Source organism: Camelus bactrianus, chromosome 4 (assembly GCF_048773025.1).
Source record: "Camelus bactrianus isolate YW-2024 breed Bactrian camel chromosome 4, ASM4877302v1, whole genome shotgun sequence".
In the NCBI taxonomy this organism is placed as follows: domain Eukaryota; kingdom Metazoa; phylum Chordata; class Mammalia; order Artiodactyla; family Camelidae; genus Camelus; species Camelus bactrianus.
In genome coordinates this window covers 17501883-17573971 of record NC_133542.1, presented here as the reverse complement: position 1 = coordinate 17573971, position 72089 = coordinate 17501883, and the positions used below count along the sequence as shown (strand labels likewise).

Sequence of the window (72089 nt, the reverse complement as noted above, 5' to 3'; positions counted from 1 at the left end):
CAGAAAGAGAAAGAAAAATATCATATATCACTCATATGTGGAATCTAAAAAAAAAGAAAAAGGACACTATAAACTCATCTACAAAATAGAAATAGACTTGTAGATACATATATAGATGTAGATATATATATATATATATAAACAATCTTATGGTTACTGGGGTAAGGGGGTGGGAAGGGATAAATTTGGGAGTTTGAGATTTGCAAATGTAAGCCACTATATATAAAAATAGATTAAAAAAACAAATTTCTTCTGTATAGTACAGGGAACTGTATTCAGTATCTTATAATAACCTTTAATGAAAATGAATATATGTATGTATATGCATGACTGGGACATTGTGTTGTACACCAGAAATTGACACACTGTAACTAACTGTATTTCAATAAAAAACTGTAAACTCTAAAAAAATCAAAACACCCCACAAAATATATAAGGAACTCATTCATCTAATAGCAAAAACAAAAACAAAAACAAAAACAAAACCCTCCCCCAAAGTGTCCAATTAAAAATGGCAAGAGGGGAGGAGGAGGGTATAATTTAAGTGGGAGAGCTTAGCATGCACGAGGTCCTGGGTTCAATCCCCAGTACCTCCATCAAAAAATAAATAAATAAAAGTCTAATTATCTCCCCTCACACACACAAAAAATGGCAAGGGACCTGAATAGACATCTTTTCAAAGAAGACATACAAATGGCCAACAGGTACATGAAAAGATGCTCAACACCACTAATCACCATGAAATGCAAATCAAAACCATGGTGAGATATCAATTCACACCAGTTAGGATGGCTATTATCAAAAAGTCAAAAGATAGCAAGTGTTGGTGAGAATGTGGAAAAAAGAAAATCCTTGCACACTGTTGCTGGAAATGTAAGTTGGTATGGTCATTATATAAAACAGTATGGAGGTTCCTCAAAAAATTAAAAATAGAACTACCTTATAATCCAGCAATCACATCTCTGAATATATATATATCAAGGCAATAAAGTAACCATATCAAAGAGATACTTGTACTCCCATGTTCACTGCACTATTATTCACAGTAATTAATATGTGGAAACAATCTAAATGTCTGTCAACAAATGATAGATAAAGAATATGTGATATATATACACGTGTGTGTGTATCAATGGAATATTATTCAGCTTAAAAAAGAAAGAAATTCTACAATTTGCAAAAACATAGATGAACCTGAAGGATGTTATGCTATGTGAAATAAGCCAGACACAGAAAGCCAAATGCATGATCTCATATATTTATAGAATCTAAAAAAAAAAAAAAAAAAATGCCAACACAGACTGTAACAGACTAAAATGGTGATTACCAGAGGCTAGGCTAGGAGGTAGGGGAAAAGGGGAGATATCAATCAAGGATACAAACTTTGAGTTATAAGATGAATAAGTCTTGGAGGCCTAATGTATAGCATGGTGACTATAGTTAGTAATAATGTATTATAAACTTAAAATTTTCTGAGAGAGTAGACTGCAAGTTTTAACCATACACACACACGCACACACACACACACACACACACACACACACAACAGGTAACTATGGGAGGTGATGGTAATCAACTCACAATGTATATGTATATCAAAACATAATCTTGCACACCTTAAATATCTACAATTTTTATGTTAAAAATAAATAAATAAATAATTTAAAGAAACAATAAACAAATTTAAAAAAGAAAAACTCATCTGAACCTCAAGGTGAGTGGTTTCTTTCCTTCTAATGAATATACTACTTCCAGCCATTCTCTATCAAGATAAATAGACTCCATCATAAAAGGATGTCTGCTGAAAGCAAGAAAGTAGAAGAAACACTACTGAAATATAACAAGCTGACAGAGTACATTCATTCCTAGCCTCAGGACTTCCTTCTGCACTAGTCTCCAACTTTAAAAAAAATACTTGTTTACACTCCAAGAAGGTGAGGCTGGGACGTCACCTCCAGATGGGTTCAGAAGGATAATTGCCTCTGATCAAGTTGTCTGTCAGCCATAACTGTTACTAGTACTGTGAGACAAGCTCCCTAAGTCAAGACCATTTAACAACAACAAAAAAGGAATCACTGCTTTCTAAATGTTTCATTTTCCCAAGCAGATGGCTACCTTCTCCACTGTCTTAAAGGATTTTCAACTATCGTACTATATATACTAGCATACTACTTGCACAGAGCAGTAGTATATCCATGTATTAGAGGAAATAAACATATTTATTTACATAGCTTATGGAGCATTTCCCTAAAATACTTTAGATGTTTTATTTCTTCATAACAACTGAATTTTGTCCATCAATTGGAAAAAATTGTAACACATTACCTGTTAATTATTTAAGAATTTAATTTTCTTGAGTGGTGGGAAGATTGTGAATAAAATAGAAATATCTTCAAATTTTCCAAAAATTTTATCTTTGATTCCATTTTACTACCACTTATCAGACAGATGGTGCAGGAATAAGAGAACAGTGATGAGGAGAGGAAGGAGCACACGGGAACCACGGTTAGTGCTTTAAACTTTTATTTACACATCCAGTTATCAAGATCTGTTCTCATTTTAGATTTTATAGAAAAATGGATTTAATGTGAAGATGTGGAACCTATCCATTTATTTGAAATATTTGATATACTATCAATTCAAAAACAAACAGCTGAAAGAAAACTGAAACAGTTCATCAGTCAGAAATTTTCAGAAATATCTAGATGCACTGAACACAATAACTTAGTGACTGGAGTTTTTAATTTTCTCCCAGACAACTGGAAATCTTTGGATAGAGTCTTCTAAGTTGTTCTAAGATTCTCTCAAGCATACGAATACATAACAAATCATAAATAACATAAAAATATAATTGCAGCATACTCTGATGTTAACTCCGACACTTCTTTTTTTTTTTTAATTTTATCTTATTGAGTTGTAGTCAGTTTACAATGTTGTGTCAATTTCCAGTGTAGAGCACAATTTTTCAGTTATACATGAATGTATATATATTCGCTGTCACATTCTTTTTCACCGTGAGCTACCACAAGATCTTGTATACATTTCCCTGTGCTATACAGTATAATCTTGTTTTATCTATTCTATATATACCTGTCAGTATCTACAAATTTCGAGCTCCTAGTCTTTCCCTTCCCACCCTCTCCCCACTGGCAACCACAAGTTTGTAATCTATGTCTATGAGCCTGTTTCTGTTTTATATTTATGTTCATTTGTCTTTTTCTTTTTTTTTTTTTTTTTTTTAGATTCCACATAAGAGCGATCTCATATGGTATTTTTCTTTCTCTTTTTGGCTTACTTCACTTAGAATGACATTCTCCAGGAACATCCATGTTGCTGCAAATGGCGTTATGCTGTCGGTTTTTATGGCTGAATAGTATTCCATTGTATAAATATACCACATCTTCTTTATCCAGTCATCTGTCGATGGACATTTAGGCTGTTTCCATGTCTTGGCTATTGTAAATAGTGCTGCTATGAACATCTGGGTGCAGGTGTCTTTTTGAAGTAGGGTTCCTTCTGGATATATGCCCAGGAGTGGGATTACTGGGTCATATGGTTAAGTCTATTCCTAGTCTTTTGAGGAATCTCCATCCTGTTTTCCACAGTGGCTGCACCAAACTGCATTCCTACCAGCAGTGTAGAAGGGTTCCCTTTTCTCCACAGCCATTCCTACACTTCTTCACCAGAGTACAGGTCTTGTACCTAAACAGTTGTGTCAGTACTGAGTCTTAATTTGCCTCTCCCCTGTCCTGAATTTATATTTCTAACCCTGGTTGATCTTTTCTACATCCTCACATTGCACTATGCCAGACCAGTCACTTCCTGGTAACAGGACGATACACTAAAGATGGGAGAGTTTTGTGCACTTTGCAACTGTTCTAAATTCAGAGCTGCAAATGCAGGCTTTCCATTTCGGCCATGGAAACTTCATCAACCACATTTCGATTGCTCCTGTTATTACTGCTTCTGTTCTGAATTGCTGTTCTATAATTCCTTATGCAAGAAGTAGAGATGGCACTTCTATGTGACTAATGTCAAATGCTCTAAGCTTTCTTGCCTGAACTACCCTGAGTGAAAGTGATGGGACACCAATTGTGGCTTTCAGAATGAATAAACCCTGCTCTCATTCAACTGCTCTTCTCAAAGTTGCCCTTAGTGTCGAATTCCAAGTGGAATTATTTTATTATTGCTTGGACACTCTTTTTCCCCCAGCTTTATTGAGATATAATTGAGATACAATATAGCATTGTAAGACGCAGTCTTGATGTAAATTTTATATTACTGTACCATGACTCGGCTTTTTAACCAGCTCTTAGTCCTCAATGGACATTTTTGAAAGATGCTGATTAACTGTTTAATGAGGAAAATACTCTGACTCACTCAACAAACTCTCCCCAAGTTTCTAAGCACCTTTGAATATAATTAAAACAGATAATGCTGGTGGGATGTCAGAAAGCTTCTTTTTTTCCACTAAAGCCAGAGTAATTCAGAAGAGTCTAAGATTGGTACAAATGGGATTCAATTTAAATATAAGGATCTAATTCCTGACTTTAAGGCTTTAAATCTTGTAGAATAGTAAAAGTTTGTCATCTTTTTTAAGAGTTCTTAGAATAGACAACATTTGCACAAATATTGAGAATCTACTAAATATCAAGCACTAAAACCAGTAAGACGGTCTTAGTTCCCATGAAGCTTGCAGTAGAAAATCAAGGCAGCTAACTAAACAAGAAACTATGATAAAGTTTGATGTGTGCTATGACAGAGGAAATTCAGGTACTCTGGCATCAAGGAAAAGTCAAGAAAAGATATTCTGGAAGAAGTGCTACCTAAAAAGATACTGAAGGGTGGGTGAGTTGCAGTTAGGAGAAGAAGGAAAAGAGGTGAAGAATGTTTGAAACATTCTCCAAAGCACTGATTTATTTGTGGTAATGAAAGCGCAGTAGAAACACAGAACCGACAGAAATTCAGAATGAGATGGTGGAGTGGTTTGAGAGGAAGTTGAAACCCAAGGGTAAGAGTGGAGAGAAAATTGCAAGCCATTTAAAGGAACTTCCCCCCCAGGGAATACAGGAAGTTATTGAAGGGATTATTATTTTACAAAAAAATGTCATTGGCAACAATATGGTCAAAAGATTAGGGACAAGTTAGAACGTAGGAGACCAAGTAAGAAGCTGTGAAAGGTAATGGCGACTTGGATTAGGATAATGGCAAAGGGAACAGAGAGAAATGAATGGAGTCGGGATTTTCTGAAAGTCAGATAGATTGGCTGGAAGGGAAGGGAAAGGAAAAGAAAGATGGGAAACAGGTAAGGAAGAAACAAGGTAATAGCTCAAGTGAGGTTATTACTGAGCTCAAAAATATGATTATAGGAATTTAAGCACAGAGCTCTGTTTTCATCAAATAAAAATGGTTTAGATTATTCAGAGTCTTTCTTGTTCAATGGTTCTATAGATATGTGTCTCCTAGTCACTTGGTGCTAAGACGAAATTTAATTTTTCATATTATCTCTAGCTCTAAGTACTCTCTGTGAAACAACCATCATCATTCAGACTTCTAATTAGCCATCCCCATATGTAGAAAGATAGCCAATGTTCACACTTTTAACACTATAAAATGTCTGTGTGTAAATTTTGATCTACTGAGCATAATTTGAGAAGGTACAGATTGGGAAATTTTTTTTGAAAAGTTACAATGTCCTTATTATTATTTATTTATTTATTAAACTTTTTTTTATTGAGTTATAGTCATTTTACAATGTTGTGTAGATTGGGAAATTTTTGATGCAAAGTATTTTGAATTACACAGCAAAAGCATATTTTCTATATGACATGTATTCTCCTAGAGACGAAGAACTAACATATTTCTTTACATAGAAATAATTAAAAAAACAAAATCTTAATGAATTCCCAGTTAGACCCCATTTTAAAGGATTATTAAAAGAATACAGAAAATTAATCTATTCACGATACAGGGGATCTTCAATATTTATATGTGGTTCTTTTAAAATATATATTACATGTCTACAGAAATTATTGGTAAGAAAAATATACTGGAAAACAGTCTACCGACAACAGTTCCTATTAGAAGTACAATGAATGTTTACAGAAAACTGAGTGAAATAAAAGTACTGAAAATAAATGTAATTCTGTCCTGCTCAGTATCAATATGCTGGGAACATATTTTAGAATCCTAACATTAATACAGAGGAACACAATGAAGTCCTAGTAATCAATGTATCATTGTGAAATACTGAGACTTTTTAGGATTTTTTTCCTAAAAAATATCCTTAGCACCTGCAGTAAGTAAAGGGTCTGGATGTGTACATACGTCTAGTATAACAAACTCCTTACCTCCTCAGCCCCTAAATCTGTTTACCTTCCTATGTTCCCTGTATTATTGACAGTTTGCTCTTGCTACTAGGCATCAAAATAAAAATCTGGGAAGCATGCTGGACCTCACCCCTGACATCTACTAAGTCTCTGATTTCAGCCAATTGTATTTCTTCAATTTGTTCAAATTCATCTTTTGTTCTCTAGAATCACCTCTAGCCCTCAAAGTCTCTCGCATGAATTTACTGCAATATTTTCCTAACTAGGTTCCACTCCCTCGAGTTTTTACTTTTCCTTCAAATCTATCATCCATGCTTCCACCAAAGAGATTTATCTAAAACATAGATCAGACCAGGTCACACTCTGTCTAAACTTCTTTATCAGCTTTCCAGTTTTCCTTGCAGTATATAGCTTTTATTTCTTTTTTGAAAGGTTTTTAAATGGAATTTTAAATGTTATGATCTCAGAGACTTCCAGCCTGATAATGACAGAACTTCTTGCATCAGACTAACAGTTCCTCAGAAAATAATTACAAACTCTGCACCAAATACTTTTAAAACAACACTGTAAAAGCACTAGAGAGCAGCCAAAAGCAGGCAGAAAATGGAGGTGATCTGCCCCTTGCGATGAGGGAATTACATTGGATTCATACAGGTTTTCCCCTGAGGCCTTCTCTGGTCTCTGTGGTGTTTGAGATATAGAGCTCCAAAACAGAATTGCAGACTTACTGGCCTGAGAAGGGAAATGAAGTATTTCCCTCCAAGAAAAGATGAAGTCACAAAAAGGGAGGTCTTAAACGTTGCACATACATATGACGTCATTTATATGAAGAATCTAAAAAATAATACCGATAATAATGACACGAATTAATTATTATTTTGATTTCTTGAATATGTGTAAGCACATTTGACTATCCTTTATGATTGGATTACCGCATTCTGTTGATTCTTATTTGTAGTTGGCTTTATTCCTTTGATAATTATGTAAGTTTAAAAAGCTAAAGATCTAATCTGTTCTTAGAAACAATTAGTACATATATGAAAACTAAAAAAGTACACAGTATACTGTTTATATGTACTTACATGCAATATAATGTGAATGTACAGTCAAACTGTAATAATTCTACAAAATAAAACTGGAAAAAAGTTGCACATAAATATCCCCTCAAATCCTCGCTGATCTCCCCAGCTGCGGGTGTGTGGGGAAGAGCGTCCAAGGAAGCCAGAGGGAAAATGACTGAAAGGCTGAAAGAACTAATCAAACATTTTAGCTGTCACCTGCTGCAGAGAAGCAGTTTAGGGTTCAAGTCCAACCAAATTAGAGGGGTTTGGTAAACATTTTGGGTTTTCCACTGAATTCCAGAAAGGTCACACATTGAAAATAAAGATAACATTCTAGGACTAAGGGATTTTCTCTTGAACTAAGGAAAAAACTAAAATAGGCCTGATTTAGCAAATTGTCAAACCAAACCCTGTAGGTTCAAAACGATCTATAATTCAACTGTCTCCTAGAATAAAACTTAACTCCGAGTAAGGGTTAGCAAACTACAGTCTATGGCTTGTTATTTAAGAACCTCAAGATAAAAATGGTTTTTACATTCTTGAAGGGTTAAAGAAGAGGAAGCAGAAGCAGAGGCAGGAGTGGCAGCAGCAGAAGAAACAGAAACTGTTAAGAGGCCCACAAAGCCTAAACACTTACTATCTGTCCCTTTATAGAAACAATTTTCCAGCTCATGGCATGTCTCCAAGGAACACAGCATAACTTAGTATTTGTACAGAGATGCTTAAACTTTTCAACTGTACCATAAAGAAAGTAAAAAATAAAAACTCTCCATGTCCCCATTTCCACTTCCCAAAGGTATTATTACTAATAGTTTCTTCTCTATCAATATATTCACACACATGCCTCTTAAAACACTATTACAGGTTGGATTATGGCATGTATTTAAAGTATATACTACTCTCAAACAGCTTCTTAATACTTAATAATGTATTCTAACTGTTTTCCGTATTAACACACATAACTCATTATTTTCAACTGTTGCTTAGAAACTCACTGTACCATGACTTATTTAGTCATATCCCTGTAGGTGAATATTTAGTTCACTTGCAACTTTTTGTTGTTATTATTGAAATATGCCTAGACGGTCTTCGCATGTGTTGCAGTGGGAAACATATTCATAGAATAAATCTCTAGAATAGGAATTTGGGTCCAAAATTTTACATATTTCAAATTTTGATAGTGATAAAAGATCTTCCATAAAGATTGTACCAATTACTAGAGTAGTATCAAAATATCTGCTTTCCTATTCACACACACACACAAAACAGAACCCAGCATAACCTGGGGTTTTATGATGTATCATCCACCGTGTCCCATATGCCATTAAAAATTACTAGTAATGTAAAGAAACAGGTAAATATGTCTCAAAGTCAAGAGAAAAATCAACTAATGGAAACAGATCCACAATGCTGGCCCATAAGAAATTCTTAAAACAATCATAATAAATATGTCACATACAGCTTCTATAGGTGAAGGGAGGAGAAATTCCAGGAGAGCTCTGTAAGCTGAAAATAACAAAAACACAAGTGGAAATCCTAGAACTGAAAATTCAATATCTGAAATAAAAAATGCATTGTTTGGAATTATTGGTAAAATTGCATACAATAGAAAAAAAATCAATAAGCATGAAGACTATGTAAGAAAACTCCTCCAATTTAAGCATATAGAGATTAAAAAAAGCTTCAAGGATCTATAGGGCAGTATCAAGCAGTCTAACTTGTGGGTAATTAGAATTCCAGCCAAGAAGAGAGACAATGGGTTAAAAAATGTATATATCTATATACAGACAGATAAATTTAAAAAAAAATCTAAATTTGGTTGAAAACTATGATCCAAAGATTCAGGAAGTTCAGTGAATTCCAAACAGGGTAAATACAAATGGTATGGTTTCAGTTTGCTTCAGAGAAAGGTGGAGGGAACCCGTGAAGTCGGAGGCTGACTTCACAAAGCTCATCTCTAGCTCTGCGAAGAGTGCTCACCTCTCCATGAGGACAAAGCCTCGGTCCCTGGTTAAAGTAGTTGGTAAAGAAAAAATGAACTTCATCCTCAGTTGCCAAATTTGTGTACATCTATTATTTATTCAGTTTCTACTATGTGCTAGCCATTTGGGTGCTTTAACACGTCCTGTCATTTAATCCACACAAATTTATGTATAATTTTACAGACCCTATGACTCACAGAGGTTTGTAGCTTGCTCCAGATCATAAACCTTGTAACTTTTGGAAGTAGAATTTAAGTACAATTTTGTCTATAAATGAAACCTATACTCTTTCTACCAATCTTTTACCTTAGACCCCCTCACACACATATATACATACACAGAGTTCAATAATTATTTGCTAATTTAATGACTAATGTTAAATTATTACATGAATCCAATGACATCTTACTCACTGTCATTCCCCAGATTTGGTCAGATATGTCCTGCAACCAGCAAGTGAAGCTCTGCCCACACCCTGATCCAAACCTGGCCAAAGCAGTTAAATATTTGCAGCTTCAGACTCATCCACTGATTCAATCTAGAATTACTCTTATTTCCCTAAACAGAATAGTTAGTGTCCCAAGATCATCCCATCAGGATGCTTTCTTTGCTCAACATCTGGCTGATTTGCTCTATGATTTAGTTCTGAGCTCATACTTTAGTTTCTTATTGTGTATTCCCTTTGCTCACTTAGGCCTGGGGCTGCTCTCGGCGGAAGCCCAGTCATCAAGATATCTACCCTTCAGTATGAGTGAACCCTACCCTCTTTATCCACTGGCAGGGATTCTGAATCAAATTAAATGGGTGATTTTGAGTCACACTAATGACTTGGAAAACACTCTGTCTCCCTTGGCTATCAGACACCAGCCTAGACTGAGTACCAGTTTACTTTTTGGTCCTACAGGCATTCAGAAATGTTCTATTACGCATGGCTATGATGATCATTCTAACAACGAAGGTCATGTCCTGAAAAATCATAGTATTTCCCAATTACCCGATTCCATCCTTTATGCACCAGGCAGATATAGTGGTCTCAAATGCCCAGCAGCAGAGCCTGCTTAAGATTGTGGAGGTTTCAAAATCCAATCCTCATGAACATTTATTTGAATATGAAGAGTGGTAGTATTTGTGGTTGGTGAGCATTCAATCTGAGGTAACACATGTGAAAACTTTGCCTTTACAAAGTAACAGAGGTAATATTAACGAACATTTATTGAGTATTTGTACGGGCCAGATTTACACATGTAGCGTCTCATTTAGTCCTCACAACAACCATAAAAGAGGGGTGTGGAAGGAAGAATAATGGTCTCCAAAAGATGGCCACACTCTAATCTGCCTAACCTATGAAAATGTTACTTCACAATGCAAAGGAGAAGTAAAGTAGCAGATGAAATTAAGGCTGCTAATCAGCTAACCTTAAAATAGGGAGAATATTGTGAGTTATCTGGATGGGCCCAACATAACCAGAAGAGTTCTGTAAATGTGGAAGACAGAGGCAGGAGAGTCAGTGTCAGAGTGATACAGTGTGAGAAAGACTTAAATGGCTGTCGCTGGCTTCAAAGATGGAAGGAGATCACGAGCCAAAGAGCGTGAACAGCCTCAAGAAGCTGGAAAAGGCAAGAAAGAGACTCCCCCGTGGGGTCTTCAGAAGGAATGAAGCCCTGCTAACATATTGATTTTAGTCCAGTGAGACCCACATCAGATTTCTGACCTACAAAACTGAAAGATAATTGTGTGTTGTTTCAAACCACTAAGTTTGTGATCATTTATTACCGCAGTAATAGGAAACTAATACAGGGAGCCACTATTATTCCTCTGAATTTAAGATGAGAAATTTTGAGTCCCAGCTGAGGGGAGTTAATTACCTCAATGGACAGTCTCACAGTTTGGATTATGAATATGGTGAAATTTCTGCTTATTTTCTTTAATGACTTTGTAATTTCTGCTACCCCTCTCCCCAAAATGGATGTATCGCACTAGTTGACTGCACTTAGTCATATAACATATGGCTTTAAAAACTAGAAAACTGGCCTGCATATAATAAAGGAATTTTTCTGAAAAATTTTCATCTCGCAATCACGGGATGAATATTTCACATACCTCAAATGACAAAAGCATCCTCCCAGCACCAGTAAAATTTCCATGTAAGAAGTTCAGGAACTAAAAAAAAAAAAAAAAGTCGATAAAAGGGAGTTATCCAAGCAAAGAAATCTATCAGAAAACGGTTTAAATCTATCAGAAAATAGCTTAAAACTGGGAACAGCATATGGATGTTTATAACCAAGCTAAAATGGCATTTTCTATGGTTGACTGTATAAATCAAACTGCTGTATCTCTTGAAGTCAACTAGCTCATATTAGCGTTCTTGGTATGTAGCAGAGCTTTAGTGTTTGTGCCAAACTCCTTAGAAGTGTCAGACACATCACAGGAGCATATTTCATGATAAGCCCATGTGTGTTTTTATTAAATATTACAGTAAATCCTCACCTGCATAACTCTGAATAACGTATTTCTGTGTTAAATCCTTCACCAGGCAATGATTTACACTGAGAACAAAAATGCCTCAAGCACCTTCATTTTTAGCACTTTGTTCCAGTGACTTTAATCTATAGCTTACTTCATGAGCAAAGTATACACTGATATATCTAATGGGGCCTAAGCCCTATTTGGCTTAAGATACCATCCTCCAGGAAAATGAAATGCGGTTACTAGTATGAAGTCAGCTAGTAACGTAAAAACTATGTTTAGCAATTTATGAATTTCATTTGTAAGGCTGCAAAGAGCCAAGACAACAACTGTCTTAATCATTTGTTCCTTATCCTATTTCCACCCACTGACAGGCAGCATCTGGGTGGCTCCTAGGGCTAAGCTTAGGAGTCTGCCCAGGGAAGAGCTCTCACACTGGCAGGGCTCTCTTCCACCCCTCACACTCAAGCTCCCTCCAGGTCCAGCAAATGAACACTCAGGAACAAGTTCTCACATGTGCTTAGGCCATGTATTCAAGTCCCCTTTGTCATGGACTTTCATTTCTGACTTTCTGTCTTGAATGACTTAGAAAGACTAAAGATGTGGAAGAGTATTTTTCATCTCATGCATCTCCAATTATTCTATGTATACATCTTGGCTACATTAGTCACCTACAGGCACAATATTGCTGCATGACAAATGAGCCCCCAAAACTCAGCAGCCCATAGCAATAAGTATTTATTCTTAAATTTGTGGATCTGCATGTGATATGGTTTAGCTAATCTAGGCTCTCTTTCAGGCTATGGTTTGGCTGGCCTTGGCTCCTGGCTACAGGTACAGATCAAGTCTGTTTCAATTATCTTTGTCTGGGACTAGGCTGATGGGGAAACAGCTATCCAGGGCATGTTCTTCTCATGGTAGGACACTGGAGCACAAGAGGGCAAGCAGGACCATTCAGGTACATTTGTGGTCTCTGCTGTGTCACCCGAAGCAAGTAATGTGTCCAAGCCCAAAGTCAAAGAATAGGAAAAATACAGTCCACACACATGAGAGTAAGGCAAGGGAGGAAATGATATAAATCTCTCATGGGAGAGTGAAGAATTGAGACCAAAATGCAATCTACCACACTGGCCCATGTCCATAGGATATATTGGGCTTCCTAGCGAACCAATTCCTGAAAGGAGTGGAGTAGAGGAGTGTTTAAAAAAAAAAAAAAAAAAAAGCAAACTGCAGTTAGAATACCTATGAGTTCCCAGCAATAAATCAAACCGGGCAGTTATACGTTAGATGGTTTTGTTTGCTGGAATCCATAATTCTCACATTTTTAGCATAACTGTAATTCATCCACACCTTCTTTTACAGTTATTCTCCCATTTTCCCCATGTGTAGATATTCTACTACTAGCACTGAGTTATTTAAAGATATTGATAGACTTGGAGTTTGAAAAGCCACATTTTTAGTCACAGATCTCTTGTACTTTTTTTGAAGTAACCCTGAGTGAGTTCTTGTGTGTTTCATGGCCTTGTCTTTAAACTATAACAACACCTGTGCTGCAGAGTTCTTGCAAGGATTAGACATAACACATGTAATACTTCTGGCACATGGTAGGGGTCCAAAACATAGGAACAGACTTTCTCATAATTTGTCCTTCTTCTCTCCCCTTCTCTCTGCTCTTTCACCCAGCATCCACCACAGAAATTCGTGTGTTGGTTCAGAATGGTCAGTGGACATCTGACCATTTGTCCATTTTGACCATTTGTGAGAAGACGAATAGTAATTTGGGGCCACACCATTGGGGGTCATCAGGAGCGCACCATCTGGAGATCTTTCTCACAAGTCGCAAGTCGCAAGTCCCTGACTTTGTTCTCATTCCTGTGGAATATCTTAGAAGAAATGTAACAAATACAGAATGTCAAGCATATCAGTGTCTAACCGTACCATCAGTTTTCAACGAGGCTACAAAGAAAAACAAATTCCACTTCCTGCCAGGGTGCTTCAGGTCAATAGGTTTTAGAAGCTTTAAATATTCCTTTATAAGAAAGGAGAACTTGAGATCCAATACTCCACCTCAACCTTGATGTCTGACCCCACTTCAACTTCCTAATATATGTTATAATTATAACTTATCAATAAATAGTGTAGTCGACTAATCACAGTCTATTTCAAGAAGGTATACCACTGTATTCTTGGCACAGCAGATGCTCTATGAATATTCGTCAAATAAATAAATAAAAGAATTAATGACTAAATCTAAATTTTAAACTCTAGAACTTCCTAATTAAATACAAACCAAGTCCATTAACTTTACTTCTCAACTCAAAATGCATTTTTATTACCTGCTCCAGAGTGACTTTAAGCTGTGATTTCAAATAGCTGTCAGTTCAAGGTGTTCATATTTGAATTATAATAATTTACTCTTTGAGACTTACTGTGTAATAGCTTATTTTCTACTTTATATGCATGCAGCATTTAGGGGTTAAAGAGGAGGTCATTATAATCTAACCAGAGATATATTTAAATTTATAAAATGAAAAATAATGCTAAAATGAAGCTCTCATTGTTCCATAGTTTGATCTTTAAACAATTGGGTTTTAACTTTTTAATTCTCATAAAATGATATAATTACACTTAGACTTATTTATCATATTATCCTTGCTTTAGAATAAAAGACAAATGCTTGGGAATCATTTGAAGGGATTATCATAAAATCACACTTCAGAATTTGAAGTGAAGCAGCAGTTCAAGAGCTGCCTAGGAATTTGCTAAACAATAAAATTACGTTAGTGTCCATGTGTGCACACATATATGTATATACATGTATATGTACCATATATACAATATATTCCAATCCACTAATTGATATAAATATATATGTAATGCATAATAATGTATGATATTTTATTCATATAGTTTTATTCATATAATGTACTTATAATGCAAAAGTTTAAATATAGTTTCAAACAATGCATTAAACCTTAGAGTGTACTTTTCGTGGAAAGGTTTCTAAGTAAAATGATTTTTTTCTAGTCACATTAATTTAATTTGAAAAATTTATAAAACTATAAGAAAAAATAAAATTGAATATAATGAAGATATTCCTACAATTCTCACTGGCATCATCTAGGGAAAAAAGCTCTATTAAATTTTTGGTGTATTTCTTTTTTTTTCTTGTGAAGGTATATGGGGGTTGGGGAGAATTATCAAAATTAAAGTCATACTGCATAAACAACTTTGTTTTCCATTTCTTTCACTCAACAATACATACTATAGAGTAAGCATACCTTTCAAAGGTCTTTATTTGCATCATTTTAATGAGTGTATAACATTCTATACTATGTGTTTACCCAATCCTCTAATTTTGGACATTTAAGGTATTTTAAATTTTCTAATGTCATAAACAAGACAATAATTATGGTCTGCTGCTAGCTACTCTGTTCAACCCAGAAGCAGGTTTTAACCTAAGTACACAGTAATGCCTTCTTTGGCCAGATTTTCAAACAAGGACAACTTTTTAGTCAACCAGGTACCTACCCCTGGTTGAACCAGTCAGAATCACCAGAGAGTATATGTTCACAGGGTAGAGAATAGAGCCAATCAAAGTGCAGTAAATGTAGTGGAATTCAAAGGTAGGCAAGATGGTTTGGGGTGGTACAGGGACACATGAGTAGTTATACATTTGGTTTTTAATGAGTAATAAAGTATTATCAATAAGGCAACCTCTTTGCATGAATTCTTATGTCAGTTTTAGTGATGATTTATGCCTCTCATTCATTCATTGAACAAACATTTATTGAGAATCTCCTAGATCCTAGGCTCTGTTTTTAAGCATTGGGGATTTCACTATAAACAAGACAGATAAGATTTCTACCCTCAGGAGGCTTATATTCTAACAAAATAAATAATAATTAAAAAGTAAACAAATAATAGTTTAAGTTCAGGAGGAAATAAAGGAAAGTAAGATAACAGAACATGACTGGGCAGCCTTGGCTTCATTTTGGATAGAGAGGTCTGGATAGAAAGTACCCCTCCTAAGAAATGAAGGAAAGAGATCTGTGAAGATCTAGAGGAGTAGCATTCTCAGCAGAATAGGCAACAAGGACAAAGACCTGAAAGAGAGAGTAAGCTTGGTGCATTCCAGGAAACAAAACCAGCCTGCTTGACTTAGGCAGACTGAGCAAGGGGAGCTGGTAAAGATGAGGTCAGAAGGGTGATTCTGCAGCCAGATCATAGAGGGCCTTGTAAGACTTGATAAGGATTTACTTTGTTCAAAGTGTAATAATAGCAAGCCACAGGATGGTTTTAATTGTGTTTATTAAACAAATTCATATTTTGAAAGTATAATCTGCTGCTGTATGGGGAATGATTGGAAGAATACAGGAACAAAAATAAGATAACAAGTTAGGAATTTAATTAATGCCACAGCCAGATATAATAACTTGGACCAAAATGATAGAGGTGGATGTGGTAAGAATTGCTAGATTCAAGGTATGCTCTGAAGGTACAGCTGCTACGACTTATTGATGAAAGAGAAATGAAGTTTGAGATAATAAAGGATGACACCCAGACATCTGATTATGTAACTCAGGCAATGGTGATGCCATATACTTAAAAAGAGAATCTGTATAAAGAGCAGATTTAAGAAGGAAAAATTATTAATTTTGGTTTTAACATGTTATGCTTTTTAGACATAAAAGTGGAAGTATCCAGTAGACAGATATTCAAACCTGGAGTTAGGGGTGGGGGGTTATTATCAGCCCGAATATGCTATTTAAAGCCTGGATGAGCTTACCTAGGGAGTGATTACAGACAGTGAGAGGGCAGGACCTGGAGCTTCAAGCTGGAGCACTCAAACATTGTGAGGTCTGGAGAGAAGGGGGAGGGTACAGAGGAAACCAGGAAGCAGGAATTGGGAGATGAGAGGACAACCAGTAGAGTATGGTAGGCAGGAGGGCAGAGACAAAAGTGCCTCAGAATGGATGACAATTGTGCCAAATCTGCTGGGAGGCCGCATAAAATGAAGATTGAGAATTGATCGTTGCTTTTAGAAATATGGAGATTGCTGGTGATTTTCACAGAGCAATTTCAGGGGGCTAGTGGACACAAAATCCCAATCAAAGTGAGTTAGAGTTAAACAAGATAAGAAAATGTGATGGTGAGTACAGAAAACTCTCAAGCAGTCTTGCTGTAAAGGAAGCCCAGAAAAGCTGCTGGAGTCAGAGTGTGATAGTAAGTCTAGGAGGTTCTCTTTTGTTTATGGAGATGAGAGGTCTATTTGTATGCTGATGAGAGAATAATCTAGTAAGGGGGTGCAGCAAGAGTGGAGGAACTGTCCTTAGGAAGAGCAAGAGCTGCCCATCCTTTGTGGCTGGAGGGAAGACCGAGCGTGAGGGCAGGAACTGGAGGCTGGTGGATTTGATAAGGGGGAAAGGAAGCAGTTCTTCTCTTCTTGCTTTTATTTTCTTAATGAACTTTTAAAAATCAAGGTTATCAGCAGAGAGTGAGGACTGGGAGAAAATGTTGGAGGTTTGAAAAGAGAGAAGAAGATATAAATCAGTCGTTTGAAAAAGTGAACAGGAAACTGACCAGAGAATTCTAGCAAAATTATTCTACAGTGCTGAGAACTCACTTGAGATTTGTGGCAACAAATGTAAAGCGAATGTGTTTTCCTCCCATCCCATTTAGCTGCTTGAATGTAGATGTCGAGTAGGCAGAGTTGAATATAACGAGGGTTTGGGTTTTGCTAAAGAAGCACAATGGAGATGGAGAAGGACAGAAGAACTGAGGGTGCATGAAAGGGAGTTATGGTGACAATCTACGGAATCTAAACTGAGTAAGAAAAGAAGGACAAAGGAGAGGACTGGACAGAGAAAAGGTCATGGGGTGGATTCATGAATTATTGAGGTGGTGCTGTTCTTAAGTGTTCTTGAGGAAGCAGGAGGAAATGCTGTGTAAATCAGAAAGTGGGATGATGGAAAACAAGAATTTGGAGGGTACTGATAATGATAACATCTAGGCTATGACTGTAGGAGTAACAGGTTTTGGGAAGCCTGAGCCCAGGTAATCTTTAAAAACAACCCCAGCTGATTGAACTGTGTAGCCAAATTTGAGAACCAATGATCTATACAGATGTTGAATTCACCAAAAACAATGCCAAGGGTGTTATCAAATCAAACTTGGGTCCACTCGCCCACAGCGCAGCAGAGCCCATCCACTGACACCAGGTTGTGGTGAAGGAAATTATAAGCAAGCAAGGAGAACGGGCAGTTCATGCTCAAAAGACCCAAAGTCCCCAAAGGCTTTCAGGGAAGGGTTTTTAAAGATAACATTGGGGATGAAGGTTGCAGCTTCCAGTTGGCTGGTGGTGAGGTAACAGGGTGATGTTTTGGGAATTTGAATCATCAACCTCTGGTTCCAACCATTCTGGGGTCTGGTTGTGATCAGCATGCAGTCACCACCTGCTACTTGGGTGGGGGGTCTTGGTTTCTGCAGAACAACTCAAAGATATGAATCAGATTGTTATGTATATTGCTTGAGGAGGAACTAGGATTCTTATTTTATCCCTGAACTATTGTCATTACTTTTCTTGCTTGACTGTTTTTCCTTTGTTTCTGCATTCTCCCACTTCCCTAATCAGTAACTGGTTGAGTCTGCTCTTTAGAACTCCAGGAAGGCTAGGAGACTAAAACCTTATTATACAAAATAGAAACAGGGGACACAGAGAGGCTTCTGTACGCACAGAATCCTGCTTGGTTTCAGTATCTCCCTTTCCTTTGATACTCCTCAATTCTGAAGGGAACAGGGATAGGACAAGAAAGGGAGTAAAGTTTTGGATAGAGGAATTAATCATAAACTTGACAGGGGAACTTGATTTTCAGGGACTTGATATCAAGAGCAGTGGTAGAGGGAAATGCAGTGAGTCTTTGCTAAAATCTTCAGTGCAACAAGCAGAGTGACGGAGTGGATAGGATATGAAAGTAGCTTAATATAATCTCAAGGGAACTGGGGTTTCTGAAAGAGAAGCAATGATGAGAAACAAGAAGAATACCTATTTTTATATTCTCACCTCCAGGATCTGGAAAGGTAGGGTGTGGAAGCAAAAACAGCCACCATTTGAAAGAGAAGCAGGTCAGCAGGATGTGGGGAGGAAGACTAAGTCTTAGAGCAAGAAGGTGAAGGTATTCAAAGAACAGGTTGAGAAGAAAATTCAAGGAAGACAATTTAGTAGAGAAGAGTTCAAAGGTAAAAGTTGTTCAAGCTCTGAGTTCCAAAGGCTGCCCTTGAAAGGACTGCAGTTTGAGAAAAATGAGAGAATGGGTCCAATAAAGAGATACGCAGAAATGTATGAATAAGAGTCTCTGTGTTGTTATGAGAGGCTTGGACTTGTGATGACTAAGGCCAACAGAGTGTGAGACGTGATGATTAGTCCCATAGACTCTCAGGGAATGGTGGGAAATTAATTCTAAGTACAGCTTCTGATGCAGGAAAACGGATATGGGGCATGAGGAGGGCAGTGTCCCAGGCCTCAGTTCAGCCCCTGGGATGTGCCCCACCAGGTGTGGGTCCTTGACTTCGCACAGGAAAGAATTCAAGCGAGAGCCACAGCTGAGTAAAGGTAGATTTATTTAAAGAGATACATACTGCATAGAGTGTAAGGCAAGAGAAAGGCAAGGAAAGAGGTGTGGGAATTGGGTGCTCAGGTTAAAGTAAAAGTAGGTACACACTCCATAGACAGAGTGCGGGCCATCTCCAAAGAGGAGGGAGCGGAAAAGGGCCACTAGGCATGGTGTTGTCAGTTTTTATGGGCTCAGTAGCTTCACATGCCTACAGGTGGGAACATTCCAACTGCCCTGGGCAAGGGGCTGAGATTCCCAGGAACTGGGCCACCGCCCATTCCTTGGCCTTTTGCTGTTATCCTTGGGGCTGTCATGGCACCTGCGGGGATGTTATTCATCACACTGTTACAATGAGCATATAATGAAGCTCAAGGTCTACTAGAAGTCAAACCTCTTAATCCTTAAGGCCAACTAGGAGTTGAATCTTCCACCATTTTGGTGTTAAATTGCTGTCATTCCTTGAGTGGCTGTGCCCTGCTCCCTTCCCTCATGTCTCACTTCCTTCTTGGGATAGATTACTTAGGTAGCGTGTGGTGATGGAGCAAGTGGAGGAACTGAGTGGGCGAGGCAGGAGCCTGTGAGTCTCAAGCCCTTTAAAGTTGGAACCAAGAACAGTGTCAAAAGAGGTAGTGATATGGTGTAGGATCCTGCACCCATCCCCCACCCCGCACCCCTGCCTCTTGTTTATAGAAAAGCTGAAGTCTGTCAGGCCTTCCTGCGTCATACAAGAGCAGAGTCAAGTAGTTGATGATTAGGACAAGTCTGCACGCAGAGGGGGATGGTGACAACTCTGACCACCTATCTGAATGATTAACTGAGATTACTTCCTTGTTTCCCTTAACATTTTCATGGCTTAGCAGAATCTTCAGAGATGGTTTGGGGGCAGGGGGCAGGGAGGACACTGGATCCACCAGATTGCTGGCATTCTGATTAAAGTCAACTTCCCTTTTTGTTACCAAGGCTGTTGCCTCCAAGATAATATGCCTGCCCCTCCCTCAAACAGAAACCAATTACTCTTATCTAAGTCTCAGGAAGCAGTTGAAACAGAATAAACAAGAAATGGTTAGAACCAACCAGTCTCAAGATGGCGGATGATTTGACTTTCAGTGGTCCTTGAGCTTCATTATATGCTCATTGCAATGTATTAGCATGCTAAATGACACACCCACCAGCACCATGACAGTCAATGATTGCCATGGCAGCAACCAGAAAAGCCCATACAACGATGGGTAAGAAAGGTGATTTACTCCAGCACACCCAGAGGGAGGATATGACAGAAGCTCCTAACGAAAATTCACTTGGCCCGACCTGGAGCTGGAGCTGTCTTGACTGGCTATCTTGGATGACAGTTCCCTGCTCAATAGCTTCTCTTTCCTTTTCCTCACTCAAGCACTTTATTTCCCTCTCCTCTGTAGAGCAATAAAGCAGCTTTTCACTTTGTCCCTCTGCCTCTGCTGTGAATTCTTCCACACCCAGCAGCAAGGACCCACACTTCAGTGAGCTTCCTAATTTAGGGGTCTCTCTATCTGCTAACAGTAGAAGAGTCCTATAGGATATAAACTATAAGCCTTCCTTAAAATCTTTGACACAAGCAATGAAATGGTCTGACTTTCTGAACTTAATGAATTATGTTGCAATTATCTATTTATGTGCCTGTCTACAACTAGGCTTTAAATTGCCCCAGCAGAATCTTTTTTTTTATCTTTTTACCCCTAAGCGCCTGGTATAATGCCAGCTATAGGGGAAGTGCTTAATAAATGTTTGCTGTACTGAAATAAAATGCTTAAAAAGCTGAAGAAAAAGTTTTATTGTGTCTAGAGTGAAGTAACCAAGTGAGGCACAATATTTTGTTAGAAATTCTAAATTGCAATCTTACCAGGCTGGACCTATTGCTAAATACGCTTATATTTCTAACCACAAACAGCATTTTTATTTTTTACATGTTAAAATAACTAAATTAAAATGGTTTCTGCCAGGAATTGATGCCATAATATATGTGGTTAAGTGTTACATTAAGAAATCAATATTTCTAGCCTGCACTAAGTACATTAAGGATCCCTTAATTTAGAAGCATGAATAGTGTGTCTGTTTAAGATTCATTTCATGAAAAGAAAAAATAAATGAGAATAGCTAATCAAAGGAGACAATGAGGCCTCAACATTGTAATTCTAAAAACTTTGCTCTATTTGGGGCACAGGTTTTCCCCTTTTTTTGGAATTTGTTGTTTGGAATCAGGGCAATTTAACACAAAGCAAAAGCAAAAAAGAGATTCTCTGTGTAAAGAATTGGCTGTCTGTTCTCAGTCTCTTGTGGTAGAATCCTGTTATATCTCTTCCTTATTTATACTAACATATCTCAAAAAAAAATTCCAAGTGTTTAAACAAATACAATGATTTGCTAGAATATTTTTTAAAGATCTTTTATATGCTGTATATCAGAATAAACCCCAAAGTTAAGAATTTGATTATGAGGGGGAAAAAATGAAGGAAAATAGAAGAACTCATCCTATTTGGATGCAACCCAAATGCAAGGAAAAAATTCAAAGAAAAATACTCAAATATACAAAAATTTATAAAATCACAAATATGTAAATCACAAAACAATTGAAAGAAAAAATATTTTCCTCAAATATGAAAAAGAGTTAATATCAATATTCAAGTGTATAAAAAATTACCTCAATAGTTAAATGGTCAAAGGATACAAATAACTTCACATAAAAAGAGCTAAAAATTGTAAAAAAAATAAACTTAAAATAATAAACAATTAAAATATTAGTTAACACTTATCAAATGAGCCAAACTAGATTAATAATAATCCAAATGCTAGTGAGGGTTTGGTACAAAATATTTACACAATATTGGTAATATTGTAATTTAGGATAACCAATTTTAAAACATATTGAAATGTTACTGTTTTAAAGTTCATACCTTTATATTTAATAATTCTAGCTTCTCAGTGAAAAAAACAATAGCATGAATACAAAATTTTCTAAGATGTTTATCGTGTATTTACAATTGTAAAGTTATAATAGGAACAGTCTGTACAAGTTACAACAAAGGGATAGTCACAGTACCACAAAAGGTATGTGGCACTTGAACTACGTACAGTAGTCCCGCCTTACCTGTGGTTTCACTTTCAGTTACCTATGGTCAATTGCGGTCCAAAAGTACTAAATGGAAAATTCCAGAAATAAACAACTTATAAGTTTTAAATTGTATGTCATTCTGAGAATCATGATATAATCTCACGCCATCTCGCTCCATCCCGTCTGGGACATGAACCATCTCTTTGTCCTGCTATTCCACCCCTTAGTCTCTTAACAGCCATCTCAGTGATCAGATCAACTATTGCACTATCGCAGTGCTTGTGTTCAACTAACTCTTATTTTACTTAAAAATGGCCCCAAAGTACTAGAGTAGTGGTGCTGGCAATTCGGATATGCCAAAGAGAAGCTGTAAAAAGATTCCTTTAAGTGAAAAGATGAAAGTTCTTGACTTAATACGGAAAGAAAAAAAATTTATGCAGAGATTGCTAAAACCTACAGTAAGAACTAATCTTCAATCCATAACATTGTGAAGAAAGAAAAATAAATTCATACTGGTTTGCTGTTGCACCTCAAACTACAAAAGCTATGGCCACACTGTGTGATAAATGCTTAGCTAAGATTGAAAAGGCATTAAATTTGTACAATAAGGTATTTTCAGAGAGACCACGTTCACATAACTTTTATTACAGTATATTGCTATAATTGTTCTATTTTATTATTAATTATTACTGTTAATCTCTTACTGTGCCTAATTTATAAATTATACTTTATGATAGGTATGTATACATAGGAAAAAACAGTGTATATAGGGTTCAGTACTGTCTATGGTTTCAGGCATCCAGTAAGGATGCTGGAATGTAGCCCCCATGGGTAACAGACCACTGTAGTACATGACACTAGAACAACTTCATGGAGCTATTAAAGGTAATACTTATGAAGTCTATATAGCCACATGAGAAAATATTTATGCAGATCAATAAAAATGAGTAAGTTTAAAACTGTATTGCAGTGAGATTATACCCAATAAAAAAAATGTGGAACTTGGATTTAGACTAAAAGGGACTAATATTTTAAATACAATTGCTTCAAAAGTAATAATAGAAGTAGCTAATATTTAGTAAGTACTTAGTAGTGCAAAACACTGCTCTAAGTACTTCATGTATTTTATTTAATGTAATCCTCAAACAACCCACTTAAGTAGGTATTGTCACCATTTTGTAGATGAGGAAATCGAAGTCCAAAGAGGTTTAACAGGTTTCTGCAAGGTCACTCAGTTACAGTTACAAGGCAGAGAGTCAGAATTCAATCCCTGGCAATCTGGCCTCCTGACGACATAACAATGAATTACTCTTCTTTTTCAAGCTGTTCTGTACTATGGTTAAGATATTGCTTAAATGATTAACAAAGAAGGAATTTCCTGCAAATCTTTCTACTAAAACAAAGCTAAAGATGTGGAAAATAGATCTCTTTAATTCTTTGCCAAATTCCATAGGGATTTCTCTAACTCTTCAGAATTATTTATTTTAAAATAGCCTGGAAAACAAGGACTGACACTCCATTCCTACTATCATTCCTAATAAACCAGTCCCCATTACAACTTGGTTCAGGAAGAGTTAATACAGCTCACTCTCCAGAGCAATCAGCTCCGTAAGGTATGCTGGGATAAAGATAATATTCTTTTGTTCTTATCTACCTGGTGAATATTGCTACAGTTCAACTGTAGAAAAAACTACAATCAAAGCATAGAAAATCATGTGTGCTGTGTGAATAAACGCAAAGGCATAGGCTTGAAAAAAATGTGCTACAACAATTGGGTTTTTTTTTCCTCTAATTCTACCTTGAGCATTTTTGCCCAATGTCATAGCATTCTCTTTTTGCTTTCACTCAACAACAAAGGTAAATCTGAGTGCCCTCCAGCACACATATGCAGTTTAGATTCCTTTTAGAGGAACAACCCACTGATTTCTCTTGCATAGTGTGAGACCACAGGGTTGCAGTGACGTTTTCAGCAGACTCAAAATACTGATTCATCACTCCAAACTAGTCCTCTTCTCTAGCTCATTAAGAATCAATATTCTTTTTTTATTTTTAATATATTATGGTTTAAATATTTCAGAGACTTTAACTACAAGTCTCCAACAATAATGAAAGAAATCTGAGACAGAAGAGAAGGAAACAACAAATATATAAAGATTAACTTTCAGCTAAATCAAGCCTTCAATGAACTACCTCTGGAATAATAAATTGCTTTTATTCTCTGAGAGTACTTGTGACTGTTTAGACTTTGCTGATTTTTTCCCTTAGATTCCCATCTGGGTGACCCGGATAATGTAAAAGATGTTCAGTAAGTTGCTCAGTAGGTAGGAGGAAGTCACTAATTTATCCTTCTTACTTTACTGGCTACCAGGCAAATCTACTTAGAGGTAAGGCTGCAGAAGCACCTTCTCCATGACTGACCAGCTGTTGGACAATGTGGCTTCTGGGACAGGATGATGTCAGCAGCTAGCCAAGGCTAACCCTGGCTAATGTTTCTCAAGTTTGAGTAAGTCATTTCAACTGTCAGTCTTGCTTTCTCTTAGTGGCCAGAGGAGGAAGAAGACAACAGTTAAATCTACTCCATGCATATTTGTAAAACATTTTGCAGGTTGATTTCCTTCACTAGACTATAAGCTCCTTGGCCTGCAAAATCTGTGTCTTGTTCACTCAAGTGTACTCTTCCTCCAAGTATTTATAGCAACAGACTCTTTAAAAGCAGAGAAGAACTGGAAAGTAGAGAGCTTTGCACACAGCAGGTTCTCTACGTTTGTTCAGCTGAAACATGGTTTCTCAGAGATGGGCATTGCTCAGTAGCAGAATCTCCTTCCTCTCTCAGCCCGTGACACAGGACCAACCTATGTGATAATGTCTCTATATGATAATGAGTTTCAGGTATCAACTTGCCCAGGCTCTACAGCCCAGTTGTTTGGTGAGACATCAGTCTATATGGCCGGGGAAGGTTGCATTTTTTTTTAAACATGTGATTAACATTCAAATGAGTAAACTGGGAGAAAAAAAAAAAAAAAAACAGATTACCCTCCACAGTGTGAATGGGACTCATCTAATTATTTGAAGGCCTTAAGAGAGAAAACCGAGGTCCCCTGAGAAAGAAGTAATTCTGCCTCCAGGCTGCCCTCAGACTGATGACCACAATATCAACTCTACCCTGGGTCTCCTGCCTACTGCCTGCTGGCAATGCTCTCCTGCTACAAACCAACTGGCGCTTTATCAGAAATTAAGAACATGAGTATAGGATTAGTTCACACCTCTCATGATTAGCTTCCTTGCTCTCACTACTGGAACCAAAAGGGAAGTGGATATGACATGCTTCATAAACATTTCCATCACTCTGGACTCTGATCCCAGCACAGCAGCTTCTGTTCTGCCTCTGTCAACCTCCCAAAGGTTAGCCAGGGAAGCCCTGGGTTTATCTATATCTACCAACTCAATTTAAGCCATGTGCCTTTTCCCTGGGAAGTCACAGGTTATCTGAAAATGAAGAGTTGTCTTTATAAGAAGAGTGGGTTTTAGGTGGTAAAACCCACTCTGCCAAAAATACCTTGCTGCTTCTCAGCAACTACTGTTTTGCACCGTCTCCCTCCCCTGCTAATCATACACATTCCCTTTAGCCCTTTCCAGGTGTGTTAAGATACGATTTTATCTCATCATCAATTCTTAGGGGACTATCTATTGATCTTTAAAGGAGCTGTCAAATTAGATTGAGCTCTCCTCTTAAAAATCCTAGACCTCTTGTATACCTTTAAAAATAAAAATAACACAAAGGTGACTGGAAGATTGATCACTCCTCCATAACAAGATTAAAGGTCAGCGTTTTCAAAGAATGAATTCTATTTACTAATAAAATCTTACAGTAAAAGCCAATGATATTCAATTGCCCAGGTGTGTATCCAGACACTTCTCATGATAAAACTTTTGTTTTATCCTCCACATGAAAATGCAATTAAATCACTGCAGAATCTGCTACTTAAAACACTTTAATGCGCTGCATGCCCTATGGAATAGAATCAGAACTCCTTAGCATGAAGATCAGAGACACAAATGCCGATGGGCTGGAAGTTGATGACTGTACTGAAGGAGGAGAGACCTGGGACAAATCAGGCAGTACACACGTGATCTTTGGTGCTGTGCTGGAACTTAAACAGTACTGCCAGCCTCTCCAAGTTTTCTAGAAAGCCTGGAATCCAGGTGTTTCCATGTAAAAGATGCTAAATTTTAAATGTTGACACCATATTTAAGAAAAATACTCAATAAACCACACAAAACCAATCTAATTTCCAAATTCAGGCTACAGGGCCCTCTTTGCAATGCTGAATTCTCTGATGTCTGCCATCCATACAGCTTCACCTCTCACCCTGCCCCTTAAGCACATACCCTGTGCTCTGATCATAGTCTGAGAAGGGCAGCTCAGTAAATGCACTGCCTTCAGTCACATATTCGCAAGCCCCTTCTTGCCCCCTTCTCTTGCCTGCAAACACATAAGTCATATTTCATGATTCAGATCAAGGGCCTTTCCTCAAGACATCCCTCACCCTTACCCAGGCCATACTCAACACACTGTCCCTTGTACCCCTCTTTCCAAACTCTATATAACTTTCCAATTACAATTGTAACTTATTGTTCTTTTCTGTTTACCCAGATCCCCCCTGAAAGACTCTAAGCTTCTCAAAGACAGAGATAGTATTTTATCGATCTCTACATTCTCAGCACCTAATGCAGTGCTTGGTACATGACCATCATCACTAACACATACAGCTCTTACTACATTCCCAATGCCTTACAAGTATTAACTTGCACTCTCACACCACACTGGTGTTTTCCTCCTCATTTTACAGATGGGGTAACTGAAGCACAGAGTGCGACAAGATTTAACACCAAATAGTCTGGAGTTAGACCGTGCTTCTAGACCATACTTCCTCCCTTATGGAGCAATGTTGTTCTTTGGAAATAAAATTAGATCTAAGGGTCATTTCCTAATAGTTGACCCCTCTTTAGGATTTCTAATCCTTTTCTTATTCATCTTTCAGTTGCTAATCAGATAGAAAAGCTGAGAGACTGTTTTGCCAAGAAGGCAAAACTTCATTAAAATAGTGGTGTTTAAAGAATGTAAACCCACCTAGCCTTCTGAATTCATCTGCCATTGATTCGGGCTTGGTGAAAAACAGAGTGCAGCCTGACCCAGTGATAACCCCATTAGGGAATTTCTTTTGGTGCAAACAGCAATTTAAGCAAATATGCCCTTCTGTTTTTTCTAGTGCTCTTTGTTATTGTAGTAAAATCCAAGTTGGGTTTCATGTGGGAAATCACAGAGCCAAAAACGGGAACTTTTCTTTATACGCAAAAATGCAATGAAATGCTTTTAATTCCCATACAGCCAGTTATTATTTATCCGCACGGCTAAGGAATGGAAGATCTAAAAAGAAACTAAGTGCTAGACTGGCCTCGGCCCCTTTACACAGATGGAAGTTTCACAGGCCTGTTTGAAGTTTCAGGGTAAGTGCTGTCAATCTCAAAAACCAGTGGGTCTGCATTTTCCTTTGCAGTTCAAGTACTCAAACTATAGACATTGTTCCTGTTTTTAATCTGATTATAAATATTCAACTAAAGTAGTTAAATGTTTAGAAAAGGTGAAGACCTGATAATACGTAAGAGACTCTGAGGTACTCTGTTGACACTTAAATAATGTAGCCAAGGACAACGTAGGAAGTCATTTAGTGCTATTAATCAGTAATCTAAAAGCATTGTGTCTGTGTGCAAGTGTCTTTCTCTTGGCTAACATCTGTGAAATGATCATTGAAAAATTTGATAAAGGAACATTTCTAAAAGTACACAGTAAAATCCAAATGACTGCCATCAATTACAGCTCACCTTCTGTAAGGCTCAAACTTGACATTTTAAAACATTTTAGATATCACCCTGCTTCAGAATGAACAATATACTCATGGTTAAAATTCTACCTTCCTTTCACCGAGATATTTCATCAAGATATTTGAGACCTACAAGGTTTAATCCTCTACTTAGTATTGATTTTACTCCTGTAATTTTTAAAATAAAGGTTTCATGCCCTGTAAATGCTTAATTTTTTTCCCCAAAACCTTGTTCTGTATTCCTGATCCGTGAAAAGCTCTGCCATCTGCTGGCCATTGGTATATAATGCTCTATGAGCAGTTTGGGGTCCTTGAGGAAAGAACTTTGAAGAAAAAAAAAAAAACAAAAACCCTGTGCATTGTTCTACAAGCAACTGAAGTTGCATACACTTGTCACTTTAGAATTCACCTTTAAGTTACAACACTTCTCTTACGTTCTCACTCTCTCCTTTGAAGCCAACTCAAGCATTAGACAATGCTGACTTGTAGGGTTTAAAAAAAAAGCTTATGTTTGCTGCCCCCTACTGTTCAAATTTCTCAGCATTTCTGAGCTTTCATTCCCTCTTGCTGAAACTAAAAACATAATTAATGCGTTTGTTCCTCTATTTATTCACTCATATAGTCATTCACTCAGTTACTCATTCAGTGAATGCATATAAGCCATCCTATGCACCAAAAAGCATGCTGTATGCAAGATGACTGGGACACAAAACTCCAATGTGACAAGGAAAGGAAAAAGAAGAATTTCAAGGCAAAATTACATGAAAATCTGTTTTAAAATGCCCATAGAGTCCATCAATTCAGTTGTACCAAATCTTTAATGCCTGGGCTTAATAACAGTCCGAGTAAGAGAGGGCGAGAGAATGGAAGGGGAAGACAGGTGAGGAGCAGGGTGGGGAGAAGAAGAGTGGACAGGTTCAGTGAACATGGTATAATCCAGTCATGACAAACTGCTGCTTCCTCTTTAAGTCCATCATAAGCAGAAAACTTTTTAATGAGGAGCTAGATGAGTTTAACAGGAGTATGTTCCTTTTGGAGCAAGATTTGTGTCTAATGTTTCAATTTTCTTCAGATAATGTGCCCTGCTCTGTCCTTTCATAATACCGAGTGGCAGTCTCTACCTGCACCCTAACCACACTGTTTTAGAATACCTGGCTTCCCTTTCTGACTCCTCTCACCAGACAGGAGTTCCTTAGAGGCTGAGATTGGATAGGTCATGCATCTTTCTCTCTTTAGCATTTAGCTTAAGGCCCAGCACATGGTAGGAAAAATAATATGGTAATTAAGAATTCAGACTTTGCAGTTAAGACAGATTGAGGACTGAAGCCCATTTACCCTAGTTATATAAATCTGAGAAGACTTCTTAAATATGCTGAGCCTCGTGTGATAACTGTGATAATGACACCTACCCTTGCATTTTCTCAAACATCACAATCCACCTAGAATTTTATTACCTTAGTTTGCTTTAATCTTTGTAAAATTCCTAGACCCCAAGGAAAGGTAACATTTTAAGCTACATTGGACATTTAAAACTTAACAGTAATGATAGATTTGATGGACTTTTTGGTGAGGTGTGGAGGTGGTGGACTGAAAGCCCCAAACAGACAAGGAAGCTTCTGAAAAAGGCAAATCGGGGGAAAAAAAGCAGTGAGGGTAAGTCAACTTCTCTCAGTCTCCCTTATCTGTAAAATGGGGATTATAATAGGATCCAGGTCAAGGGTGGCTGTAAGGATTAAATGAAGAATACACAGTTTTCAAGAAATACTAGCTATTTTCAACATTGCTCTTGAAGATTCTCAGAAGAAAACATGACCTTGCTCTGAATTTATTTTTAAGGCTTCATTTCCAGACAACACATGGATTTAGCAGGGAAAGAAAGAAATGCTATTAGAGTTTTCTTATATTTAAATTTTTCTCCAGTGCCATAGGTGTTCCTCGAGTTTTAAAAGCAGAATGATGAGCAGAAGCCACACAAGGACCCCTCATATGAGCCTGTCATTGTCCAAGTCCAAGATTAAAGTACTGGGAGACTTGGTGTCTAGTGAGGACCTGCTTCCCAGTTCATAGATGGCTATCCTCTCACTTGTCCTCACAGGGCAGGGAGGGTAAAGGAGCTCTCTGGGGTCTCTTTTATAAGAGGACTAATCCCATTCATGAGGACTGCAGTCTTATGATCTAATCACCAATCAAAGGCCTTACCTCCTAATACCATCATCATGGGGGTTAGGATTTCAAAATACAAATTTTGGGGGGACACATTCAGTCAGTAACATCTGCCATAGCTCAGATACTGGCATACTGAACAGAGCAAATTATGCTGCACCTGTATACTAAAGCATATCTAAGGACCTGCAACTTCCTGGTCCTTGTCTATCCTGAGCACAGAAAAGCCCATGTCTGCTTATAACAAGACTGAAGGGAGATGTTTAGTGTTTCATCTTGCTATCTGTTTATCCTGTAACAGAAAATAATAGTATCTACCTCCTACAGGATGTGAGGGTCCTGGGATGCTAGGATTCCAGGAGAGATGGCCATTCAATCAACCAGAACATGTTCTTAATCTGCAGCATTATTCAGGGAGAGTGGAAAACTAGACAAGATTTTTCTTCAATAAATCCAAATAATATGTGACTTTAATCATCTTCAGCAGGGTCTCTAGAAGTGAAAGGACAGATTCATTTTGAAGTGAACATTGAAGAGAAAAGGTGACTTGGAATAGAGGCTATTTCTAGATATTTCTTGGATCAAATGAACTCAGAATAGAAGGAAGAAGCAGAGGAAGCACTAAAGGAGTAAAACTTGATTGGACTGAAATAAGACAATTGACTAGGGGAATCTCCAACTATCTGGAGTGCACCAAATTCAAACCAGACCCTGCTTACTTCATTTCAAAGCATGTGGTTCTTCCTTCAACCAGATATACAAGTTACATGCCACTCCACTTTTATAAAGGTCATAAAGGATTGCCACCTAAACTTTGCTATATTTTTGAGGAAGTTAACTTCTAATTCCCTCTACAAAGTGCCTTGCAATAAATGTATTATAAAAATCTAGATTTTAAATAAATAATGAAATAATGCTTTCTTCTTGTGACACATGACTATGCTTCTTCATCCTGACTTAACAGGAGAACTGAGCATTTTTTTCTTCTTGTTTTCTTAAATGTTTACTCTAAGTAGTAATTACTTGCTGGCCTGTAAGACAAATATAACAAATTTAGAAAGGTCAAATTAATTAGGCTTTCTGTGATAAAACAAATCCAAGTTTCTAGTTACTAAAATGTTAATGTTATATGGTGTTATGGCCTACACTATACATCGTCAGAGAGAAGACACACAGCTTCACCACAACCAGGAGTTTTAAAGAACATGGCTTGTAGATACATCTTCTATTTACTTACCAAGTAATACTAATTTTGTAACAGAATGTTACCTTAAGTACATATTTACATATCTTTCACTTCTTATCATAACAAACACCAGGCACTGTTCCTTTTTAAGAATTTTTTTCCCCTCTCCTGGCAAGGGAAAAAAATTCAAGTATTTGGAGAACTGCCTGTGGGAAAATTTCTCTAAACACAATTTTGTTAAAGTTCATTGTGTCTGTTTGCGATTAATTTTTTTCCAATGACTACACTGTGTATAATGATGACACACTGAGGTTTTTAAACCTGAATTTACACCAATTCTGACATCTCTGGGGTCTTTACACCTGCATAGGCTTGCCTGCCTAGGACCTGAAGGGGAAACAATTTCAAACATTTATAGTTATTACTATTGATTTTCTTACCATCCTCTTAAGATATTTTGTTGAAAATGTTCTGCTGCATCCAGAATGGCTGCATGCTAATAGAACTTCAGCTTTTTCCCTAGGCTTCCAATGACAAATTCTAATCCACTGACAAAAGTGGCGGCCAAAATGTCCATCCCTATAGCATCTGTGACACAGGAACATGGTAAAAAGATCTGAGTCACACAGAATTGGGGATCTGTAAGGACACACGCTTAGGTGGTTCATAATTTTTATTTTGGCCCAAATTTCTACAAGGTGGGGGGGAGTCATGTGAATTGCTTCAGCCGTGACAACTTGACAGCTTTAACATGCCCAGATGTGGAGTTATCACCAGCCTGGTTCTACACTATAGCACCATCCAGCACGGACACACCAGTCAGGAGCAGAGATGTGGCTTTCAGTGGGAAAGCTGACAGAGCTGGCTGAGATGATATATTTCGTGCATTTGTGTGAATACTTCCTCTTGAATATTTGATGATCTTGGAATGATTTGGTTAAGTCTTTAAAATTGGCATATAATTTAGTCACGTTTAAGCACATAAATTATTGTAGGTCTTTCCACTACAAGGGGACTGTGGGACACTGAAGGACCACTGCTCAACAGCTGGTATGGACAGCTATTGGCAACACCATCTCAGTACCATGTCGACTAAGAGCTGGAAGCTGGCAAAGTTGTACGAGGGATTATCTGAAAAAAGAGAAAGCTATTGAACTATCCATGTAGTGTCATAATCAGAATTGCTGTAAGGTGGCCTGGGTACTTTTTTAGAATTGTCTTTAGGAAGGCAAGGGTACAGGCAAACAGAGGGAAATTTATAGGACAAGCTGCTATTTTCATAGACAAACCCTTGAGATTCCTGTTGTCTTGTTGAGGATTTTTTATACCAATCAAAACGGGAGACCACTTTGTCCTACTTTGATTTTGGGGCTTGGTAAGAGAAAATTATCCAAAAGTTGGAAATAAGCCAAAAAGATTTCTGTCTGCCTTTTCAAATACACAGTAAAGTTTTGTCCAACAAGTCTACCCAAGGATCATCTGCTTCTGGGAGGGGAGTGGCAAACAACGGCCCAAGTCCTCAGCCAAACCAGCTCTCTACCTGTTTTTGCATAACTTTGAACTAAGAATCTTTTTTACAACCTTAAGTAATTGGAAAACAAAAATCTAGAGAACAATAATATTTTGTCACACGTGAGAAGTATATGAAATTCAAATTTTAGTGTCCATAGGGTTGTACTGGAATATGGCCAGGCTCATTCAATTAGATTTTGCCTATATTTCTGAGCTTCACACACTCCTCGATATTTGCCTCTTTGTAGGCAAGGTTTGCAGACCCTTTACCTGAGAGCTGTAACTTTGTTTTATCGTTCCTTATTGTAGCGTTCAGACTTTGGTGGTAGATATCTTGCTTGTTATGATTGATACATTCAATCTTTTCTTCAGAATTAAAGATTGGTATCTGCAAATGGTATCTGTTCACAGACAACCCCAAAGGCTAGAGTTTTATTGCCTTGTAAAATATAATATCAGTTTTGTACCTAATTTTTCTATCTTATTCTAACATTCTCTTTTCTGCTGTTGCAGCTTCTTGTATCCTCCCTTGAATTAGTTTTGCCATTCTGCTGATTCCTTTATTAATGAGTTAAATACATCTCTGACACATGCCAACTATATGTTTGTTTGAATTTTATGCTTTTAACTTTTTGAAAATCGATTTTGACACGTTTTTCTAAAATGGATTCTTTTATTAAAAGAACCCTGTAATGCCTGTTGTCAGTTCAAATCACCTATAGTAAGCCAGTCCCTTGGTTCTATTATTTGTATGCTCTTTTCTCATAAAGCATAATGGTGAAAACTGCTAGAGTCCCCTTGGGAGGTGGATCAAACTGTCTTGAACTACATGCCTTACACACAGAGAACAAACTAGTGCCTGACAACCAGCTGATGGGTGGCTGCCTGGTTTCTGAGAAGTTAGAAAATTGCTTAAATTTTGTATGGAAATGCTAATTTCTTTCCAGAAGTGGCTTAAAATTATATCACTCGAAAAACCAGACCAGTAATTTAAAAAGATACATGCACCACTATGTTCACTGCATCATTATTTGCAATAGCCAAGATTTTTATGAAGAAACCAAAGTGCCTATCAATATGTGAATGGATAAAGAAGATTTGGCATATATGCACAATGGAATACTATTCAGCCATAAAAAAGAATGAAATCTTGCCATTTGCAACAACATGGATCGACCTAGACAGAGTTATGCTAAGTGAGATTTACTTGTAAATATTGTGGCATTTCACTCATGTGTGGAATCTAAAATACAAAACAGTGAACAAAATTAACAAAAGACAAACAGATTTACAGATGCAGAGGATAAATAGGTGGCTAACAGAAGGGAGTGAGGTTGGGGAGGAGAGAAATAGGTGAGGGAGATTAAGAGGTACAAATTTCTAGTTGTAAAATAGACGAGTTGAGGGCTGAAATATACAGTGTGGGGAATACATTCAATAACTATGTAATATATTTGTATGGTGACAGATGGTAATTAAACTGATAATCATGAATGTATAGAAATATTAAATCACTATGTTGTATAACAGAAATTAATGTAGTGTTGTAGGTCAATTATACTTCAAACACAAACAAACAAACTCATAGTAAAAGAGATCAGATTTGTGGTTACCAGAGGTGGGAATGGGGGTGGGAGGACTGGATGAAGGCAGTCAAAAGGTACAAACTTCCAGTTATAAGATAAATAAATTATAGGGATGTCATGTACAACATGATAAATATAATTAACACTGCTGTATGTTACACATGAAAATTGTTAACAGTGAATCCTAAGAGTTCTCATCACAAAAAAAAATCTATTTTTTTCAATTTCTTTTATTTTCTACCTACATGAGATGATGGATGTTCACTAAACTTACTGTGGTCGTCATTTCATGATGTATGTAAATCAAATCATTATGCTGTACACCTTATTTTATACAGTGCTATACATCATTAATATCTCAATAAAACTGGAAGAAACACACACACACACACACACACACACACACACACGCACACACAACAGACCAGACTTGGGACAATGTTCCCTTCACAGACATTACATAGTTAAGAGCCCTGACCTGCAACTTACAGTAGAAAAGTCCAGAAGTCCAGTTTAGCCCTGTTAAAACAGAAGACCAAACGCCCAAAATAGCATCACTTGTGCTAAAAGCCCATGGTACCAAACCTAGATTCAATACCCAAATTAAATGCAGTTTAGACCTTCCCCAGAAATATAATCTTAATCAACCAGTTTGAAATTTTCTGGTCAGGACCAATGAAGTAATCTCTCACACGGGTCCTCTCCACCCACCCCTCAGAGCAGACAGGCTCCTAGGAAACTAATTCCTGAAGGACTCCCAGCCTTCTGCCCTTTTCAAAGGAACGTCCCAATCTTCTTTTATTCTTCGCCTTTGCATTTTATAACTTAAAAGAAACAGAAAAAAACTGCGCGCCGTAAGAAAATTTAGACCAACAGCAAACAATGAGAGAGTAAGTCTTTACCGTTTAAGTTAACAGTAAATGGGCAGCAACAATATAGTGATATTTTTAATGAACTTATACTTGTGTCTTGTTTCAGTGTCTCACTGCTGTAGGGAAGGAGGAAAATCTACCCTTTTACAGCCATCCTCCCAACCCCAGAGTAATTTGCAACATTTCTGTATCTCAGAATGTTACTACCGCTCAGCATTTTATTTAGGAGAGTTTAATCCAGCCAGGGAGTTTAAATAGGATTACTCCTGTAAGAAAGGGATGGGGATTTTGAAAGTAACGGATTATCCCAGTGGAGGGCTGGTGTAACATCGAGGGTAGGGGGCGGGAGTGGAGGGTGACCAGTCAGTGTTGAGTGAGGAAGACATAAATCTGGATTCTGAATCAAGGTGTACTGGACGTTGCCCGGGGTGGGAACGGTTAAAGATGGCCCTGGCCCTTCGGACCCAGGATGGGAGATAGCGAATGTTTCATCCTCTTAAAAAAAGCCTCCCCTCAAATAGCCAGTTGGTAGGTCAGAAAGGTTATCCAGTAGCACGTTACTCTGTTCATTTTCTTTTTGTCATCACTGAGTCTTGGGTCAACCCCACCTACGCTCTGTCTAGGAGGAATTAACTGAAAGGAGCAAAACCCCGGTTGGGTCTCAGTGGCAAGAAGAGCCAAACGCACCCCGCCCCGCGTTAGCAGCTGGAGGGAATCTCCCCGAACAGCATGCTCCCTCCTCGCCACAGTTTTCCCTCCCGCGAGAACTTCTGGAACGTAGATGGGCCTAGTTTTACAGAAAAGGCCCAGCCCGCTGCTGATACGAGGCGGAGCCGGGAGTGTTGCACTTCCTCGTAGAGTTCTCGTTAAAGTTAACAGAGCCGATTAAAGTGCAAAGCACATGGTTTGGAACAATGCAAGGGCTCAATAAACAGTCTTTATTATTATCACTATCATCAGCCCGTTAGTTATAACGGGGGTGAAAAAAAATCAACGGAGAACCGGAAAGGTCCGCAATAGGGGCGGGAGGCGGGGACCTGGAATTGAGGAGGGGGTGGCGGGGGAGAGCCCACACCAGCAGCCAATCCAGCTGTCCCGGGGAGGAAGAGGAGGAGCCAGAGCCGCCCCCGGGACTGCACTGCTCAGTCCCGCGCCGCGCGCGTGAACCCGCTCCGCGCCTCCAGCCCGCGCGTGGTCGCCGCTCCTTCCCAGCGCAGACATGGCCTCAGGTGCCACTCCCGCGGCCGTGAAGGTGAGATCAGCCGTCCCGGCTGTTGTCCGCTCTGCCCTGTAGTCTTTCGCTGCCGTCCGGTGGGAGTGCACTTCTGGGCCGTGAGCCCAGCTTGTGAGCCCCCGCCGCGACGGGGAAGGTCTGTGGCTGGTTAGCCCCGGGGTAAGGGAAAGCGAATGATTGCCAAGCTGTGCCCCCAACCTCTGGTCTCAGATGCACCCGCAGGGCGGGGGCAAGCTCTTCCGAGAAGGGCAGCGGGCGTGGCTGCGCTAGCGCCCCACCTTTCCCGAGCGCCACTCCTTTCTGGGCAGATGCGTCTGGTCGGGAGTAACGGGTGTGCCAGGTGAGTGGACCCCCGCAACTGCCGAGACAGTCCCTTCGTGCCCTGCTCTACTCAGTGCTTTCGCTCTGACTTGGCTCTTTGGCCGTGGCCCACGTGGGAGAACTGCTTGCTTGCTCTTTTGCAAGCTTCCGGCTTTTTTTCTCTCCTTAACGTGGGCCTTCTCTGTCCTGAAGTTATCCCCCTGCAGCGCAATGCTTTGGGGATTCTGAGACTTTTACAACACCGAAATGGAGTACAGGAGTACTGGGCCGTTCCCTGTTTGGAGGCCTCAGCCCTTAAACTGCTTTTTGGCAACCTTGAAAGTTAGAGATCAGTTTCCTTGTGCCCTCAGTCCTCAAAAGTCTCCGTACAAGGGATCACTGTACGGTGGCAGTGGAGTTTTACCCGGAGGAGAGCACAAATTCCAAGGATTGCAGCGAGTTTCCCTGGGGCTTTTAAACACTTCTTCCTAGTTGGTGCTTGCGGAGAGAGAGTTAGAATTACAGTCCACAAAATAAATTGTTGATAAAACTCAAGATACCTTCCAGGCAGCTTATGACTGGTGAAGAACTGTTAATTTGTTTGGCTTTAGAAATTCTGGCCAATGGGATAGAAAGGTCCATCACCTTCAAGTCTCTCTCTTGATTCCGCGTTTTGTGTTCAGTTCTGCCTGGAGAAGGCGGATCTCTGGTCTGTGTGTCCTCAGCCAGAGTGATTAGTTCAGTAGGCCCTTGCAGCTCTTAGTGAGACACATGATGTAAGAGAGACTGGGGTGGAAAGAGTTGCAGTCATACTTAGATACCAATTTTCTTCTATTTTGAAAAGAATCTTGCATTAAATATTTGTTGACTGCCTCTTACCAGTCACGGAAGACAAAGCAGAATTTTTATGACGCTCTTTTGTAAGAGTGAGTGAGTTCCTTAGGTGCCCGTCTATAAATCGGGAACTGTACTGCACGGTTTTCTGGGACTTAGAATTGTATTGTTTGTCTAGCACACAGTTGAAACTTATTAAATAGTAGTGCTTATAAGTGGAGGAGCTGAGATTAATTTTGAATCTTTTCTCCAACAATTAAATTATTTGTAGGCCCCAGCTTTCAGTGGGCAAGAGGGAACTATTACCTTTCCAAGAATACACTTAGTGACATTAAAAATAAAGAGGGGTGGTATTTAAAACACTCTCACTTTAATCTGGTTTGGCATTCTCCCCACCACAATTTCCCTGTAAAATTAGTGCAGTGCATTTAAGTGCAGAATGGGCACTGTGATTAGAGCAGTGATGTAAATATTGCATGATATATATCTTTTTTCTTGGCGAGCTGCTGAATATAAAATTAATATCGGGCTGCCTGCTTATTTCTCTCTTTGGGGTTAGGTGACAATTTTGTTCTTGCAAATCCTTGATTCCAACACCATCTCCCACAGACTGCTGAGGCAACATCCTATATAGAAAAATTGAGATGTCAGTGTCCAGAGCAAAATAAGCTAATGAAAACCATATGCTATCCCCAGATCATAGGATGAAGAGCTAGAATGTTCTGTAAGACTGTGTAATCACACAAACCATTTTGGGGACATAAACCTGAGGCAAAGAAAGATCACCTAAGGAGCCCAGAATTACACAGCTGGACCTGGATAATGACAGAACTGGCCTCAAGCCTGGCATTCCATCAACTAGACGTGAGCCATTTCTGAAATATGACATGTGGTCCCTGTGCCCCATTTAATTCTGTTGAGAAAGAGGTGTGCAGCCTTAAGGAAGAGGGAGTGTGGAGTGTGTGCATAAAATACCCACTGGATGCTCTCCTGTAGTGTTAATAACAGCCATTGTCTAGTAGGACCTCAGGGAGACATCCTCCAGTAGCAGCCATGGGCAAGTGGTACGTTTGACCGCAGAGAGCCCAGCCGGTCTTTGGCATTCTGGAGGGCTCCTTTAATGGGCCATGGCTACCCTAGGCAGCAGCCCAGCTTTTAACTCTGAATGATGAAAATAAGTCTTGTTAATCATGGTTGCTATGACAAAGAGGAGATATGGTCCCATCAAAACAGTATTAAGGGGGTTGGGCAAGTCATGGAATCTAGACTGTGGAGAACAGGCCTTTGAACTTCTCTTTTTTGCTGGCTGGGAGTGGTTGGCAAAGGCCTTCACACTGAAAGTTCTTGAATGACCTTCAGAAACCAGGAGACAACCCCAAGGCCCCAACTGGACACCAGATGACCAGTGAGCATTTTTTACCTAGAGAGACAATGCCATTTGGGGAGGACAGTTCCCCCCTTAGAACTGCCCTGAGCATTGCAGGACATAGAACATATCCTTGGTTTCCCCTTCGCACGAAACGCTGGTGGCACTCTCCCCCATCAGTGTGGCAGCCTGAAAATACCCCCATGGGTTTCCACACACCTCACCTCATCCCCTAGGAGGGCCAGTTCACACTTGGCTGAGGAGTCTTAGGTTAAATCCCTGAGAGAGAGACTGCCTGGTGAGGGGACAGAGAAGCAGCCAGGTTTTCTCTCCTGAGCAGCAGAGAAAAACTAAGGGATAAGGGGCTTCTTTGTTATTGCTTCAAGGAAGTTTATTATGATTTTATTTTTGCTGGATTTGGGAGGGTGTACAGAAACAGTGACAGATGTTAATGCACTGTTTCACTTGATTCTCATAGTCGTACAGATTGAGGAAAGATCTTACCCTTATAGGGGCAGATGGGAAACAGGTACTAGAAATCTTTGTGGGGAATGGACCTTGAGTCCTCCATTGGTATTCTAGTCTGCGCCGCACAAGCATCTCAAGCAGCGGTTCTCAAAGCCTGTGCTACATCTGCCGCCTCCCGGGAGTTTGTTAGAAGTGCAGATTCTTGGGCCCCACCCCAGTCCTGCTGAATCTGAAATGGGGGTGGGGAGAAGCAAACTGGGTTTTAAAGAGCCTCAGTATATCCAAGTGTCACTGAAGTGTGATAGCTGTTGACCAGGGAGCTTTGAAAAGGCCGGGCACCTGCATTTTTAACAGGCTTCTTGGCTGCTGTAACAATTACAACAAACTGGATGTAGTCACTTAACAATTCTAGAGGTCAGAAGTCCAGAATGAGTCCTGTGGGGCCAAAATCAGTGTCAGTAGGGAAGGTCCTCTTGGAGGACCTAAGGGAGAATGTTTCCTTGCCTTTTCCAGCTACTGGAGATCACCAGCAGTGCTTGGCTCAAGGCCCTGCTCACATTGCCTTTTCTCCCCCTGCTTCCTTCGTCACATCGCCTTCTTCCTCCTTCGACCTTATGAGGACCTTTATGATTACATTAGGGCCCACCCAGATAATCCAGGATAATCTCATCTCAAAATCATTAATTTAGTCTCACAAGGCAACATTCAGAGGTTCTGGTAATTAGGATGAAGACGGGCTCTCCTGCAGGAGCCATTTTTCAGCCTGTGACACTCAACTAACCCAGATTTTAAAAATTAATGATCTAGGCCCTACAGCAAGGATGCCCAATTCTGGCTACGCCCCAGAACCACCTGAGGTGCTGTAAGAAGGGAAAAATGCCTTGCCCAATTAGAATCTCTGGAGTCTGGGCCCTGGGCTTCGGTACTGAAGGCTCCCCTGGGGATTCCAGTATCCAGCAGCTGACCCAGGAGGAGCACCAGGGAGAATCCTGCGTTTCTCCACAAACAGAGGAGAGCGCTGCAGAATAAAATAAGCTCTGAGGAAAATCCTCCTCTGAAATGACCATTTCAGGAGGTGGACTGTATCCTCAAGAGTGTCTACCCATCAGAATAATCCCTTGACTTTGCTAGGGGAGGCTGGTTAAACAAAGGCCACGGATATTCTGAACCTGCCATTATTTCTGGCCAAAATGTACTGTTAACTAACTTGTTAGCTGGGGCTGCCATAACAAAGTACCACAGACTGGGCGGCGTAAGCAACAAGAAATTTGTCTCCTCACAATTCTGGAAGCCAGAAGTTCAAGATCTTCCTTCTGCATACCTGTGTCCTAGTCTCTTCTTGTAAGGTCAACAATCATAATGGATTAGCACTACCAACCCAACAAGACTTCATTTAACTTGAATTACCTCTTCACACACCCTATTTCCAAAAATAGTCAAATTCTGCTCAACACTGCTAATCATCAAATGCAAATCAAAAACCACAATGAAGTACCATCTCACACCTGTCGGAAATGACTATCATCAAGTAACAAATATTGGTGAGGATGTGGAGAAAAGGGAACCCTAGTACACTGTTCCACTGCTGCGTACACATCTGAAGAAAACAAAAACACTAATTCTAAAAGATACATGAACCTCAGTGTTTACGGAATCACTATTTACAATAGCCAAGACATAGAAGCAGCCTAAGTGCCCATCAACAGATGAATGGATAAGAAATGGTGTGATATGTGTGTGTGTGTGTATAAATATAAATATAAAATGTGTATAAATGTATATACACATACACACAATGCAATATTACCCAACTATAAAAAATGAATTTCTGCAATTTGCAATAAAATGGATAGACCTAGAAAGTATGAGGCTTAGTGAAATAAGTCAGAGAAATATGAATTCTCTATTTACCACTTAAATGTGGAATCTAAAAAATAAAACAAATGAATGTCTATAACAAAACAGAAACAGACTCATAGAGAATAAACTAGAGGTTACCGGTGGGGAGAGGGAAGGGGGTGGGGCAAGATGGGTATGAGATTAAGAGAGATCAATGACTACGTGTAAAATAAAAAACCAACAAGGATACATTGTACAGCACAGAGAAATATAGCCATTATTTTGTAATAACTTTAAATGGAGTATAATCTATGAAAATATTGAATTGCTCTATTGTACACCTGAAACTAATATAATGTAAAACAGCTGTACTTCAATCAAAAACAGAAGTCAAATTCTGAAGTATTGGGGGTTAGAACTTCAACATATGGATCTGAGGGGCACAACTGAGCCCACAGCCATCACCTACAAGGGTGGCATGCAGAGAAGGGTTTCCTGGCAGAGAGGGAGCCACCAGCTGTCTCTCTGGACCGTACTGCAAGTTCTGATCAGGCCCCCAAGACATTTGGCCATTCTCTCTCCATGCAGCTAGCCTTCCAAGATTTTGCAAGGCTCTGGGAGGCCTAAAAGCTAATTTAGCCCAACAAAAGGAGAGCGTCTGTCTGCCGCACTTGCCAAACTTGTCAATGGTGACCAGAGCTGGAGGACTGAAATGCTCAAAGCAGAGACTGCTGGCATCTGGAGCTCTGGCTGTTTCACCTTATGAGTTGAGGAACTCAGAGGCAGCCCATCTCCGTGGCAGGAGCTAGTCTTACTTGCTCGGGGTTACGGTGTTCTGAGAGTGCTGTCATGAAGTGCTAGATTCCTTCATGTAGTGCATCCAGGCCTCAGAGTAATGGGGAGTGGTTCCTGAAGCCATGTGGGGTATGTGAAATCTGTGGCATAGCACCAGGGGAAGTGGACACAGGGTAGGAGTTGGTGTGAACCCTTTCAGCATAGCTAGAAGTAACCATTGTGGCCAGCTAAGCCAACATTTAGATAAAATGCTTTCAAACCATCTCTTCTTTTTGAGGAGACTGACTTGGTGGTCTGCAAGTGCAAAAGTATGGCATGAAGCAACTGTTAAAATCTGGCAATGACCTTGATTGAGTAGGGGGTCCCTATTTCAGAACTTTACCTTGTGTAACGAAGTGCTGCCTGGGGAGAATTGGCCCAGAAGTTCCATCTCAGACCCTGAATACATTTCCTGAGCAGTCTAGGATTGCCTGGACTGAGGGCATTGCCTCTGGCCCAGGAGGCCTGGTTCGTATACATGAGGTCATGGATGGAGAGCCCCTCCCTCCAGGGTGGTTCACTCAGGTTCCCAGAGTTGCTGCTTTCATGTTTGCCCTGGGACCTTGATCCAGAATTTGAATTCTGAGCATCAGTTTATTCATAACATGGAGACAATAAATTTCTAATAGGGTGTGTGATGTTATCAAGGATTACAGGGGATACTGTACATCATAGTGGTTGAGTGTGAAAGACCTGTGTTCCTATCTCAGCGTTGTGCTTTATAATTTGCTGTTTGGACAAATTTCTTAATTTTTGTGTCTCTTTCCTCTTTTGTAAAATGGTTGTTACACTATAGGACCTAACTTACAGAGTAGTTGTGAAGACTGAATGAGGTAAGGGCACTGAAGCACTTGGCATAGTGCCAGTGACATCTAAATGCACAGACATAGTTAATCGCCAAGGCAGGTATTGAGCTGACCCCTGAATTTGGAAACTGGAGGGGATGACAGAATTACGCTTTTGGTGCTTGGGATTCCATCCTAGTTATACTTCACTGTGGAGCCAGCAGGTGGCGACATTGCCACATCTTGGTGCTGCTGGCCTCTAGCTGCAGCCAAAAAAAAAAAAAAAAGAAAGCCAGTTCCCTGGTGTGGCAGTACTCAGTTGCTACACTACACTTGTCCTGTATCCCTTGCAAGATGAGGGTTTCCATAAACAACTGGAGCCAGTTTGACTGGACAGGCTCTCCTGCAGATAATTCTAGCGCCAGAGACCACATCCTGGTCTTTCTGATGAGCTGTGACAGCTCTTGCTTTCACGCCCAGTACGAAATATTCCTCGCTGAGGGTTGAGTTACCAGCCACCTAATGCAGGGTCATTATGAAGCCAGGGTGGTGTGGACTGAAGCTTAGGGCTGCTGAGGATGGGCTCAAGGGCACTGAACTTCAGCAAGGCCCCAGTTAGCATTTCTTATTCACTGCTGTGATGCTGGGCTAGCTTGCCCACAACAGAGAGTGGTTTCAAAACCAAGTCAGGCTTGTTTCATATATATGAGTCTGACTCCAGTGTTGAATCCAGAATGGGAGAGGCCATGACCCAGGGAATAGTCAGAAACAGCCAAGTCAAAGTGGTAGAACTTAAAGAAAAAGACAAACAAACAAAAGTTTCCATGACTAGCAGAATCCCAATTTCAGAGGGTAATTTCAGAGTCAGCAACTTAGTTCGGCAGTCTGAGGTGATGACACGGGCAAGACAGTTCATTACGTGTGCACACACACACACCTGTTATGATATGTGGTGCTTCAGAGTAAACATGAAATGGATAAAATGGAGCAGCCACTGCAGAAAGGGTTGGGATTCATTAAATAGTGAGATTTTTAAGATTTCTCCTGAAGTGGAAAGATTTAAACACACTGACTTCAGTGAACATTTCTGTTGATCTGAAAACTGCAATATTGGTTAGTCTTTACCTATGATGTTTTAAGTTGTAACAAAGCAGGAGAAAAATGTTGGGTTGGAGTTGATACGTAACCTGCTGTGGTTTCAACAATGTACCACAAGGTGGCAGCAACTCCAAAAACTTGTTTAACCACTTAAGGAAGTTATGGGGATGCTTTCAAAGTTTTAAATTATGTAATCTGCAGTTCTTTGTAAATGTTTCAATTGCTCTTTTTCTTATTTTGTTGATTTTTTTCCCTAGGAAATAGAGCCAGAGAGGTAACTATTTTCCCACATATTAATATAAATCAACTGTGTAACCTGATCTGGAAATATTTAATTCACATGTTCAGTTAATTCTTAACTTCGGAATTTTTTTTCTCAAGGAGCTACTTTCATTGAGTAGAAAATTTTACTCAAGCGACAACTGATTTAAAGCTTTTCATTGAAAAAAATGCTCAGGTGACTTTTCATTAGGTTTCTAATAAAGAGTCATCTCTGTAGTCTGCTGGTGACAATTTTAAGTAATATTTTTCCTTTAAGAAGTATCAACCCACAAAAACCTTCCTAATGATTTCAGTTATATAATGTTTAGTTAACATATTTAGTTGTCTTTGTAACTGTTCCTGTTCATGTGTCTTAATCATCAAATTAGAGTAACTCTAAAGGGTAATACCAGGGCATTTTAACTCAGATTAATCCCTGAAGACAAGGACAGTTAAGTTACTCTCTGAAAAATGCAATACAACACTTGAAATGTGCAAATTTGTTTTTTTGGAGGGATATTATTTTTAAAATTTTTAAATTTTTGCTCGGGGAGGTAATTAGATTTATTTACTTAAATGGAGGTACTGGGAATTGAACCCATGACCTCCTGCATGCTAAGCATGCACTCTACCACAGAGCTGTACCCACCCCCCTGAACTGTGCTAATTTGTTATTCAAATAGCAAAAATGCGGTAGAGTCCAAAAAAGGTGACTCATGCTTTGGTTACTTCTGGAATATAGAAGGCCTTCGAATATTTGTGGGATGAATGATTGCTTTTCAGTAATATTCAGATTTTTAAAAATAACCAGGGTTTAGGAATGGAGAAGAACATGTGAGTATGAATAAACAAATTTGCTTAAAATAATGATTTTGTTTCTAATGAAAAATGATCAAGTGTGGTATCTTTTTATTGTCTCCTCTAGATTGGAATAATTGGTGGGACAGGCCTGGATGATCCAGAAATCTTAGAAGGAAGAACTGAAAAATATGTGGATACTCCATTTGGCAAGGTTAATATCCAGTTAGTGGAGACATACTAGCTTTCTCCTTGCTGGCCTAATTTTTAAGTTAAAAAAGTTTTTTTAAATTGCTTTTGTCTTGGCAGTGCAGGGCTGCCTGCCCCAGGCTGAGAGGGGGCCAAGAGTTCTGTCATAGGGTTCCACCACCTGAAACAGTGTCCCCAAGGATGCCCTGGACTTGACTGCACTGAGAATGTGACTTTTATGTATGTGCAAATAACTTGCTAGTTTATATCCCTAGATGCCACACACTCATTTGAGACATAGCAACTGTACTCTTGAGATCTCTGTATTCAAATCAGCTTCTAATTTGGGGCCTGTTGGTCATACCATAATCTTTAACAAATGGGAGGAAATGTCAAAGTGGCCTTTTCTTAGTGAGCCCTGGCCCACAGGGGAATTTCTTGGGAGTTCGAGAACACAATTGCATAACCGAATTGGAAATAAAACACTCCTCCTTTTCTATGAAAAGGAAGCTATTCTCCCAACCCTTGTGTCATCCAGCTGGGAAGGGTGTCTGCCTTCCCTTAATTCCATCTGGCAAATTCCAAACTTTGTGATTCCTCTGATCCTCCTGAAGATCCCTGCATCTGGCAATCCCAACCAAACCCCTCCTCTCAGCCAAGTCCTTAGATCTGACCTCATGTCCTCCAAGCCCAGCTGTCCATGTTTTCTTAACCTCCTAGGTGCTCAGGACATTTCCCTCCATTACTTGTGGTCATCCCATGGCCATCTAAGACCTGGTTAACACAGCACATGGTTCCAGCGCTGAGTTCTTAAATTCCTTGACAGTGGACTGCTATTCTTTTTGCATTTCACTCTCACACCTGTTCTTGAACCTGCCCAACACCGTTGACAAGTCTGGTGTGACCAGTCTGGCATCAGTCTCCAGGGTGCTGCTACAAATAGGTCTCACTGAACGGCACCTACCCACACACCGTCTAGGTCTCACAGACCTCTGTGCTGGCAGAGGCCTCCGTAGGTATCGAGGGATGAAGCTGACTGATCAAATCTAGATTCTTTTACTCTAAAATATATCTTCAAACCCCAAGTTTCTATGAATCCTACTGCAGTTGAACAATTGAAATGGAAGCTTTTTGATGGTTTCTATATATGTTTTCAAATCACTGAGTTGTAACCATTTTTCATTATGTGCAGCCTTCTGATGCCTTAATTTTGGGGAAGATAAAGAATGTTGATTGCGTCCTCCTTGCAAGGTAAGGTATTCCAAGCTTTTTCAATGTTAACTACCAAGGAGAATCTAAATTTAACTTAAATTTTGGAAAGAGTAATGATGCTGGTATGAGTTATTAATGTGTTGGAGCCAGACTGTCTGAGTTATCTTTATTTATCACTTATGGTTTTGGGGTAAGTTAATTGACTTTGGAGATTGAAGATCTTGTCCATCCCCCCCTCAGGTTGGGAAAGTGGAAAGTGTTTAGAACAATCCCATGAGCAATACGATCATTTGACTAAAATTTAAGCTCTGCTTTCAGTTTTAGCTACAAGAGGAAATGTTTTCTTCTGTTCTTTTTTGTCTTTCATCTTCTAATTAACAAGATCAAGAAAAACTGCTTCATTCATGACCCCTTGTGTAGTAACACTTCTAGACTTGTGGGGAGTGGGTTTCAGGTCCCTGAAGTGGGTTCCCGGGGGTGTCTGCACCCTTCCTTGACAAGTCTCATCCTGTTCCATGAAGAAAGGAGGCAAGCTGTTTCATCACAGTTAGAAATTAGTCAAGACTGCCTGTATTAGATTTCTATTGCTGCATAACAAATGACCACAAATTTAGCATCTTAAAACAGAATACATTATCTCAGTTTCCTAGTGACTGAAGTGTGGGCTGAGTCCTCTTCAGGGTCACAAAAGGTATATTTAACAGCTTATTTGCATCTGGGGCCCATGTCCTCGTTCCAGCTCACGCGTAGTTGGCAGAACTTGGTTCCTCAGGGTTGAAGGATTGAGACCTTCAGCTCTTAGAGGCTGTCTATGTCCCCTGCTGTGTGGCCATCCTCATGGGCAGTTCACAAGATAGCAGCTTGCTCTCCAAGGTCAGCAGGAGGGTCTCCAGTGCATGCTGGCAGGTGGGGCCTGACCGTGGGAGTGACTCCCAGCACTTTCCCTGTATGACCTCAGGCAGCTTCAGGCATCCATAGGGGGCTTGTAACATATCCCCCACGGAAAAGCAGGGACTGCGGGCATTCATGGGACCTCCCCCCTCTGAGAGGTCATCTATGAACCTGGGGTAAAAATCCTGATATGCTATGCTTATCTCCAGTTATGTACAGATTATTTTGGTATTTTTAATAATTCTGTTGGCGGTCATTTGGTGATATAATTCAAAATATAAGGATGGGGTGATACCTTAAGGAGCAGGTTTTTATTATCCATTTTACAGGTGAAAAAAAATCGGGCTGAGAGAGCTGAGTGACTTTGATGAGGTCACACAGCTAGTAAGTGGCAGAGCCAGGATTTGAACCCAGGCAGTTTTACTTCAGACCCCAAACTTTTAATCAGCATTGTACAGTATGATTTTTGTCTATTCAGCTACTTCCTTGAAAGCCTGCTTCTGCATCATCACATGTGAAGACCACTGGACTCTTGCCACTTAGCCTTTCTGTGGTAGAACATTACCTGTGATGTTTGTAGTTTCTCAAACAGCTGAGGATAATTTTAACTCTTTGTGAAGTATTGCTTATAAGTAATAAGTATACCCTCTAATGTGTGAATTTTAAAAATTTTAGAATTTGTGTTCCCTTTACTGGCTGTTTACTGGCATTGTGGGTGGTGTGGGGGAGAGAGAGGGTGTTGTGGAGGGGGGTGTTAAATACTCAGTTTTTTGTCCAACAACTTGAACTACTCTCATGGCAAGTCCAGTTTTAGGTACCAGCAAGGAAGACAGACGCTAGTAGGAAAGATGGACACTGAGAAGGAAATACAAAGTTTGAGTGGCCGATAGGTGCCAGAAATAAAAATAAGGTCAGAGGATAGTGACGTGATACAGATGCAGTGGTCACGGAAAACACCTCCGTGAGGAGGCGACACGGGAGCCAAGCCTGAGCAGGAGTGAGTGCAGCAGGCCAATGAGCCTGAGCAGGGGTGGGAAGGGACGTTGCCATTTGTAGGCTGGGCCCAGGTGACATGAGGGCCATGGTAAGGTGTTCAGGTTGTATGTGAAGTGTGACAGGAAATAAATCACTGGTGGCTGTATCAGTCTGCTAGGGCTGCCATAACAAAGTACCACAGATTTGTTTCCTCACAGTCCTGGAGACAGAGGTCCAGGACCAAGGGGTCACCAGGGTTGGTTCCTTCTGAGTGCGGGAGGGAAGGATCTGTTCCAGGCCCCTCTCTGGCTTGTAGATGGCCGTCCTCCCCCTTTGTACATTCTTCCCTGTGTGTCTGTGTCCAGATCTCCTCTTACAAGGACACCATTCATGCTGGATTAGGACCCACCCTAATAACCTTATTTTAACTTAATTACCTCATCAAATAACCTTATTTACCTTAATTACCTGTCCCCAAAGACAGTCACATTTGGGTGTACTGGGGCTAGGATTTCAACATATGCACGTGGCAAGGACACACGTTTCAGCCCCTCACAGCAGTGATGCATAAGGTGATCTGTTCTTGGACAATACCTGCTGATGTCAACATAAACAACTGGGAAATGTAGTATTTTAAATGTTTCATTAACTTATTTGGGTGGTCAGGCAAAAAAGAATAGGGAGATTAAACTGGAAACTTGAGTTTCTGTTTCCATTTTGTGTGCTCCTTCATTGGCACCTCTTGTTTGCTGTGTTATGGCTTATGTGAGCCCTGATGCCTCAGATCCTGGGGTGTTTAGTGGCCCACAGGATGGACATGGCAGGTCTTCCTGGAGAGTGAATCTGAGTGAGCTACTGCCCACTGCTGACAGGAGAACAGAAGATGGGCTGTAAAGTGAGCCTGCACTTTAAAACCAAATCGTTTACACTTAACGTAGGCTGCTTGTTGCCCGACCTGTCCTCATTCTCCCTCTGCCAAAGAAAGCACTTTGGTGGAAAGGGCTGGAAGGCACTGCTGTAAGTAAGTTTTCTTTTCCAACAGTATTAAAATGCCCTGCTCACTCCTCTACTGTGTTTACTCTCCTTCTTTAGGCATGGGAGGCAGCATACCATCATGCCTTCAAAAGTCAACTATCAGGCGAACATCTGGGCCCTGAAGGAGGAGGGCTGTACACACGTCATAGTGACCACAGCCTGTGGTTCCCTGAGGGAAGAGATCCAACCTGGCGATATTGTCATTATCGACCAGTTCATCGACAGGTAGGCTGCCATCTAGGATGCTTCAGGGTCTTGTAAGATCATTCCCAGCTCAAAGGGACAATGTGTGGGGACTTGGCGCAGAGGAGGAACAGGCCCACAGACATGTTTTACTGTAGGAGTTTTTAAATATATACAAAATAAAATCATCATCATGAACTCTGGTTCTTAATTCATGGCACCTACATTTATCAGTTTGTAACTTTAAAAGATATGAACTCTTTAAAAAAAACAAATTACTTAATATTTCCTAGAATTGGATGCCTAAGCAGTGTTCTCTTTTTCCCTACTGTCTCACAGACTTTTTTTTAATAATTGGTTTGTTCAGATGAGGGTCCAGGGGAGGTCCATGCATTAATAAGCTTTTTTGTCCAGAGGTTTTCACCCCTTCCCCCCCCGCTTTTTTCTCCTATGGAGTTTCCCCACATGCTGGATTTTACTGATTGCATCCTTAAGTGTCATTTAGTGTCTTCCTCTATCCCCTGTGTTTACTGTAAACCAGCGCTTAACTCTGGAGGCCTGATCAAAATCAGGTTTGAATTCTTGGCAAGAACCTTTCTGCATCATTCAAGAGGCACGTAATGTCTGGTTGTCTGTCCTGTCGTTTCATGTTGTTACTATCAATAGTTGGTTCAGGAGCTAGGGATTTTTTGTTACTTAAATTGCGCAAGGAATATATAATGTTCCTTTACTAAAATATTTAACAATAATGGACTGCTAAGATCTTGGGCTCTCTCTGCATTTAGAAGTAGCTGAACAATCACAAGAGAGTGAGAGGCCTCCTAAGGTCCCATCTGTATGCTGTGCCTCCTCCATCCCTGGAGGAGGTACCTTCCTCCTGGGGTGCTCTGGATGGAGACAGCGACTACACTCTGCTACCTGAGGCAGAGTGGTGGGGAGAAGGACCACAGGGAGTAAACTACTTGGTGGCTCCCACCAAACTCCCACATCCAGTCACCCAGACCATCGCCTTAGTCCATCGTGTTCTTCCCTCTGTTAGCTCTGAGCTCACTGTTCTCCACGCCTCTCCTACCTCTTCTGTTATGGAAGGAAGGTTTATTCAGTCCTGTTCTGTGTGTCTTCTGCCTTTCAGGGGTTTATTATAATCTAGTCCATCAGAACCACTCTTGATTGTTTCCTGATGAATTGAAGCTGTTAGCTTGAACCAAGCCCACTGTGTAAGTTAGAAATGGTTGTATATCAGTCATTTCTTGTGGTTCAATCTAATAAATAATAAGCATCAACTAAAATCATTACATGCCCCTCATCATTTTTCCATACCTGACTCTAATATATATATATGTTTTCATCTTCCCCTCAAGAATGTAAATCATGTGAGGGCAAGGACGCCATCTGTCCTGCATGCCACTTTATCCCCAACACCCACAACACTACCTGGCCCGTGGCTGCTCAATCAGTATTTTTTGAGTGATTGAATGAACATGATCCTTCAAAGGGTTTTGTAAGATCATTCCCAGCTCAAAGGGACAATGTGTGGGGACTTGGCACAGAGGAGGAACAGGCCCACAGACATGTTTTACGTAGGAGTTTTTAAATATATACAAAATAAAATCATCATCATGAACTCTCAAGTTCTTAATTCACGGCACCTACATTTATCAGTTTGTAACTTTAAAAGATATGAACTCTTTAAAAAAAACAAATTATTTAATATTTCCTAGAATTGGATGCCTAAGCAGTGTTCTCTTTTTCCCTACTGTCTCACAGACTTTTTTTTAATAATTGGTTTGTTCAGATGAGGGTCCAGGGGAGGTCCATGCATTAATAAGCTTTTTTGTCCAGAGGTTTTCACCCCTTCCCCCCCCGCTTTTTTCTCCTATGGAGTTTCCCCACATGCTGGATTTTACTGATTGCATCCTTAAGTGTCATTTAGTGTCTTTAGTGATGTTAGATAAGATAGTAAAGCTAATTTTACCTATTTCTTTTTTACTTTTTGACATAGCTGCTAGAAAATTTAAAATTGTATGTATGACGTGCATTATAATCGCTGTTGGCGAACATCTTCTAAGTGGTACTGCTGCTGGTTGCGCTACATGCTTTCTGTTAACCAGGCTTGAGCATGTACATGATTCACCGTGAGTATGTTTGAATGTCTTAAAGGAGAGGAGAATCAGAACTTTCTCCTTGTCAGAAATGCCCTGTGTGTGGTGTACTGATAGCACTTTTTATTTTGACAGAGTAAATCTTGGTGTGTTGAGACGTGTACCTCTATCCCCAGTTAGTCCTGTGGTCGGGCAGGAATGGTGAGCTGGAGGCTGTGCTGTCTGTAGCCTGAGTACCCAGAGCCTCAGCCCGTTTGATAGAATTGCAACATTCTGCAGGGCTGGCTCTGGCTAGTGGACTAAACCTGTGGGCACGAGAGCGTTGGATTAGAAGGTTTTATCTTGGCTCTGTTTGGCCTCAGGAAGATCACTTTACCTATGTGGCCTTTGGTCCTGTCTTCAAGATTATGGGTTGAACTCCATCACTTAAGCTCTTTTTCTTTGTACTATCCATGGATTCTTCTCCAGGGACTGATCTGGAAACACATATTTGCCTACTGCTGTAACTTTGCCAGTCCATCATCTTAGAAAAAAAAAGTCCTCATCCTAAAGTAGTCTTCCAAGGCCAGAGAGATTGTTTTAATCTCCCTAACATACATTTGTAATAAAAAATCAAAATGGAATAGTATGGCTATTCTTATTTAACAGATGGCAGACCTAAAGCATCTTGCTTTCTCTGCCCTCGATGCCCAGAATAGGGGAAAAACACCCACCTGGCCTATCAACCATGCCATGCAAACCTTAGAGGTCACTGAGATTTAAGAGTGACAGGTAGCTCTGAGTTTTATGGGTGTTTTTAAAATCATAGATTTCTATACTCTAAAGAGGAAAAAATGCCCTTAAAGGAGTCTTGACAGTCTGGAAGCTTTTTTAAGAATATAAGATCACTCTCTTCTGAAAATCATTTGGTTTGCTCATACTACAGTCCAGCCTGTGAAAACTTGAAATCCTAGGCATGTGAAAAGGGAATCCTTGGGTGTGACTGACCTGGAGAAATCAGGACAGCAGACAGGTGGGGAAGGGAGTGGTTACGAGTATTTTGGGGTGTGGTCAGTCCTTGCATCTGTTTCTCAGACATGCAAGGAAATAACCTTCACTAATACTCAAAGTGAAAATAATCTCTCATTTGTGATTAGGGCAGCTGTAGAAAGGAAAATGTATGTGGATCTCAAACTTAAATGCCTAAAGAACATGTTGTCTTGTTATTTTCCTGTGTGTGTTGCACAATGACAAGCTTCCTAACTCTTGTCCTGGGCCCCATGGGCAATGTTCTTCACAAAACAAACCTGACTTGCTCATTGGATTCTGCTGTTATGTCCCTTTCTGGTAATGGAAGCACCTCTCTCCTTTGAGCCCAGCAGGATCAGTGATAGGTGTTTGATGAGGCTGGATCCTCCTGCCTGTGGCTCGGTGAGAGCCCCATATAAGACTATCCAAATTCTGACACAAGACTTAGAGAAATTTAGAGGCATGGCTGTGCATTTACTTGGCTTTGTTTTGTTTCTGCTTTTCAGCCTTGAGGCTGAAGGCATAACCATCCCTCGCATCCCACACCTAACCCACTTCTAAAGCCTGACTTTAACGATGCACTATAAAGTGGAGTGTAGAACTGATCTGAAATGAGATTTTTGCCGTTAGACTAAGCAAGACTGTTTCCCACTGGCTGCTTTTTTCAAAACATGAGGCATTCTGTTGTCTCTTCCTGTTTTCCTTCTGTTACACATACCCTCCACTGTCGACCCAGTTGCTGTTAGATGCCCCTACAAATCCATGTGTCTGTGAGGGGGGAGCTGGTTATATGGCCTCTCTTTCACCCCAAACTACTAACTGTCCATGGTCCATGCCATGGAAGATGCACATGGGCAGGGGGTTCCAGCAGTTTCCACACATGACCATTCTCTTCACCATCAATCCTGATTATCATCATTGAAGGGAATTCAGTTCACCGTATTTACTATTCATGTACTAAAGAACAGTTAGATCTGTAAAGTGTTTGGAAAGATGCCCATGTTACATTAAGTTAAAAAAAAAACAAAAGATGCAGACCAGAACTATCTCAAGGTGAGGCTAGATAACATATCCCTAAGGACAAGGATAAGACTGTTTCATTTTAATAGTGGCCTATATCAGGAATGTTTAAGGGTTGTTTTTTTTTAACAATGAGAAAAATACGACCAAAAACTTAAAATTAAAAAAAAGCAGAATGTAATTCCTAATGCCAGTTGTTTTCTGCAAAATGCTGTCAACACGTTGGCCTGAGGCCCCCGGTTAGGTTCTGCTTGAAGAGTGTGGTAGAAGCAGCCCCAGCTTGGAAGTGAGGACATCTAAAATTGTTCCCTGGCTCTGCCACCAAATTCCTGTGTCACTTAGTGTCCTCATCTGCCTAATGAGGGTGTTGGACTGATAGAGTTCTGATGTCCGCCCTATTTTCTCGCTAGAATCGAGAGAGGGTGGGGGTCGGGTGAGCTCTGGCTGGTGATGCATGCTTAATCATCAGGAAAGTCCCACTCTAACCACCGCAGTAAGGGATTATGTCAGTCTGTTTCCCTCTTCCAAAGACACAGCCCTGCCTTGGGCTTCCCCCACCGTGTCACGGCACCAAGTTCTTACCCACCCTTGGAAGGACAGGCCCGGGAGGTTGAGCTGTGTGGATTCGTATCAATAGAAATGGAGGTTTATGATAAAGAATTGTACAGGAAGCTCCTTCTCTCGTTCCTGTCAGGACTGTTCTCTCACAGCTTCCTGCCCATATCCATAGCTCTTGGTTGAGAATGTTGCCTCTTTACAAGAAAACAGATGCTGTTAGGATAAACTTACCATCTTCCTGCCCCTTCCCTTTCCCCAGCTACTTGCATCCCTGTTCTTTTGTTGTCATCTTGCTGCCTATAGCGTCCTTGAAGTAGGGGCAGCTACTCCCTGTGTGAGGTTAACTCTTCTTGTGTTCACTCTGCAATCTAATCCTATTAATCTCCTCACCTTATATCCTTACTGTAATTAAAAAATGCTTATAAGCTCCCAGTGTTTGAGTTCCTACCAGGTGCCACAAGTCAGTTAACCCTATTTACTGCATATAAGGATAGTTTCCCCAGCTTATAGTCGAAGGAACTTAAGCTCAAGAATACTGGTCATTTGCTAGTAAGTGGGACCTGTAGGGTTTGAATTTGGGTTCATTTCCAAAGCCTATGACCTCAACCACTCCTGATACATGGACATACAGCTTCCACCCTCCCCTCAGAGATGCATTTTGCTCCTAGATCAGGACAAGGTCCCAAAGATAGCTCACACTTTGTAATTCAAGATTAAATTATCCCCCTTGGTTGTCTTCTAGCCCCACACCTTCCCTAGCCTCGAGCTCCCTCTTCTGCACTTGGAAAGTTGCTAAGTTGGTAGTATCACACTGCCATCTACCCAGTGATCTGCGATCGTTGCTGTGGATCTGTCACCCCTACATCTAGTCTCCAAGTCATGCCCACATGTGCCTTGAATCCACCCCATCATCTCTCAACACTGCCCTTATCTGGGTTAATTCTTAAAATGTTTACTTCTCCCATCTTGACACCCCTCAAAGCTGGTTTCCATACTACTCACTGAAAATATAACAGAAAGGAAGACACAGTTACAAGAGTGCTGGAAACACAAGCCCAAATATCTGCTACCCTCTGAAAATGCCTGCCCCGGAATCTGTAACTGAGCGGTGATGAGCACCAGCTCATATGCAGACTTCTGAGTTAGAGGCACAGTCTGGGGAGAAGGGGTGTCTCTGCAGGAGACCTCAGCTCCTCAGCTCTTCCTGTAATTTGATGTAATATTTTTCCTTTTTCCCTTTTGTCTTTGATGGTGATTTTTGATGTGTATTTAAAACTGTCTTGTCCCCTTTGTGGTGGTTTCTTCCATTGCTTTTGTGCTTTGCATCCATATTCAGTTCCATCTCCCCAGAGAAATGTTAGTGTTTATTATCTGGTCACCTCTGGTCTTTTGAATGTAAAGTCGAGTTATTTCTGGATAATTCTGAAGGGAAAGAAAATACTGAGTTCTTCCCACCTGTGAGATGGTATTAGGCCCTGGATAATTAACATGCACATTCCTATTGCTGGTAAAGATGGTTAGAACCCTAATAAAAGGCAACCTGACCCATAACTGAAGTTTAAAATATTCATTCCTTTCCAACCAGCCTTCCCCTTTTGCAGTTTGCAATCCTAAGAATAAACACACTAAATGGTGCATTTTTCTAGACACACGTGCCAGGGTGTGTGCATTCGTTTCCTGAGTGCACAGCCTAAGGCAGTGGTCAAACAACCGTCCTGTGGGATGGCATGAAGCTGTAAATAAGGATTTGTTAATGTTAATACGTTGATACTCTATGGTGGAAACAAAGCTGCTAGTCTTTACTGTTCTGGTACTGCTAATTATCACTGCACTAGGAGGCCTCCCTTACATACCTTATTATCCCCTTTTACAGATGATAAAACTGAGGCCCACACAGATTGTTAGTCACTACTTGTGTGAGAGCTGGGATTTTACCCTTGTACTACTGCTCCATTTAGCAAGACCTCATGAAAAATGGAAAACAAGAGGGTAAAACTATGTTACCTATTTATTGAGCAGTTTTGCTTCGTTAGCATATAAGCATGAATTTTTTTCTCTTCCTTTCCTTCAGCATCAGTTAGGGGCACTCATTAGATAAACTGTTTGGATAGCTTTGAAGTGATGTGGGTAGAATCATTTCCCCAAAACCATGCTCCTTATGAGTGGCCGTTTGGCTCCGCTTTGCCAGTAAATTAAGTGCCTTCTGTTTCTGCGTGCTGAGGCTTGTGGACGTGTGCCGTGCTCTAAAACCACCTTGGAGGTATGAGGCTTCTGCTGTGAGACAGGTGTTTTCCCTCATCTGGTTTGCGATTCAGAGGAAAAATACTAATAGATGGCTGTTGCTGGCCCGATTCAAGGGTCTTGATCCAGAAAGAACCAACCGGTCAGTCTTTGGGCTTTCTTCCTCTGCTGTGTCTGAAAGTGCCCAGTGTTCTCTCCTTGACTGTCTTGAACTCATTTCTCTTGCCAGTGCACAGAATAACTTTGTCAGCTTCACTCTTCATGGATAGTTTGTACCCTAACTTTTCTCAGCACGTATCGCTGTTTAGGGAGTACCGCTGATTTGAGCCCCATGCACGTGTCACACTCTGAGGCAGGCAGAGAGAAGAGTACAGAAGTAGATATTCCATGGATGGTAGTTACTAGGGCCGAGCATTTACTCACACGTTCTCATTTAGTCTTCACGTTGACAGTGTAAGTTAGGTGGTATAAGACTGATACAGTCTGAGGTGCAGGGAGGTCAGAGTGACTTTCCCAGAGGCACAGATAGCAAGTGAGTGGTGAAGCCAGCAGATAAGGCAGTTCCTGAAGTCTGTCTCCAATGGGTGTCCCAGCCTATGGGTGCTGAAATTAGCAGTCCCCTTGCCTTGCTAGGAGGGTTCACTGAGTGAAACACAAGTTGGGTACAGACTTTTGCATCAGATCCCTTGTTAAATCATGTGAGCACGTATATTAGCTTCCTATTGCTGCTGTAACAAATTACCACAAACTAAGTGCCTTAAGCAGCACAAATGTATTATCTAATTCTGCAGGTTAGGAGTCTAACATGGATGTCACTGGGCCATAATCGAGGTGTCAGCAGGGCTGCATTCCCTTCTGGAGACGCTTTCCTTGCTCTTTGCTCCCTGCATTCCTTGGCTTGTGGGCCCCTTCCATCTTCAAAGCCGGCAGTGGCAGGTTGAGTCCTTTGCATCACTCTGACACTGACTCTTCTGCCTCCCTCTTCCACATGTCAGGGATCCCGGGGTGACACTGGGCCCACCTGGGGCCAGATGAATCCAGAATAGTCAAAGTCCATCCAGTTAACAACCTTAATTCCATCTGCCATGTAAAGTCACATATTCATAGGTTCTGGGCATTGTGATGTGGATACTCGGTTGGATACCCGCCACCGTGTGCCATTTTCACAGCTTGGTGGGACAGAGGCCACCACCCCTACACGCTCTCGTCCTTGGGTCTAGGTTGCTTCCGGGAGGTGTGTGATCCTTCTCATTCTTCTTGGTCCCAAGCTGGAACACAGATCCAGCCAGTTGGGCGTTGTCTAAGGCTAATTCTGTCCTACAGTCCAGGAATTCAGTTCTCTTTTGATGGAAGAAAAAACAGATTCCATTAAGGGCCCCTTTTTCCTCAGGGAAAGGTGCTCACCTGGGCACTGCTGCAGATCTCAAGAAAACCTGCAGGTGTTTTCTGCTGATCTGCTCCATATGCTTGTTTCTGCTGCACCTCCATCCATCTGTAATGTGACTTGAATACTGTGCGGGATGCTGGCTCTGTTCCCACGGTGGTCCTCAGGGCAACAGGAGCAGCAGCACATTACAACAGTTATCTATCCCCAGATGCACACATTTGATAAACTAAATGGAGGTGCTATTGCATCAGTCTATTGGGATGAGGATGGTTTTTGCGGCCCTGTTTTCATATTTAAACAAGGTGTAAGTGTGGACGTTGCTAATAACCTTATGAATGAAGAACTCGGGTAAGTTAAGTAATTTGCTTAAGATGACACAAAAAATCGGTAAGATTCAGATCCAGGTACAAAACAGCATTTCCTATATTCTCTCCAAATCCCTTAGAAAACTCCACATGAGGGTGAACTGCTATTCTCTTTATAGAAGAGCTCTTTTGACTGGAAATTGGGAGCGAACAGGCAGGAATCCCCGTCAATGCAGCCTCAATCAGGTAACGGTCCTGTGGAACGTTCCTGGCAAGTTTATTCCTGGCTTCTTGCTGAGTTGTAGAGGCTTTCACTTCTCTGATAAAAACCCTCAGAGGAAGGATAGGAGATCTTAAAATTACACTTATTTTCATTTTGGACTTTCCCTTGGGTGGTATCCCTCATCACTTCACCTGCGATGGTAAATCCCTTTGCTCTTGGTCTGAATTTCATGCAGCATAATCATGCTTCATCATTTTATTGCTGTATAGGAGTATATATAGTGATTTAAGATTAGATCATTACTTTTCCTTGAACATGCTGATATTTGAGTTAGTTGTGCAAAGCACCACAGAGGCAGACAGGCTGTAGGAAGAGGTGTTTCTCACCAGCCCCTCCCCAGATCTTAATGGTATAACCCTGAAACCATTAGAAATACTGGTATGACAGTCCCCAATTCTTCCTCGGGGCTACCCCTCCTACAAGGTTGGGTGCTCTGAGGCCCCATTCTCAGCTACAGCTTCTCGGTGCTGACTCCCAATTCTGTCTCTAGCCCAGACCTCACTTCTGAGCTGCTGTGGGATATCTGGACATCGTAACTCACTTAATCCTCATAACACTCATAAATGGGTGGGTGAACACTACATTTTGAAGTATACAAAGAAACAAAAAGATACAGCAGTTTGCTATAATCCTTAGAGGGAGTAGTTAGGGAGCTTTGTTTAAAGAGAAAAATGTAAAATATTCCACTTGAGAGGGAATTAAAACTGTAGGCAGTGTTGCATGTATATAGCATAACATAAAACGTAAGTATTGTTATTCCTTAACGTAAATGTTCAGAACACAGGGAGGAGTGATTAGGCAAAGAAGAGGTGGAGACAGAAGAGAGGGACAGAGATAAGCTGGGACTGTTGATGCACAGATGCCTGTTGGGGTCTAACCACTGAAGGGTTTTGTGGCCCTGTTTTTGGTTGTAAATGGGATTGTTGCTAATACTTGACTCACTGAAGGCTGAAACCAAGCCAGAGCTGGGATACGTGGCACCATTTTATTGGTCAATTTTACAAAAAGAGAAAAGCCTGTTTACACAGGCTGGAACAGTCATTTGACCTGTTCTTCAACCCAAACTGGAATTGCCTGGGGATTAACTTAGCCTTTCCTTTAAGACACATATGACAAGGCATTGGGAGGAGCACTGACTGCGTTTTCATTGCTCCTGAGCTCTTGAGGCCTCATCTCTGAGCAAAGTGGCTTTGGTGCCAGCTGGTGTCACTGTTGACTGTGACAGGGAGGAAGTAACAGTTTAACTTTGGTAGGTGGACATGCCAGCTGTGCAAACTGAACCAGTATATTTCTCCATGCTGTTCCCTACCCTCCCACCCCCAGAAGTAGACATGAAGTGATGTACCTTCCACTGTTGGTCTCCTTTGCCTCGCCCCCGCCTTCTCTCCCCTCTCTAGGAAAACGAGGACTCTTTCCTATATTACTCATGAGTTCAAGTTTAGAACACTATAATGGACATAGAAAGTGCTTTATTCTGAAAACTTTGGGTGAGAAATTGCTGAGTGACTTGGCAGTGGGTTAATTTTAGCATCTCTTTTGTGGATTCAAAAATATTTTACCAAAAGTTGAACACTGGAACTTTTATGAGACTTCAGAATTAATTATAGTGGGTAGTGGAACAAGCTAATCAAATCAGCAGAGAGACCGATGATTCTGCAATGTGAAGCAGGATGAAAGGCTACTTTCTTCAATGGGTCCAAAGCTTAAAAAAAAAAAAAGTTGGGGGTAGAGGGCAGGAATTACTCTCAGTTTAGAGACAGGACAGTCAAATGCAAGGACTGGACCTTGTTTGGAACCTGAAGCTAACTAACAAAGCAATAGTTTAAAAAGAAAAAAAAATTTTTTTGAGGACATCAGGGAAATTTGATATATGTGTTAGGTGATTCTGACAAATTAATGTCATCTTTATTAGATGTGATAATGACATTGCCATGGAACATAATCCACATATTTTGGTCCATTTGAAGTAGGAGTGAAGTGACACAAGTCTTGGATTTGCAACCACAGAGAAGCTAACAGAGGAAGCAAGTTTGACAAAAATGTAGGAAATTGTTGAATCCAGGTGATAGACATGTAACATGGTATAACACGGCTCACTATACAATCCTTTACATACAAGATGATGGAGAGTTTTCATATTGAATCCTTAAGTGTTTTTCCCGCTCTCCTGAGCCCACAGTGGAGCTGCATCTGTAGTCCAGTGGTTATCCTGCCACAGCCACCAGACCACAGACACTTTAATTCCTGTTAACAGTTGCCTTCAGCTTATCCAGAGCTATTCATTCTGGAGTGAGGACCAAGATGTCGCCCCAGATACAACTGACTCACCAACCCCCAGAGGGTAGAGAGATGGCTTTTTAAAAAATAACCTTTTTTATTTTATTTTGTAGGACCACCATAAGGCCTCAGTCCTTCTATGACGGAAGTCATTCCTGTGCCAGAGGAGTGTGCCATATTCCAATGGCTGAGCCATTCTGCCCGAAAACAAGAGAGGTTTGTAGTCTTTTAGAAGTTGCACCAAAATAACATGATGAGGGCTTGGGTGGCATCTAGAGTTAGATTAGTTGGCCAAGCATGTGGTCTCTCTTCCCCTCTCCAGTTTGCTCCTTATGCTAGGTTTTACGAAGCATTGTTTCCCTTTGCTAATAACGCCTCCAGTCATTTGTAAGCTGAATCACTCAAAATTTTGATTTTGCTGTCAGGATACCTTTTTAAAAATTTGGAATAGCATGTTAGTCCCGAGTGTACAATCTGGTACCAGGTTACTTGGGATCAGGTCCCTACCCTTCAGCTTAATTGTTGTAGTCTTTGGACCAGAATCTCTGGCTTCTGTTTCCTCATTTGTAAAATGGAGTAATGATAACATGTACCTCGTAGGTCTGTGAGGGATAAAAGAGTTATTTACTTACAAACTGCTATAAGTGATGCCTGTCAGTTATGAGACATCCAGGGACTAGTAACTGCTTTTTTATGAATTAAGTTATTATTAATAACCTATAAATTGTCTGATTGGTATCATTTGCCTTTGAGCCATTAGGTGTCCAGCTTCCTCTTCAGGATTATATCAGGATCTCAGAACAAAGAGGGCAGCCCTACAAAAGTGGTGGCATAAAGCGAGGAATCTCAGCTTTAGTTTTCAGAGAATAAAAATGACCACCACAATTCACAAGTCCATCCCTTGGTCCATGCATGGTCCTTTTCTTATAACCCCAGATCTGAAAGTCCAGTACAACCCAGTAGGTCAGAAGTACTATCAGAGGCAAACTGGCTAGAAAAATCTACTTTATAAAATAACTTAGTACAAATATCTAAACATGTTAATTGTTCAAGTAACTTTAACACCTGCATGTGGAAAATAGATTTTAGCTTTTACGTTCAGCCATGCATAATGGTGTAAAACTAGTTTTCTTACAGTTAACAACTAGGTCACCTTAACCTCACTCTGGTCTCAAAAATCTAGATCCAAAGCCAAGGGCTGAAGGGAGCTATTTCACATATATCACCGCATGTTGATGAGTCTCTGTGCACATTTTTTACTTGTTTAAGGGGGAAAAAAAAAGGCAGGTTAAGTTTTTAAATATGAGTTTAGATATATAGTTGACTGTTGAACAACATTGGGAGTTGAGGCACTGACCCACCATGCAGTTGAAAATCTGAGTATAACTTTACAGTTGGCCTTCTGTATCTGCAGTTCTGCATCCAGGGATTCAGCCAACCACAGATCGTGTATACTGTAGTATGTGTTTACTGGAAAAAATCCATATGAGTGGACCACACAGCTCAAATTTGTGTTGTTCAAGGATCAACTGTATATGTTTCTGGGTAGTTACTAGCAGAATGCCAAGATAAGTTTATTTCTGGACAGAAAAAATCAGCATAGCCCCATTCTGTTTTTACTGTATGTCTTTAGAGAAGCAGCAGGCAAAAGACACTATAAAATTACTTCCTACCCAAAAAAAAGCTTTCACAAAAGTCCTCAGGTTTTGTGTAAAAGAGCAATGAGAACGAGTTTCTCAGGAGCATGGAAGCAGTCCTCTGCACATCTCTTTGAGATGTGAGTCAGGAGTGGCACTTCAGTTTAGCCTTAGAGGTTAAGAGCTCAGACTCAAGTCCACATTCACAATCCATGTTAGTCTCTTAAAACTGTTAAGAAGTGAGATTGAAGCATGTAAGCAAATGCCTGGTGTGCTCTTGTAGCTGTGAGCTATATGTGCAAGGGGCTGGGGTGGGATGGGATTATGTAAACAGGTAAGGATCTAGGAAGCACCCCTCTGTGGTCTTCCAGGTTCTCTTTGAGGGCCTGCAGGTACTAGGTATTTATAGTAAAAATCTTTAAGGAAATAATTAACTTGTTGAACATCAGGGAAAAAATAAAGCTGCACTTTTGTTTGTATGTTTTGAGTTTGGTTCTTTCTGTCCTAGGTCCTCATAGAAACTGCTAAGAAGCTAGGACTCCGGTGCCACTCAAAAGGGACAATGATCACAATCGAGGGACCTCGTTTTAGCTCCCGGGCGGAAAGCTTCATGTTCCGAACCTGGGGGGCGGATGTTATCAACATGACCACAGTTCCAGAGGTGGTTCTTGCTAAGGAGGCTGGGATGTGCTATGCAAGTATTGCCATGGCAACAGATTACGACTGCTGGAAGGAGCATGAGGAAGCGGTAGGTGGAATTCTTTTCTGAGCATGTGTGGCCTGGGTTTCCATGTGCCATGAGAGCCATTAAGAGAGTGTCTTAACTCTGTTTCTATTACATTAGTTCCAGAAAGTGCCTTTCTGCCGAGTTTTAAAGCCAGCTTTTTATACACAGTCACTGGGTATTACCAGATATTTTCTGTAGTTCACATTGGAAAATGAGGACAAAAGTCTTCATAGAAAAGAAAAAGACACTTTTATAGAGTACACTGTAAGCATGTAGGTGTGTTGGGAATCACTGGGGCTTGGCCCTTATTTTAAGGATAAACATGTCTTTTGGTTTAAAGTTCTTTATGCTGTGCTACTGTTTATTATGTAGGGAAGAACGTACTATTCCTGACCTCTTCCTGGTAAGAGGAGTCTATATTCCTATCTTTCTATTTAACCTACCATGGCTGGGTACTGTGCTTCATGTAAGAATACGACAGCAGACAGACAAGTCCATAAGAAGCCAGCCAGCATTCTGGGTTTTGGGGGGGCTTGGTAGAGGTGAAGCAAACCAACATGAGAAAGCTCAGGCTTATAAAGAAACAAGTGTGGTGAGATACAGAAGCACATATTCAGTTGGCCCATCCAGATACTTGTCCAGGAAGCCTTCCTGGTTTAAGTGAGATGGGAAGGATGGGCACACTTGAGGAGGGGGAGAGAGGGAGGCAGGGCCATGGAGACCAAGTAAGGATCTCGGATGGGAGGTCAATGAGGTTTCTTAGGTGGGAAAGACAACAAGGTCCAGCTGGTATCTGAGGACACTGGGCCACTGAGAAAAACAGAACATCTACAGAAGTAGGGCGTCTGTAGTGAGCCCCCAGTCACCCATCAGCCAGCTTCCCACAGTTACCAGTCATGGCCGACCTTGTGTCACCTATGTTGCCCCTCCCCCCTTCTTCTCTCCCCTACCCCCATATGTTGAAGTAAGTTCTTCTAAAAGGCCTCTCCTTTAAAATGAAATTTTAAAAACCACACCACCATTGTATGAAAAAATATTGATATTAATTCCGTAATATAATCAAACATCCAGACTTTTCACATTTTCTCTCATCTCATAATTTTTAACTGTTAAAATCAGGATCCCTTATATTCCACATACTGCATTTGAATATTATGCCTCTTAAATCTCTTTAATATTCCCTCCCTTCCTTTTCGTTCTTCACATTTTACTTGAAGAAACCAGATCATTTGTCTTGTCATTTATCTCATCTTAAAAATAAAAAGGGGAAAAAAATACAGTCAAGAAATTTTGAAGGAAGAAGTAAGTGCAAGGATGGCTGTTTTGAGCACAGTTAGGTGAGTCGACACATTCTCCAAGGGGACCTTACCACCATCTCAGAGCTGCTTGTTTCACTATCCAATCTCATGTCAAACAGGATAAGATATTCTAGCTGCTTATCCATCCAAGGGTATGGAGTTCAGGTCATGGATGAACACAGGTTCTTTATTTTTCATGAATGCCATATCCTGACTCCTCAGTGTAACGAACTGTTGTTAAACTACTAGGATGTTTGTTATGTAAGAGATTTGCAAATCCTGACACAGCATAATCTCTGACTTGGCAGCTTTGGTCACCTAAGGGACAGCTTAGCTTCATAGTGTTGAGAGACTGCTTCCAATTTATAGGCGACCCCAGCCTCTGCCACTCCCCGAGAGCAGACTGCTTCCTGCCTGTGGCTTTCTGCTCAGTCGAGTAACATTTGTGTCCTCTGCAGAGCTAACGGTGCTTTCCTTCAGTAGGCCACATGAGGTTTGGAAAGCAGTCAGTTGGAGCTACTTCAATTAAGAGCAGAAAAACTAAGCTCTGTGTAAATGGTAAGGCATGAAGGCAAATAATGTTAAATGCCACAAGGAAAGCACAAAGATGGCATGGTCTCAACCAGCTATGTGTGTCACTGTGCTTTAAACCAGATGTGCAGCCTGGCATGGTGGCAAAAAGGTTTTCGAGTTGCCTAAACTCTTTTAATTCCTACTGTTCTTTGTACTTGTATTACTGGGTGAGTTATTTAACCCATTTGCTCTTCTGCAGAGTGGAGGCAGAGGTGATACGTGGAGGTTGTTTAGTTACATTTTTTTTGACCTTGCAGAATTACTGGGAGAATTAAACCAAATGATAAATGTAGAGCACCTAGAAAAGTGCTGGTTCCTAAGAGGGTGATCATCAGATGGTGGATATGATGGAACTAGAGGTGGGGGGTTGCTGTGAGAAGGTTAGCAGGAAGGACATTTTGGGTGAAGTGCAACAGCAGAAACAAGAAAAAAGAGGTCAGAATCTATACAGAAATATTAGTCACAGGAAAAGTGTGAGGAAAAGAATAAAATATAAGGTAAATCTCTTAGATGCTTCATGGCCCTGCATTTGAAGATTCCTCTTAAAACATGTCTGTACAAGTACCTGGCAGGCACCCAGCTGGTCACTGCTTTGTGCTGTGATCCCCTCCTGCAGTCGTGAGACTCCCCTCTGCTACGGTACGCATCACTTTGTTCTAAACACATCCACTGTTTGTGGGTGGGGTCTCGACTTGATATTCCAGGAAACAGAAAGAAAGGTGTAATCATTGTGTCCCTGAATCTTCATTTCCTCTAAGCTTTATGAAGCATGACAAGTACTCTCCTCTGATCACATGTTTTACACTCAACTTTTTCCAGCTTCCTTATGAAGCAATTTCAGTCACACACAAAAGCAGATGACAGTATGAGCTTCCGTGATTCCAACATCCAGCTTCAACCATAAACATATCAACTTAAGGCCAATCATATTTCATCTATACTCTGATCCATAATTTTCTCCATAAACATTTTAGAAGACATCTAGCATAACCACATTATTGTTATCACATTCCAACAATTATTCCTTAATATATCCAGGCAAAGGTCAATTTTCTAGTTATCCCAAATATCATAGATGATTTTTTTCTTCCAAGTATTCTTAGAAGAAACCAGATATGTACTTATCTTCTAATTGGTTATTCGGTATAGCAACAGTTTTAAAACTGGAATCCGCTCTGTGGACATGGGGAGAAGTGCCACATCTTTCTAGAACATGCCAATACCTGGCACATCTGAGACAGTTTCTCAGACACCATATTGAAAACCAGCAGTGCTTTTCATAGATGTCATTAGGTTTCTCCAAGACCTTTTCCCTGATGAATGCAGAACTTGGGCTCAGGGGATTGAAACTGGAGTAAACTGACTTCAACAGATCAGGTAGGAACTCAAGGAAATGTTCTTAAAAAGCAGTGGAATTTTAAATTGCTGGTAACATCCTGTGCTGTTGTTTCTCTAGGTTTCAGTGGACCGGGTCTTAAAGACCCTGAAAGAAAATGCCAATAAAGCCAAAAGTTTACTTCTAAGTACTATACCTCAGATAGGATCCGTGGAGTGGTCAGAAACCCTCCATAACCTCAAGGTAAGTACCCTCAGCCGTCTGCAAGCAGACACTCCCACAGACCCTCAGCTTCCCTCTTCTCTTATTTGCCTTTTACCTTTGGTCTGTCTCCTCCCGTATTTTATACTAGCTTAGATATTTTCTACAAGTTTTCATGCCATTTACTACCATACTACCCATCTGTGAAACTGAATAGCCATATATTCTGGCTGGTAGTGTAAGGCCGTTGGAAGCTGAAGTGTGGAGAATTTCACCTGGTCTGTCAGGTTCTTGACATCGTCCTGCATTGCAGTGTCTCCCTAGGTCTTACTTCAGAAGATGATAGTGTTTGCTCTGCACATGGATTATATTGTGGACAAAGCTGTTTTCTCTTTGACAGATCTGTGCATAAAGCCAAAGCATGGGTGATGGTGCCAGGGAATGTCTTTTACGGTTAATGCTGCATCAAATTAAGACAGTAATTAAATGATAAACATGAGATGGGTTGCAGATTGGTAGCCTTTCTGCTCTGGTATTAACTCCCAGAATATAATTTAAACTGGCTGCTGAGCTTAGAAATGTGTAGTTTTTATCTAGACATTCTGTGACTCAAACTGATCAGATGTTACATTCACCTGGTATCCAAAGAGAGTAGCCATCCTAAGGTCTCCTAGAACCCACCTCTACTCTTAGGTCTTATGACAAGTAGTTGAGAGAAGATTGGAAAAGCTGATAAAGCCCTCCCTACCTGAATTACCACCAAGGAGCCCTGGAATGAGAGCCACAATTTTAGTCTGATGAGGACACTGCGGCAGTAAATGACTGCTGACTGTTGGGCATTGAGGAGCCATGATTTCTAGGGTTTGCTGATTAATATGGTATAAATGGTCCAGCAGCGCCAATTTCAAGTTACCAGTGCTAAACTAGGAAGTGACACGCATAGCTTTTTGCAAGCTGGTATAAGCAGACTCAGAACACTGTAATAATTAGGTGCCTCTGAGTCTTGAGGACTGGCAAAGTCAGGAATATTGGAATTGGTAATCTATCCTCCCTACAAGACTTTTAAGTCCATAAGGAGCAGGAGACAAATACCTGTTGGTTTTAAGCTGTATACTCAGAAGATGAGTGTTCTTTAAGGAGTAAGTGACAGCCCCTTTCCCTCATGAAGTATTTCATCATAACTGAAATTCAAGCGCCCTTATAATGATGAAGAAACAGAAAATAAGTTCTAAGAATTGAAGAATGTCCGTTTAAACTAGAAATGGTTACATCTGGCTGAATATGGTGAGTGTAACGCAGCAGAGCAGCATGACTTTGGCTTGTCTAAATAAACACACTGTTGATTGGCAGGAAATGTGACTCACTCTTCTGCTGCTGAAGAGGCTAATGTTACCTGCAAGGTGCAATAGTGTGTTTCATATTGTTTAAGGTTTCTGACCCCATTTTGACCATAGTCTCTTAAACTTTAGAAGACAATTTCTCATGCAATAAATTCATTATTTCAGCTTCATTTTTAAGGAAAAATGTTTAAATAGTAGAAACTGGTGTTCTTGACTCCTATAAAGCTTCTTAAAGTGTATATAAAATTGTGTTTCTGTATGTATGCATTTTTAAAGAGGGTTCATCTGCATAGCTTTCCTTAGTCTCAAAGGGAAATGTGATCTAAAGAGAGAAAATGAAGAGCTGCTGCTCTAGACAAAATTGAGAATCATGGCCTCCATTCTGCAGCATTAAGGAACAGCACAGTAATAATCCCGTGTTCTGGGGTAGTATTTTCAATTCTCTCAGCACTGAAATGTGTATCATTAATTCACTCACTAATTCAATTCAGAGATACTTAGCACCCACTGTATGTCAAGCTGTGGTTTACACAGATACATAAGACCTGGGATAATGAAGAAGATACTATTCTACTTGGAGATACTAACATTAAAGTTTCAATGACTTTTTAGTGGTATAAGGAGAATGAGGGAGGTTGCATATAAACAATAGTCCAGACTGGGGGTTGGTGTGTATGTAACATGTGTCCTAGAGAATGTCAAGGGGGTGGAGATAAGTGAGGATCAGAACAGTCCTCTGAGACAGATATTCTGAACTCACTTTGCAGGAAAAGAAAATGAGAAGCTAACAGAAGTTAAGGAGTTATGCTCAGTCCCACATCTGCTTAGTGATTTTTAAATTTTGGTGGACATGAAAATTTTCTGGAGCGCTTACTGAATGTATATCCCAGGAGTCCTCACTCTATAAAATCAAACTCTGTGGACAAGCATTCCAGGTGACTATCACGCCCCCACAAAGCATGAACGTCTCTCCCTATACGTAGGTGCTTGGTTAATCATAATCTGTGCCTACTTTCTTCCTTTCAGAATATGGCCCAGTTTTCTGTTTTGTTACCAAGACATTAAAATAGCATGGCTGCCTAGAAGATGAGACCTTCTAATTCCAGTCATTTGGGGAATTCCTGCTTAACTTGAGAAAATATCGAAGAGATATGTAGCTTTCATGCCCTTGCCCATTAAGGACGAACAAGCAATAAGACAAGACACTGTCACATCAGAGATGTCCTCTAAAAGACTTGGACTGCTTCAAGTAACAGAAAGAAGGCAAATGACCAGTAAACATGTGGGAAGATTCTTACACTTTAGAAAAAAAGACAAGAAGACATGATTCACCATTCTCCCAATAAATTTGTAACAAAGGGTGGGCAGTAACATCCAGTTTCCTATGTTGCCAAGGAATACGAAGAAGAAATGAGACTCTTAGGCTATTTATTTTTGTGACTGTAAACTGGTACAATCTTTTTGGAGGGCAGTTGGGTAAAATGTACCAAAAGGCTTAAAAGTACTTCCTTTGTGCTGGGTACTCTACTCCTAGGAATTTATCTCTAAGAAATTATCAGAGATACAAATAATTATGTATAAAGAGGGATGTCTAACAGTATTAGCAAATATTCAAAACAATCTGAATATCCAGCAACTGGAGGTAAATTGTAGTTAGCTCTAATTAGATTTTGAAGATGCCAGCTGAAGATCATGTTTTCACACTTACTGTACTAAAGAAAAAGTTCCTGTACAATAAGAAATGAAAAAAGGGTATGTATGCATTTTACATTACTAATTGTTTTAAAATTCTACATAAATATGTACAAAGACTAGAAAAATGTAATCTTTCGTCGTTGTATTTGGAGGGAGGGATGCTGTATACTTTCTTTCCTTAAATTTTCTGTGTCTTCACATTTTTCTACAATGAATATAATCAAATGGTAACGTTGTTATAAAAATATACTTAGATCCAGTTCTTGAAAACAGTTTCTTGGTAATGTAGCAAAAGTTATGACGGTAATATTAAGAAGAGTTTTCTTTGAGTTCCATCTTTATTTTGTTTAAAAGGTCATTAATGACTGTACAGTCAGAACCATACTTGGGTTTGCAACAACTTGGGGAAAGCTGGGTGTTTAATACAGAGTCTTAAATTATTTAAGGGACTACGTAGACACATTACAGTGTGTCAGATATTTTTTAACTTGATATTTGACTTTGTTTCTCCTCCTTTTTATGATTTTTGTTTTGTAATAAAGAAAATGAAAGCTTGCTTCTGTTTTTTATTGTCAATTTTATAGGAATGTGTTTTGTTTTCTATCATAGGAAGAGCATTTTCCCCTCAGAATTACTCCTCCTCACTATGGTCTGTTACTGGGTCCTTCAGTGATATATCTCTTGTCTGTTTAAAGAGTCTGTAGAGTGAATGTGTTTGTGTCTAAGAAATTGTCTTCACAATAATAAGCTGCTAATGGTGAACAACAAAATAAACCCGTTACCCTTCAGAATTAATACTGATCGGTTTGGGTTACATGTGAGTACAGTTCTTGGATTCTCTGATGAAGTGGTTTCAACTGTTTGCACATGAAAGATCCACAGAGGACCTAGTGAATCTGTGTAACATATATTATACCTTACGCTCCTTCATTCTTGGTAGATGTCTGAGGATGTCAAGGCCAAAATGGCATTTTCTTTGCAACCTCATTTTCAGACTTCCAAATGGCGTATACAGTATTCTGGTTACCTATCATTCATTCCTTAAACAAAGCAAATTAATATAATTTTTCTCATACCTCATTCTTGAGGACTGCTGACCATTTCTTCCTGGAACGCTTCACACTTCTATGATATTTCACTTCTTTTTTTCAGCTACAAAAATAAGTGACATTGTGATTAGTTTTGAGCACTTCGAAGTTTTCCCTGTGGATTATGGGCATGATGGCAAAGTTCTAGCTCAGTGACTCAGTCCCTTGGAAGAGTGCAGAGCTGCTGATTAGTACATCTGCAACTACTTAGAAACTATTGGCATTGTGAGCTGCTCATTTCTGTTTTGCATTGTTTTTCCTGATTTTGATGATGAGACAACCAGAATAGTTCATATGCAGAGTGTTAATCAAAAAAGAGTGGAGAAGGCTGGGACAGCAGAGTTACATTTGAGACCAGAAAATACTTAACAAACTAGCCTTGGTGCATCCTGGAGTTGTTTATAATAGGCCAAAGCTTAGGAATGGCTAAAACTCTCAGTGGTGGGAGGGAGTTTAAGGGGCACCAATTCAAATAAATAAGAACTTTATGCGCCAATATGGAATGATTGTGGTAAAACTGGAAATCAGAAACATATGTAAAATAAGGGTGTAGGTGTGTGGATAACATATTGGTGCTTAATGTTCATAGTTTTTCTGGAAAGAAGCTGAGTGATAACCTCGGCAGTACGAATTCAGAGACCTGCTGTCTTCTTCATACCTATCTGTACTGTTTGGACTTTTTACCAAAGCGTCTACTCTTAGTTTATACATTTTGAGGAATGGAAACTAGAGGAGACCATGCTTTCTAACAATTCATATAAAATAAAATCGTTTCTTTCTTAACCTGACATTGAATTCTGTTGGGTCGTGTCTGGAACACTGTGTCCAGTTCTGGGCACAATACTTTCAGGAGCACAATGACGATCTAAAAAAGCACCAATAGAAGGGTCTGGGGACTGGGAAGATCATGCCACATATGTAACAGTTAAAGGAACTATGTCTAACCATTTAAGAGAAAATCTTAAGTGAACATT

General features: G+C 40.1%; 1 protein-coding gene across 2 annotated transcripts; it reads left to right on the top strand.

The window, feature by feature from the left end:
* The first annotated feature begins 36819 nt into the window (after window positions 1-36819).
* On the top strand, window positions 36820-70583 carry MTAP (methylthioadenosine phosphorylase). Of its 2 annotated transcripts, XR_012506337.1 has the most exons (9): window positions 36820-36989; window positions 45682-45768; window positions 46936-46994; window positions 49914-50081; window positions 61334-61436; window positions 63366-63605; window positions 66912-67034; window positions 69100-69267; window positions 69359-70583. XR_012506337.1 is itself a non-coding variant. In XM_074361498.1 (8 exons), exons 1-8 carry the CDS (start codon window positions 36957-36959, stop codon window positions 69395-69397), a joined length of 852 nt encoding a protein of 283 aa, XP_074217599.1. In that variant the 5' UTR covers window positions 36831-36956; the 3' UTR covers window positions 69398-70583. The 2 variants fall into 2 exon arrangements, 1 of the variants encoding a protein (XP_074217599.1); XM_074361498.1 differs by lacking the exon at window positions 69100-69267 and having other exon boundaries at window positions 36831-36989.
* Window positions 70584-72089: the final 1506 nt, after the last annotated feature.

Bases quoted from the DNA above. Each gene is read 5' to 3' on its own strand.
- MTAP (XM_074361498.1), top strand. From the start codon at position 36,957: ATGGCCTCAGGTGCCACTCCCGCGGCCGTGAAG. The intron at 46,995-49,913 runs GTAAGGTATTCC...CTCCTTCTTTAG, and splicing joins GATTGCGTCCTCCTTGCAAG to GCATGGGAGGCAGCATACCA. The intron at 50,082-61,333 runs GTAGGCTGCCAT...TTTATTTTGTAG, and splicing joins ATCGACCAGTTCATCGACAG to GACCACCATAAGGCCTCAGT.